General features: G+C 42.0%; 1 protein-coding gene across 4 annotated transcripts; it reads right to left on the minus strand.

Moving 5' to 3' along the window:
* Positions 1–3,299: 3,299 nt before the first annotated feature.
* LOC128703469 (FH1/FH2 domain-containing protein 3) lies at positions 3,300–48,771 on the minus strand. Of its 4 annotated transcripts, XM_070081454.1 has the most exons (7): positions 47,644–48,770; positions 27,164–27,669; positions 21,065–21,250; positions 17,110–17,252; positions 14,777–14,851; positions 13,862–14,055; positions 3,300–7,228 (listed from the first exon to the last, which is right to left on the minus strand). In XM_070081454.1, the coding sequence occupies exons 3-6, from the start codon at positions 21,233–21,235 to the stop codon at positions 13,896–13,898; spliced, it is 549 nt and encodes a 182-aa protein (XP_069937555.1). In that variant the 5' UTR covers positions 21,236–21,250; positions 27,164–27,669; positions 47,644–48,770; the 3' UTR covers positions 3,300–7,228; positions 13,862–13,895. The 4 variants fall into 4 exon arrangements, with proteins under 4 accessions (XP_069937555.1, XP_069937553.1, XP_069937552.1 ...); XM_070081452.1 differs by lacking the exon at positions 27,164–27,669 and having other exon boundaries at positions 3,300–6,529; positions 47,644–48,771; XM_070081451.1 differs by lacking the exon at positions 27,164–27,669.
* Between the last annotated feature and the right edge of the window lie 5,761 nt (positions 48,772–54,532).

A 54,532-nucleotide genomic window follows, 5' to 3' on the forward strand; every position in this document is an offset into this window, starting at 1 on the left:
TCCATTGTTCAGTCTGAAACTGAGCGTGGAAAGGTAGTGAAGAACGTGTCGATCGTTTCTGAGAAGAACGAGAAGGTGGAGAAGTATCATCAGCAGGTAATTGTCGTTGGCGTTTAGGCGTGGGACCAGAGTTGGTCCGACGTGGAATGGGTCGGCGATTTGAAAATTGCCGCACCGTAGAGGGAGAGGCCGGAAGCATAGTCAGAGGAGAGCGAAGGTCCGATAAATCGAAGGAGTCAGTCGAGGCCTCAGTACCTGAAGCGGGTGAGGAAACAGCACTGGCAAGAGGTACAGAGGCATGAGGAGTGTCTGAAGAGTGGTCCAAAGATGAGGCAGGGTCAGAACGGGGTGCGGTATCAAGAAGGGGCCCGGGGGTAGGAGGTTCATGGACTAGGGCTGCCATGGTTAGGTTACTTCTTTCTTTTTGTTTTTAAGAAAAAAAAAGAAAGAAGAAAAGAAAATAAAAATAAAAAAAAGAATAAAAAAAGGGGGGACCAGGGAGGGATAGTTCCTAGGAGGAATGAAAGGGCCAGAAATCTCCCTCCGCGCCCAAGAGGACCTCAGCACCGCAAGTAGCGCAGATGCAGCATGGAACCCGTGCCATACCCTACCCATCATGCTAGTAAACTAACAATCCGGGATAGCAACCTCACATCTGCCGAGCTACCTCGGTGGACAAAAGAGAGGGTGGCCGGATATCCGCCACAAAGCATACCTCCTTCGGCCACCACCCCCGGAATCCGAAAGGTGGCTTCCAGAGATACACCCGTCGCCCGAAAGACACCCAAAGCTACTCCGGGATACCGGAGAGGGATCGGGACATCCCCAGGCGATCCAGATTCCACGGCAAACTACGCCACCGCCAAGAACCTCAACGGAATGGGATGGACCCCGGTATCCTTTCCCCTACCTAGGAACTAGTGCGCCTGTGGGAGAAATCCCAAAGGCCAAAAAGAGGAAGGGCAAAAGGGAGGGGTGGGGAGGAGGAGGAGGAAAGGAAAAAGGGGAGGATGGGGAGGATGGGATAGGGGAGGGGAGATTGGGGGGTAATTAGGTTCGGTCTGAGGAAGAAGACCGACAGGTCTAATTCCTCAGACCAAGAGCCTCTTCACCACGCCAAGGAGCCCCCCTTGAAGAGGCTCCCTACAGTAGATGGCAGCCTGGTGCCATTTTCATTAACTTTTACTTTTTCTGTTACCAAGGGTGAAGCACAAAACCCACAGAGGTCATAGTGTGCCTGGGAAATGGGAGGTAATTATATTATAATCAAAATGAAGCGCTAAGCCACAAGGGCTATACAGTGCTAGTTATAATCATAACTAAGAGCTAAATCTACAAGGGTCAATGAGAGGCAGGCCAATTCAATCCAAGAGAGGATTATTACAATTAAGGGGGAGCGCTAAACTCATAGAATTATACAGCGCATGTAGGGGGGAGGACTGAAGGTATTCAGGCTCAATTCAGGGAACTGGAGCACAGATCCAATTCCCTAGATCAAGAGCCCCTCACCAGCATCAAGGAACCTTCCTTGAGAGGATCTAAGAGAGGAAAAAGTCCAATTCCATGCATCAAGTGCCCAACACTAGCATCAACTTCAGTAGACGCAGGAAAGTGGTCGAGAAAGAGACACGAGCAAATGTGAATATCTAGAAAATATTTGTGTTCTGGGACTATGATCCTAACAAACACAGGTTTGAGAACAACACATACTGGCAAGAAAGGTGATGACATGACAGTGAGGTAAGAGACAGCATCAGGTAACCTATGAAGTCAAGTGACAACCACATAATGTAGTGGACAGGTCTAAGGTTGTGTTTGATATAAGGACACAAGTGCAACTAATGCAACATTTTATTGTAGCAACAATTCACTCTGCAGGAACTTTGTTAAGACATTACAAACAAGGACACAGAGTATATATAGGTATAGTGTGAGGTGCAAAGCATAATACAATCATTGTAGGTAATAGCAGTAGTATTCATGGTAGTAATAGTACTACAACTACTACCACCGCCTACAATGATTATATTATGCTTTGCACCTCACAATATACCTATAAATACTCTCTGTGTTCATGTATTGTTTGTAATGGGTTTGACAAAGCTCCTGGAGAGCAAAACGTTGCTACAATAAAATGTCACATTAATGGCACTTGTGTCCATTTATCTAACATACTGTTGGTAATTCTACCATCAATACTACATCTAAAGATGTGTCCTGTGATGACTTTCAATGTCAAAAATGCCTGGAAGCCTCATTAATTATTCACTAAAATTGAATAAAAAAAAGTTGGAAATTATATGGTGGTTGTGGGGATTATCTCCCCCTGGGCTCGGTCACAGACCAGGCCTCCTAGGCTCCCCCTGGGCTCGGTCACAGACCAGACACCAGGCCTCCTAGGCTCCCCCTGGGCTCAGTCACAGACCAGACATCAGGCCTCCTAGGCTCCCCCTGGGCTTGGTCACAGACCAGGCCTTCTAGGCTCCCCCTGGGCTCAGTCACAGACCAGGCCTCCTAGGCTCCCCCTGGGCTTGGTCACAGACCAGGCCTCCTAGGCTCCCCTGGGCTCGGTCACAGACCAGGCCTCCTAGGCTCCCCCTGGGCTTGGTCACAGACCAGGCCTTCTAGGCTCCCCCTGGGCTTGGTCACAGACCAGGCCTCCTAGGCTCCCCCTGGGCTCAGTCACAGACCAGGCCTCCTAGGCTCCCCCTGGGCTTGGTCACAGACCAGGCTCCCCCTGGGCTCGGTCACAGACCATGCCTCCTAGGCTCCCCCTGGGCTCGGTCACAGACCATGCCTCCTAGGCTCCCCGTGGGCTCGGTCACACACCAGGCCTCCTAGGCTCCCCCTGGGCTCAGTCACAGACCAGGCCTCCTAGGCTCCCCCTGGGCTCGGTCACAGACCATGCCTCCTAGGCTCCCCCTGGGCTTGGTCACAGACCATGCCTCCTAGGCTTCCCCTGGGCTCGGTCACAGACCAGGCCTCCTAGGCTCCCCCTGGGCTCGGTCACAGACCATGCCTCCTAGGCTCCCCCTGGGCTCGGGCCTCCTAGGCTAGGCTCCCCCTGGGCTCGGTCACAGACCAGGCCTCCTAGGCTCCCCCTGGGCTCGGTCACAGACCATGCCTCCTAGGCTCCCCCTGGGCTCGGTCACAGACCAGGCCTCCTAGGCTCCCCCTGGGCTCGGTCACAGACCAGGCCTCCTAGGCTCCCCCTGGGCTCGGTCACAGACCAGGCCTCCTAGGCTCCCCCTGGGCTCGGTCACAGACCAGGCCTCTTAGGTAGGAAAGGAAATATTACAGGATTAAGAACTATGTATTACAAAACACCAAGGAAAGTAATATAGGAAAGCCCTGTGTTTTCTGCTCCCTCTTTACTGCTCTCAATTTTTCAGCAGTTTTCAATTTAGTTATTGTTTGGTGCTTTTTCTGCTGCTTTGCACAACAGTTGTGTCAGGGAAGAGTTACCGGTGTCATGTTTTAAGTATTATATGTATTTTGTATTTATTTTACTTTTGTATGTGATTTTTTTATGCCAAGCTGTACTGAGCACTTAATATATTATAGTGTAAACATGTTATCGGGCATTTCGGACCCTTTCGATATTGAAAAAAAAAACTTTTCCACTCGCCAACAACTATCACTTATCAGCGAGGGTCAGGAACATAACAGCTATGAAAACAGGGACCTCCTGTAATAATAATGTCAAACTAAGCATTAAACCTGGACCAAGGAAAGTAAAGATGTGTGTGTGTGTGTGTGCATAGTGAATAAAAGTCGAGGTTTGTAACATTTATACTGAAAAGATGTCCACCCAGTGGACTCATACGAGGGTGCTGTGGAACTGCAGCACCCACTATTTTCACTCAGTATTATCGCTAACATTAAATATGTCTTTTTTTTTTTTTCCTTTAAATCTTTCTTTATACTTGTACATTATATAATCAAAGAGTTAAAGAAAATAGGGGGTGCTGCAGAACCCCCGCATGAGCCACCTCTGCTTAAATTCCTTTCCACGTCCACTGCTCAGTAACCTACACTGACACTACTGTCAGTGACAGTAGTGTCAGTTATGTGTTTATTAACTACATGCAGTTGTGATGAATGGTTTAGAAAACCGACAAGTTGAAGAATTGAGACACTTATGTTTTCTAATGGTAGTTTTGAAGGTGATGAATGTGTCTGCAGTTCTAGAGTTTTCAGGTAGTGTTTTCCAGATTTTAAGGCCTTTGACATACACTGAATTTTTGTAAAGGTTTAGTCGGACACGGGGAATGTCATAGAGATGTTTGTGTCTGGTGTTATGCCTGTGGGTCCTGTCACAACTATCAAGAAAGGGTTTTAGGTCAAGGTTAATATTGGAATTTAAGGTCCTGTAGATTTAGATTGCACAGTAGTAAATGTGGATGTTCTGAACAGGGAGTAAGTTTAGATCTATGAAGAGTGGGGGGAAGGGGTGTTGCCAGGGATGGGACTGACTGACTGACTGACTATAGTGACTTGACTTACTGACTGGACTAAGTGACTTACTGACTTGACTAACTATAGTTAGTGAGTACTGACCGACTAAGGGTCAATGAGAAATGAGATGCTTGATACTGAGATGCTTTGCCGTTTCCACGACTAAACTTCCGGTACAGCTTACAATACTGACTGGTTGGAGAGCTGGTCATAAGTCTGAGTGATCTTTAAACAGGTAGGTTGTTATATGAGGAGTACCTGTATTATATAACTTTAACATTGTTACTCATAAAGACCACAATACAAAAAAATAAAAAAATAAAAAGTCACGAAAAATGGAATATAAAACTAATAAAAAACTGCCAAAGATTTATATCATTATATGAGCACTTTCAAATGCAGTGAAACCTCGGCTTATGAACTTAATCCATTCCGTGACCTTGTTCGTATCCTGATTTGTTCGTATGCTGAGTCAGTTTTCTTCATTTAAATTAACTGAAAAGCCATTAATCCTTTCCAGTGGAATTCCTGCTCTCAGAGAGAGGAAAAATACACTTAAATATAGAGCTAATATCAACTCTACAGCTTATTTATCTATCACAATTGCTCTAATATGACATAATAAACAATATAAATAACATAGAAACCTGATATATACTCTAGAATAAAATATGTCATTATGTGACAAGTGGAGGCGGCTATAACTGCTCCCGCATTGTTGTGGTATTCACTGCCACCTAGTGACGGCCTTTTGAAGCCGTCTATTATTGTATTATTATTATAGTACATTATTATTATATACGTATTATTATTATATTGATTCAGGCTTAATTTAGGGAACTGGAACACAGATCCAATTCCATAGATCAAGAGCCCCTCACCATGTACGTACTACTACTACTACTACTACTACTACTAATAATAATAATAATAATAAAAGGCTGCCAGTAGTTGGCACCACCATCAGCAAAACATTGGTAACCACTACTTTTCACCTGTCTAGACTTAAGTAGTCTATAAGTATTAGGTTAAGTCTGCCTGAAATGCCTCGGCATGATAGTGGCTTTCTTTGCTCCAATCATGTTATATGTAAACACACATTGCAACCTTTGCAAAGAAATAACTATTTTATTTATTTATTTATTTAAGGAACCTCCCTTGAGGAGGAAGTACACACCTTCAAATTTTGTTCATATCCAGAAGCAAAAAATCGACTGAATGACGGTTCGTATCCTGAAAAGTTCGCATGGTGGGGCATTCATAAGCCGAGGTTCCATTGTATAAGGAAAATGATTAATCATTTCCCATGAAAAAAATCCTATTGTTATTGGCATATTATACAATGATGGGGTTGTAAAAATAATTTAAACACTGCTTAATACTAAAATATGTAAATACAAAAGAATTAGATGAAATAAATGCAAATTTAACCTCACTTTATTTTGCTGAAAAGAGTCGAGTGCCTACCAGGATAGTGCTGAGAAGGGAGGAGGAAATGTTATTGTTTGGAAGGAGAGTCCCCTTCTCTTTTCCCTATTTCGACCTGGTTGAAGCTCACCAAAGAACTTTGCTTCTGCCTTCTCCTCAGGATGTTTTGGAAATGTGACATAGTCTGGTCATTCCATTATTATTATTATTATTATTATTATAATGACAGGAGCGCTAAACCCATAGGATTATACAGCGCATGTGGGGGGATGGAAGGTATTCAGGCTCAATTCAGGGAACTGGAGCACAGATCCAATTCCCTAGATCAAGAGCCCCTCACCAGCATCAAGGAACCTCCCTTGAGGGGTGTGATATTTCCAGACACTGCTATTATGGCTTGTTTGGGATTTGTTGGGGTGGTACTGCTCTGCAAAGTTTTTGACGTCCATCTATTTGGCAAAGATTTCCTTGATTAATGAAGTAGGTACTTCCTCTATCTCCTCTTCTGAGCCTGAAGAGAGTGCATCCATCTTAGACTTGTGCTCCTCCTTCTCAAGTTCCTGTAACTCCTCAGTGGTCAGCTCTTCCCTGTGCTCCTCCACTAACTCCTCCACATCACCATCACACATCCAGACTCATGGACCTGCCCAGAGAGACAATGTCCTCCGCTGTACCATTTCCTTCATTGCTTGGTTCTTCTCATTAACTTTCTTAGAACTCATGGTTAATGAATTTACTAAAAATTTATACGACAAAACACAAAATCACATAAAAATTCGCAGTTACAGTGCGGGTTGTTACAGTATGCAAACCTAAGTAATGTATATTAGAGGTGTGTACGCATTAGATGAATTAAATGTGGGCAGTCCTGGCTTTGTAAACAAGGGTAGCACACGATGTCATGACTCATTTTGACCCATATAAGTTCTAGCACGCGAGTCATATTCCAAAGAAAGGTCACATACCAAGCAAAAATTTTCGTGTCCAAACAGGATGTATACCAAGTTGGACATATTCCAAAGCAGATGTATACTGAGGTACCAGTGTATCTGTTAATGGTATCATAAGTTCTAATAAAAAAAATATTAATAAATATTACATTGTACACTACTACGTAATTGTTATGACAAATCACAAAACACTTACCTTGGTCATCAAAACTCATAAACCTGCTAACATAAACAATACATGTCTACTGACTGCGAGCAGAGACGATTATTGATAGTGAGATAGAACACTAGGCCAAAAGTTACGTGATAATGGTGTTGACATTGGGACGTGCCATTGTCGTGTTGACTTCAGTCGTTGTTGATATAGTGTTGCCACCCACTGGAATCCTTACCTGTTTTACATTATTACCAACTTAAGAAATGGTGCCTACAAATTAAAATTTTATTACAGAAACTAAAAATTATTTGTTTGAAAAAATATAACTTTCATAATATGCCTTGCTTATTAAATAAATTTGGTGCAACTGAGCATTCATTACCACTGAGATTTTCATTTTGACCTCATCTGGGTAAATTACATAAATAAATATACATACATTTATTAACCAAATTCTAATAATCACTGTCTATGATATTTCTCTATGCAACAATTTGAATTTTTGTGCAAACTGTACTGGTAAAAAAGAAAATAGGGACTCTGGCTACAGTTAAAAACTACATATCTAATAATTACTCTAAGTGCAATTATCAATAAGAAAGCATATTAGCAAGAGATGCGATGACACCCCAATTTTTACAAATTTTGTTTTAACACGTCGGTCGTCTTCCACCGAGGCAAGGTGACCCAAAGAAGAAAACACTTTCACCATCATTCACACATATCACTGTCTTTGCTGAGGTGCCCACATATGACAGTTTAGATGTCACTCCAAACAGCCAATATCCCAAACCCCTCCTTTAAGTTGACTGGATAAATATTTACTTAGATATGGCCAAAAAGGAAGCAAGGGGCTAGTAACTCTTTCTCTTCTATAAATTACTAAATGTAAAAAGAAGAAAAACTTAGAATTTTTTTTTTCGAGTCACCCTGCCTCAGTGGGAGATGACCAGTAATTTTTTTTAACACATCAGCTGTTTTCCACCAAGTTCGGGTAACCCGAAAAATAAGAAACAATTTCGTCATCACTGACTACACTGTCTTACCAATGGCATGCCAATATGACCAGTATGTTGATAAAGAAAAACATGTAAAATTCCTATGATTTGCAGCTTCATGATTCATGAACCTTTAGTCTTGTCCCTCTCTAAGGCTATTAACCCTTAAATGGTCCAAACGTATATATATATGTTCACTCGCGCAGCGCTCCGAATATTTTTAAAAAACAAAAAAAAAAGTTTTTTTTATAGAAAAAAGAGCACATTTTTTTAAGTATTTTAGAATAAAAAAAATAATTTAGGGTCAGTACTTACCGAGATATGAAGGCTGAGAAGTTGGCACTGGATGCTCAGGTGACAGCAACATGGAGTCCTGCCGCTTGCAGAAGTGTTGCTGATATACCTTTTTTTTATTTTTCATATTATTTTATATAATTTTTATGTTCTGATAATTACAATTTGTAGTAGTTCTTGTCTTTTATAACCAATCTTTGTTCTGACACTAGTATTAGGTACTGAAATTGTACTCAAATTGTCACAAACACAGTGACAGGTGGACATTTACACCTGCCTTGGTCATTTAATATTGTCTTGGAATATATACAAAGTATTTATATGTCCCAGCAATGTTTTGTATATGTGGAAGTATATAATAACAATGAGGAGGAGGAGGAGGAGGAGGAGGAGGAGGAGGAGGAGATGGAGGAGGAGGAGATGGAGGAGGAGGAGATGGAGGAGGAGGAGATGGAGGAGGAGGAGATGGAGGAGGAGATGGAGGAGGAGGAGGAGGAGGAGGAGGAAAAGGAGGAGGAGGAGGAGGAGGAGGAGGAGGAGGAGGAAGAGGAGGAGATGGAGGAGGAGGAGATGGAGGAGGAGGAGATGGAGGAGGAGATGGAGGAGGAGGAGATGGAGGAGTAGTTGGAGGAGGAGATGGAGGAGGAGGAGGAGATGGAGGAGGAGGAAGAGGAGGAGGAGATGGAGGAGGAGATGGAGGAGGAGGAGATGGAGGAGGAGGAGGATGAGGATGAGGATGATGATGGAGGAGGAGGAGGAGGAGGAGATGGAGGAGGAGGAGATGGAGGAGGAGGAGGAGATGGAGGAGGAGGAGATGGAGGAGGAGGAGATGGAGGAGGAGGAGATGGAGGAGGAGGAGGAGATGGAGGAGGAGGAGATGGAGGAGGAGAAGGAGGAGAAGGAGGAGGAGGAGGAGATGGAGGAGGAGGAGATGGAGGAGGAGATGGAGGAGGAGGAGGAGATGGAGGAGGAGGAGGAGATGGAGGAGGAGGAGATGGAGGAGGAGGAGATGGAGGAGGAGGAGATGGAGGAGGAGGAGATGGAGGAGGAGGAGATGGAGGAGGAGGAGGAGGAGGAGGAGGAGGAGGAGGAGACATAATAATAATAATAGGTAATACTAAGTTGCCTTGAAGCATGAAAAACAAAGTCCACATGATAAGATGAGATAAAAACTGATTGGTGCTATTATTTAATAAATGTATGGAAGAGGGTAAGGTACGTAGGGATTGGCAGAGAGCATGCATAGTTCCTTTGTATAAAGGCAAAGGGGACAAAAGAGAGTGCAAAAATTATAGGGGGACAAGTCTGTTGAGTATACCTGGTAAAGTGTATGGTAGAGTTATTATTGAAAGAATTAAGAATAAGATGGAGAATAGGATAGCAGATGAACAAGGAGGCTTTAGGAAAGGTAGGGGGTGTGTGGACCAGGTGTTTACAGTGAAACATATAAGTGAACAGTATTTAGATAAGGCTAAAGAGGTCTTTGTGGCATTTATGGATTTGGAAAAGGCGTATGACAGGGTGGATAGGGGGACAATGTGGCAGATGTTGCAGGTGTATGGTGTAGGAGGTAGGTTACTGAAAGCAGTGAAGAGTTTTTACGAGGATAGTGAGGCTCAAGTTAGAGTATGTAGGAAAGAGGGAAATTATTTCCCAGTAAAAGTAGGCCTTATACAAGGATGTGTGATGTCACCATGGTTGTTTAATATATTTATAGATGGGGTTGTAAGAGAAGTAAATGCGAGGGTCTTGGCAAGAGGCGTGGAGTTAAAAGATAAAGAATCAGACATAAAGTGGGAGTTGTCACAGTTGCTCTTTGCTGATGACACTGTGCTCTTGGGAGATTCTGAAGAGAAGTTGCAGAGGTTGCTAGATGAATTTGGTAGGGTATGCAAAAGAAGAAAATTAAAAGTGAATAAAGGAAAGAGTAAGATTATGAGGATAACAAAAAGATTAGGTGATGAAAGATTGGATATCAGATTGGAGGGAGAGAGTATGGAGGAGGTGAATGTATTCAGATATTTGGGAGTGGACGTGTCAGCAGATGGGTCTATGAAAGATGAGGTGAATCATAGAATTCATGAGGGGAAAAGGGTGAGTGGTGCACTTAGGAGTCTGTGGAGACAAAGAACTTTGTCCTTGGAGGCAAAGAGGGGAATGTATGAGAGTATAGTTTTACCAACGCTCTTGTATGGGTGTGAAGCATGGGTGATGAATGTTGCAGCGAGGAGAAGGCTGGAGGCAGTGGAGATGTCATGCCTGAGGGCAATGTGTGGTGTGAATGTAATGCAGAGAATTCGTAGTTTGGAAGTTAGGAGGAGGTGCGGGATTACCAAAACTGTTGTCCAGAGGGCTGAGGAAGGGTTGTTGAGGTGGTTCGGACATGTAGAGAGAATGGAGCGAAACAGAATGACTTCAAGAGTGTATCAGTCTGTAGTGGAAGGAAGGCGGGGTAGGGGTCGGCCTAGGAAAGGTTGGAGGGAGGGGGTAAAGAAGGTTTTGTGTGCGAGGGGCTTGGACTTCCAGCAGGCATGCGTGAGCGTGTTTGATAGGAGTGAATGGAGACAAATGGTTTTTAATACTTGACGTGCTGTTGCAGTGTGAGCAAAGTAACATTTATGAAGGGGTTCAGGGAAACCGGCAGGCCGGACTTGAGTCCTGTCTGAAGGAGAGGTGTTAATGTTGCAGTTTAAAAACTGTAGTGTAAAGCACCCTTCTGGCAAGACAGTGATGGAGTGAATGATGGTGAAAGTTTTTCTTTTTCGGGCCACTCTGCCTTGGTGGGAATCAGCCAGTGTGATAATAAAAAAAATAAAAAAAAAAATGATAAGAAGTGGGGGAGGGTGCAGCTGATAAGAAAAGATTAGAGGTGATATTTGATGAGCACTGCCCTCACTTTGTTTTGGCTGGTACACAAAAATGTCTTTCTGTCTATTTGTCTCTGTCAAGCTCCGACTATCTGTCTAGCTCTCTGTCTCAGAGAGAGCCACAAAACTGCGTCATCACGTTTACTCACATCTTCAAGCAGAGTATAGCACTTTGACTGGATTTTTTGGGTTATCCTAGGTAATTTACACTATGTATACTTGTATTTATGTGTACCTGTGAGACAGAGATAGACAGACAGATAGAAAGAGAGACAGATTGAAAGAGATACAGAGACAGATAGACAAAGACAGACACAGATAGACAGATAGAGGTAGACAGAGACAGAGGTAGACAGAGACAGAGATAGACAGACAGACAGAGGAAGACAGAGATAGACAGACCCTAAACTTGGGGTTAACATCACTTTCCTCTTAAAAGAGGAGTGTTAATATGACACTACATCAGTGAATCTTTGGTGTTTGCTGCACTGTTTGCTTTAGCTGGCACTCAGTTTAACTGGCGCTACCACAAGGTACTAAGTGATCCCAGATTTTTTTAATACCACGCACACTGAGTGTTAGGACCCATTCTATGCTGACAAGACATCTCAGGCCGATTGTGCCAAATTTGAAGGCAGGAAAAATAAAACGTATATATACGTTTGGGGCACTACACGTAAGAACGTATATATACGTTTGGACCGTTTAAGGGTTAATTGAGGTCGACTATATTTCACTACAATGTGTCTACATCAGGGGCTACCAAACCCAGGGTTGTGACCCAATGTAAAATTGATGGAGATTCAGTGATTGTTTGGTTTGATATTCTATATATCTACCACAATTTCCTGAGTTGCTAGGTAATTACCTCCATCATTTACAATGCAAAGAAAATGTGAATGGATTGTGGAGAAATAAATTTGAGAACTAGTAATCAAAAACACCTTCAACCCTCCTGATGACTATTAAATCTTAAGCTTTAAATGTGCATCAATCTGTGATTGTCTTTCCATGAGTCTTATGTTTTTTTCTTCTTGTTGAGGGTTACAAGGGCCACTCACAGCTTTCACTTATCAAGCTCTGCTTCTTAACCCTTTGACTGTCGCAACCCTCAATCCTGAGGTGTCTCCTGGTGTCGCAAAATTTAAAAAAAAAAAAAATATTTTTTTTATGAAATGATAGAGAATCTTTTCCCGATTGTAATGACACCAAAAAAACGAAATTTGATGGAAAACTGACGGAATTATGCTCTCGTGAAGTTAGCGACCTCGGCGCTGTTTACAAATCTGCGATTTCGCCCACTTTGAGCCCTATTTTCGGCTAATTCCATTGTTCCAGTTGCCCAAACTCATAGCTATCTCTTTAGAACTCCATTTTTTCTATCGATTGAGTACAAGAAACTGCCCATTTACCGATTTGAACTACCTAATAATGTGGTCAGAAATTTGCAATTTGGCCAATTTCACAAAAACTAAAAAATATGACAATTTCAAAATAAGGTCCAGAATGAACAATGCAGACATTCCTGGCTCTAAAATAAGATTTTCTTTGCTCATCAGTCATGTCTCCAGGCCCCTCTGATATTACTCTTGCTTTCTATTTTGAATTTTTATTCAAACAAAAAATAGAAGACTTACTATTATGCAGACTACTGCAATACTGTAATAATTGTATAAATAACATCAACCCATTCATGACTGCATATCAGAATGGCTAGTTGGACATTTATTGGACAATGGCATCATTTGTTTATTTTTGAACATTGGCAAAAATCAAACATTCCCCCTACTTTGAGCTCCATTTCTAGGTTCTTTTTATAGTAAAATCAATCAAAATCACATCTATTTCTATAATATGTTTTCCATTCTATCAAACGAGACCAAGAAAACGAGAATACAACCATAAATACTATACAAAAATAGACCACAAAGTCGGCATTTTAATTAAAAAAAACGGTCGGAGTTTTTTTTTTCTCATTATGCACTGCGTGCTCCAGGATTTTTTTTATATGGTGCACACTGACCACACATACTTATTCTCTCACTTGTGGGCCTACCAGCTTTCTCCTGTTTGATTTGAAGCCGCTAGAATTTATGAGTATATATACGTCAAACACGGTACCTTGTAAGACGTATATATACGGCCGCGACAGTCAAAGGGTTAATGTACAGAGAAGAAATAATACCCAAAGTTGGGCAATGACAGGAAAGGAAACAGGACTTTCCTTTGCATATAGAAACAGGAACAAAATATTCCAAGTCAGGTCAGATGGAGCCCATACCAAAGCCCCAGCAGAGTGGGAGACCTACTCCCTCACCTGAGTTCAGTAGCTTACCTCTTGCCAAAACTTGTGAAACATGCATAAAGTGGAAAAATGAAGTTGATGAATGGTGCCAGCTGGCCCAGTGGATAACGCATCTGTCTGGAGTTTTATGAATCTCTGACTGCGGGTTCAAGCCCCACCTGTGGTATGGTTTGTTTGCAATTGTGTCACTATGATTTCGTGAGCCCCTATAATAATGTGCCCACTGGGTATAATAAGGTGAGGACAAGTGTCCCATATAGAATGGGAGAAATTTGTCACTGATGTGAGATCACAACACCCCCATACCAAGGCTGGTACTGAAGTCGTATCTTATTTCTCTCTGGTGTATGAAAAAGTACAATGTGTACTTTTTCAAATTTAAACAAACATTTGTCAATGCATACCTCTATGATCATCTTCCCGTGAGTCTTATTTCTCTCACGGTGGTTTGCGTTCTTCTGAATCTGTTGTAGTACATGCTCTTGGCAGGTCCTGTACTCCAGGGCAAAACTCACTTATTGTTGAGCACACTTGTTGAACCTTAATGTCCTGGGCTAAGTGTAGCGGTGAAACCAACCACACTAGAAACAGATGAAATCTGTAAACAAACATTTTGCTGCACCAAAGTTAGAAAAATTACATTAACCAAAGCTTTGTTATACTTCATTAATCTATCAAGAAAGACCGACAGAGCGAGACTGTGAAAGAGTAAATAATTCTTTATTAAAACTGGTTAATTTACTTACATAAAGGTGTTCATGTTGTAATATTGTTGACATTGTAAAACAGAAACATTCTATTATTCCTGGGTCACCAATGATTCAAAGAAAGCACATTCACCAACATTCACTCAACTGTCATCTTTCCAGAAGTGCTGACATTACAGAGTATATACTCTGACTGCAACATCTCCACCCCTCCAGAGTGCAGACACTGCCCTTTCCACCTCCAGGACTCAAGTCCAGCTCACTGGTTTCCCTGAATAACTTCATAAAAATTTATGCAGAAAAAGCCACATGGGGATGGAAATCTTTAGCTCAAGATTTTTCAGTCTTGTTATGCAATATTGCAAAACTAGCAACAGATAGTAGGGGAAAAATTCTCTGAGGGGAAGCAGAAGTAAAGTGCCAGGTCACGTCACAGTGACTTATTCTGCACTGTTAACATCATCTGTTTGTCATTGTATTTCATAAAATTTTGTATTATTAAAAATCCTTATTGATATCTAAAAATCTGACCGTCTTGATATTTTCTTATAATGGTGCTAGACATTCAATACTGCTTCTGTGTTCCTTACCCAGTCATCAGTCATCACTTACCCAGTCATCACTCGCTGATAAATAATTTCCAGAACAAATGTACACTCTGCACAGTCTGCTACAAACTCTGACATTCTGAAACACAAAGATGAAAAAGTTAGTGTTCATCTGTCTCCCACTCAGCAGAGGCTCACACTCCAACAGCACGTCAAGTATTAAAAACCATTTATCTCAATTCACTCCTATCAAATATGCTCATGCATGCTTGCTGGAAGTCTAAGCCCCTCACACACAAAACCTCCTTTACCCCCTCTCTCCAACCATACTATTCCTAGGCCGATCCCTACCCTGCCTTCCCTCCACAACAGATTTATACACTCTTGAAGTCATTCTGTTATGTTCCATTCTCTCTACATTTCCAAACCACCTCAACAACCCTTCCTCAGCCTTCTGGACAACAGTTTTGGCAATCCCGCACCTCCTCCTAACTTCCAAACTACGAATTCTCTGCATTATATTCACACCACACATTGCCCTCAGACATGACATCTCCACTGCCTCCAGCCTTCTCCTCGCTGCAACATTCATCACCCATGCTTCACACTGCCTCCAGCCTTCTCCTCGCTGCAACATTCATCACCCATGCTTCACACTCATATAAGTGTGTTGGTAAAACTATACTCTTATACATTCCACTCTTTGCTTCCAAGGACAAAGTTCTTTGTCTATCTTTGTTTATTACTTAACATGAATTAAACATTTTATGGAATAATGTTAAAAAATAACACATAAATAACCATTTAAGTAACATTTATGAAGGGATTCAGGGAAATCGGCAGGCCGGACTTAATTCCTGGAGATGGGAAGTACAGTGCCGGCACTCTGAAGGAGGGGTGTTAATGTTGCAGTTTTATAACTGTAGTGTAAGCATGCCTCTGGCAAGACAGTGATGGAGTGAATGTTGATGAAAGTACTCTACTGTACACCTAATATAGCACTGTACACACAATGTACAATTATGTTACAATAAACATTAAAAATTAAGGAATCAGAAGTACAGTTTAGCAAGTGAATTTTGTCTATTATTTTAAATCTCTTTATATTTAGTGTCCACCAGCACTGTTTAGGCTGACAGTACAGATGCAGAGTGAGTTCTTATTATGGAGTTAATCTTTATCAAGTTATATTCAACCAAGGTTTGTTATGAACCAGGTCTCTTTCTGCCATACTTGTAGGCATTACCTACAATGTGGAAAAAGACATTTATGTACAGTCCAGGACACTTGGAAACACACTGGTAATCATTAAGTTTCCCGTAGCTCAATTCGTAGTGCACTCAACTCACACACTGAGGTCCGGGGGTCGATCCCTGGTACAGGTGGAAACATCAGGACATGTTTCCTAAGACACCTGTTGTTCATGTTCACCTAGCAGCAAAATAGGCACCTAAGTATTAGTCAACTGGTGTGGGTCACATCCTGGGACAAAAGTGACTTAATATGCCCAAAATGCTCTGCATAACAAAGGGATTTCTATATACATAGTAGTATGTCAGTGATGTTAGCTATGGTCTGTATGTCTTGTACATGTATTTGTAGAAATAAAGATTATTATTATTATTATTCATTCAACAGGTGTCTATGTATAGTCCATAACACTTGTAGACACACTGGTAATCATTCATTCAACAGCTGTCTTGCAAGTGTACAGACACCACAGTTTAAATGAACCCCTGAACTGCAACATCCCCACTTACTGTCCTGGTAAATATCCCAACCTGGGTCTTAATCCACTACTGTCCCACTCACTGGTTCACTGGAACACACTACTGTCCCACTCACTGGTTCACTGGAACACACTGCAAGGAAACACAAACTGCTTAATAAAACCTCAGTTTATGCAGTGTTTCACTAACACAAATACTATGACAATGAACAAGATATTACAAGGATCCTAATTGAAATAAGTAATTTTGACTTTTCTGGGTTATCCTGGGTGATTTACACACCTATTACTTGGTATGATAATTGTACTTATGTGTACCTGTACATAAATAAACTTACCTTCTCAATGTTGTGGAAGAAAGTCATAATATTTACAGAATGCTTTTACCTACAAGATCATTCAGCAGTCTTCTCCAAAACAAGGTACCATACATACACTCATTCATATTAACACTCATACCTGTCAATAATAAAGTATATGCACAATAAAACTTCCAACCTTTAAAAATAAAAAAAACATTTACACTAGCAGGTTCATAATAACAATTACTGTAAATACACAATATATACACCACACAAGTACCTTCTGGTAATTATAAAAATCACATCTTAGGCAAACTGGTCTCAGTGCAGTGGAACAATGTAAATTAGCATTAATAGCCATCTTACTTGAGCTTAATCTGTGTAGGACCATCATGTTTTACAATGGCTTTTAGATGATCCCATGATTCTTTACAGTCGACCTCTATCTTGGCAATGTTATTAGACAGCTCCTCGAAGTCCACCTTCGAGACACGGGTGATTGAGTCAATCTACAGGAAAAAATGCAAGTGGTTAATTTGCACTTGATGTATAAGACAGTGGTTCAGTGGTTCCCAACCTTCTCTGCATCATGACCCACCTTGACACTTCAAAAAATCTCATGTCCCCCTGATATAAAAATAAATTTCAATGTTGAATCCGACACTTCTTTATCTAAAACTCTATTTGTACCTCAGCTATAGCTAGTAAGACTCATTTAATGTTAAACACTTCAGAATCAGGAAAATTGGTTCCTTGACTGAACCATGTAGTGATGGCTGGCAGCCATGCATTATTATGCCCATATAAGGAAGTGTGGACAACACCAAGACTTGCAAGATCAATCTGAGTGAGTGGATAAACTGTGACGGAACATTATTGACTATCACACAGCACTGAAATGTAAACTCGTGGTCAGACCGTGTAATCTCGTGCTCAAACAGTCAACAAGGAGAACTGAAGCAAATATACAGTGTTTTAAATGCCAATAAAAGGCAACTAAAATGTCAGGAGCAAGAGGCTAGTGATCCTTTCTCCTGTATATATTACTAAATGTAAAAAGAAGAAAAACTTTTGTTTTTCTCTTTGGGTCACCCTGCATCAATGGGATGCAGCTGGTTTGTTGAAAGAAGAAGAATACAACTACTACTACTACTACTAATAATAATAACAACAACAATTGCTCTAGAGTAGTTTAAATGTTAGCTACTAAACTTGTACAAAATACGTATGACATTTATACAGCAAAGTGATGTCTCAGCGTCAAGTAACTCAGACTTCGTCCTACAGACACCCAGCTTTCACTGTCTCCAAGAATACGTATTTGTACAAATTTGCACTTTATTGTGCATCCCATAGTACAAGATGTCAGTGAAAAGGAAGATCTTGACTTCACCTGAAGGAAGTGCTAAGAACCAAAGGGAGGCTCTTGATCTTGAGGTGAAAATGAAGGTTATAAATGAGTATGAAGCTGGTAAGAAAGTACAAGTGATAGCCGATGACTTAAAGGTGGCGAATTCTACCATTTCCACTATCTTGAAGGATAAAGATAGAGTGAAAGAGGCAGTGAAAGCATCGACAGGATTTCAAGCCATAATAACTAGGCAGCAGAAAGGCCTCATTCAAGAACTGGAGAAATTACTGGTGATGTGGTTTGACTATCAGATACAAAAAAGAATGCCGATGAGCCTTTCAATTATTCAAGCCAAGGCACACAGTATCTTTGAGACTTTGAAGGCAGGTGAAGGTGAGGAATCAACAGAAACATTTACGGCAAGTCATGGATGAATAAAAAGTTTGATTAAATAATGTAGAAGCATGAAAAAGCTACCCAAATTAATAAAAACTGACATATATGGAGAGGCACTGGAGGATGTGTGGGGCTGGGGTATACAAGAGAGTGGAGAAGGCACCAGCAGTCTCAGTAATTCATGCTTCACCATGATGTACAGACATGTAAGCTCAAGGCACTATACAATATTGTATAATTATACTATTACTATCAATAAAGGTTATCTACCTATCACATCCATTCCAGACTAATATTAGGTATAACACAAATAAAGTAGAAGCAGGATAAAGATGCCCAAATTAATAAAAACTGATATTATATAGAGAGGTATTGAAGAGTGGAGGGCAGAGAGGGATAAAAACAAAAAAAAAAGTGACCGTGACCATAATAATAAACAGATTGAAAGGAATTTTCCAACAAACATAAAACCGAATGTTTTAATTTTTGGGTGGTGACACTTTTGAAGTGTCGGTACGGGTCATTTATTTATTTATTTATTTATTTATTTATTTATTAATTTGAACATGATACAGTGAAGTACAAAGTTATTACAGTGCAACATGCCAAAGCCCCTTGTATGCAGAGCATTATGAGCAGGCTTAAAATTAACTTAAGATTAACTAAGCAATGATATATTCAGTGGTAAATACATTATTGTAAACAGATAACAATTTAGCGCAAATGAGTATTACAAAGACAGGTCATATGGTCATTTACTGTGTTGCTGAGCATTCTGTAGATTGGAGTACAGTGGACCCCTGGTTAACGATATTTTTTCATTCCAGAAGTATGTTCAGGTGCCAGTACTGACCGAATTTGTTCCCATAAGAAATATTGTGAAGTAAATTAGTCCATTTCAGACCTCCAAACATACATGTACAAACGCACTTACATAAATACACTTACATAATTGGTCGCATTGGAAGGTGATCGTTAAGCGGGGGTCCACTGTATTCTGTTAGGTAATGTAATTAAAAAATAAAGTTTGATTGGGTCACAGGTTAGACATTTATGAGATACAATAATGAGAAACATTTACGAGATACAATTTATGAGATACAATTATTCAGCATTTATTTAGTTGTGGGTAAGTGATTTTTGAGAAGAGACTTGAATTTATAAACAGACAGTGTTTCTTTTATATTCACAGGTAATGAATTCCAGATTTTAGGTCATTCCTTGATTAGCGATGAAATTGTTTACCGACAGGGTCTTAGGCCCCTATCTCCGTTGTTAAGTGAAGAGAGGCTGTATTTACCTTGCACCCTATATTAAGACTACAAATATTTTAAGGTAGGTAATGAGTGTACACTATATGCATTTTATCACTCTAGGGCTCTTTAAATGTCGAAGTATATTATGTGTGGGTGCGGTGGGGGTGGCCTGGCTGGCTACCATACCTAACTTCTTACAATAAACACTACTCACTTCTCACCCTACATTAAGACTACAAACATTTTGAGGTAAGTAATGAGTGTACTGTGTGTGTATTTTACTTTTATTGTTTTTTAATGCCTTGTTCTATTGCTAACTTAATATATGTTAGTGTAAACTTCTTCTTTCAACAAACAGGCTGCATCCCACCAAATCAGGGTGGCCCAAAAAGAAAAACGAAAGCTTCTCTTTTTCAACTTTAGTAATGTATACAGGAGAAGGGGTTACTAGCCCCATACTCCAGGCATTTTAGTGGCCTCTTGCGACATGCATGGCTTACAGAGGAAGAATTCTGTTCCACTTCCCCATGGAGAAGTGTAAACTTATCTGACATAATTGGAAACAAATGACGTTCTGCTTTCCTGCGATGTCCACTTTCTGACAGTAGCCTGAAACCTAACCTGCTGTATAAGTGGAGCCCTACTGTACAGGTTTCTGTTTTACACTCACTTGGCAGGATGGTAGTACCTCCCTGGGTGGCTGCTGTCTACAAACCTACTACCTAAAATAATGTAATTTATATGCAGTAAAACATTGTTAGGCACAAAAGAAAGCCACTAATGCAATTCAGGCAAGTAGAATTTCTTATAATTTCTTATATTAACAATAGTGAAGATTGACTGTTTGTATTCTACCACTCTTCACCTGTCTAGACTTAAGTAGTCTATAAGTATTAGGTTAAGTCTGCCTGAAATGCCTGGGCATGATAGTGGTTTTCTTTGCTCCATTCATACTATATGTAAACACACATTGTAACCTTAACAAAAAAATAAATATTTTATTTTATTTTATTTCTATGGTGTGAAGAAGCATTTCCATTCATTATTATTATATTCATGGGAAGTGCTAAATCCACAAGGTTCATTCAATGGAACATGGCAGAGGTGAACAAGATTTCAGAACAGAAGAGGTGGAGGTGTTAAGGGGAGGGACATGAACAGAATGGGAAGGGGAATAAGGGGAAATGCAGTTAAAAAATTCTGCAATAAAGGTGGAAGTCTCAGAGAGCAACACAGGCAGAGCAACCATGTCAGTCATCAGCTACATGTCAAAGCAAATTCTGGTGAAAGGGACAAAAATTACCCTGTTTGTTATTACCTTCTCCATGTTCTCATAGTCTAGCTTAAAGATCCAGAGTTTTAATCTGGCGGGAAGTTTTGATATGGACGACAGCATCATAAGACACTGTTCTGCCGACCCCAGAGGAAGGTATGGGTTGCAAATGGTGGCTTCTTGAATCTTGTGCTTCTCTTCTGGTGTTGGTAACATTGTAGTCAATAATTTCTGCAAGATAAGAAAATAAGTTATTCAGTGCAAAACACTACGTCATTTTTAGGCTCTGGGCATACCTAGAGAGGGTTTTGGGGGTCAGCGCCTTCATGGCCTGGTCTATGACCAGGCTTCATGGTAGATCAAAGCCTGATCAAGCAGGCTGTAATTGCTGGCAGCACATAGACTGATGTAGGAACCACAGCCTGGCCGGTCATGTACTGACTTTATGTACCTGTCCAGTGTCTTCTTCAAGACAGCCAGGAGTCTCTTACCAATAGAAATAAAATAGGCCTAATTATTATTAATAAATTATAGAATAAATCATTAAATTATTACGAGGACTTACAAGCTGACATCTGAATAGTGTACAGGTGTACAAGTGTACAGGTGTACAAGTGCACAGGTGTACTAGTGTACAGGAGTACAAGTGCAGTAGGGTCTTGCCTTACGGTGTTCCGCTAATTCAGCAATTTCAAATTACGATCAAAACTTGCTATACGGCGAGTGGTCTTTCAAATATGGCACGCCCCACCCAGTTTGTTTACATTCTTTGTGAGCTCATCTCTCTATTATGTCTGGAAATGTTCCAAAGTTTCAAGTTTTTTAAATTTATTAAATATTTTTTATGTACTCTGATAATTATACTTATGTGTACCTGTACCTAAATATACTTACACACTGTGCTGGTGTGCAGGTGCACATTAAAATCACTGATAGTCTCTCTACTCTTAACATAATACGTAATGTCTTGGGCGCATTAAATGTCTTATATTACGTTAATATAGATATTTCCATTAATCCATCTATGATATTCTTTTCAAACTTATATAATAAACAAGCTATGTAACATATAAACATAATAAATACACCCCATAGTAGAATAAATTAACATAAATATGAGATGTGGTAGCCAGGCGACTTGCTGGACTTGTGGTAGCCAGGCGACTTGTGGTAGCCAGGCATCTTGTAGGACTTGTGGTAGCCAGGCAACTTGTAGTCCAACATCACAGAAAATGTATCACTATAATATTACTGGGTGTAACTAGAAAATTATTCCTTTCGTATGCCTTCACTCAGAGCGTCATTTCTTCTAAAAATGGTGTTACAGGAGAATGGGAGTGTTTCTCCTTATTTATTCTACTGTATCAATGTGGAGACAACTTGTATACAATGTAAAGTGACGAAAACCAGACACGTTCACCTGGTTTGTTTACATTACGTGTGGGTGGGGTGGGGAGCTCTGCCTTGGCTGGCTACCACCTGACTTCCTACAAATAAAACTCACCTCTCACCCTACATTAAAACTACAAATATTTTAAGTTAATTAATGAATGTACTATACATCTATTTGATCGCTCTGGGGTGCTTCAATTAAATGTTGTAGTATATTACGTGTGGGTGGGGTTGGCTGACCTGGCTGGCTACCAAACTTCCCAAACCTGACTTCCTACAAATAAAACTCACCTCTTGCCCTACATTAACCCTTTCAGGGTTTCTGACGTACTAGTACGGCTTACGCACCAGGGTTATTGATGTACTAGAATGTCTAAATGCTAGCGCCTTCAAATCTAGTGAGAGAAAGCTGGTAGGCCTACATATGAAAGAATGGGTCTATGTGGTCAGTGTGCACAATATAAAAAAAATCCTGCAGCACATAGTGCATGAGAAAAAAAAAACTCCGACCGTGTTTTTGGTTTAAAACAGCGACTTTGCAGTGTATTTTCGTATGGTATTTATGGTTATATTCTAGTTTTCCTGGTCTCATTTTATAGAATGGAAGACATATTACAGAAAGTTAGATGATTTTGATTGGTTTCATAATGAAAAGTACCTAGAAATTGAGCTCAAATTTTCAATTTTTACCAAATTTTAAAAGTAAACAAATGATGCCAAGCATCCAATACATGTCAACTGGTGAGTCTAATATTCTTTCTTTCACAAGTGCACTGATATTATTTATACTATTTCTACACCACTTCTACACTAATGCAGTAGTCTGCATAACAGTAAATCTTCTATTTTTTGTGAGAATAAAAATCCAAAGTGGAAAGCAAAAGAGATGTAAGAGGGGCCTGGGGACATGGCTAATGAACAGAGAAAGTGTTATTTTAGTGCCAGGAATGTCTGTCTTGCTTATTCTGGACCTTATTTGGAAATTGGCATCTTCTGAAATTTGTGTGAAATTGTAAAGTACAGTGGAACCTCAAATATCGAACTGCTCCCAACTCAACCATTTATGTAAGTGTATTTTTGTAAGTGCTTTTATAAGTGTATTTTTGAGGGCCTGAAATGAACTAATCTAATTTACATTATTCCTGATGGGAATAAATTCATTCGGTAACGGCACTTGAACAGCCGTCTGGAACGAAGAAAGTTCGATATTTGAGGTTCCACTGTAAAAGGACACAAGTGCAAGTAATGTGACATTTTTATTGTGGCAATGTTTCGCTCTCCAGGAGCTTTGTCAAGCCGTTACAAACAGTACATGGACACAGAGGGTATATATAGGCTCAGAGTGAGGTGCAATACTAGTGGTAGTAGTAGTAGTAGTAGTGATATAAGTTGTGGTAGTAGTAGTGATGTAAGTTGTAGTAGTAGTAGTAGTAGTGATATAAGTTGTAGTAGTAGTAGTAGTAATACAATATGGTAGAACAATTAACTCGCACATGAGTAAAAGGATATAAAAGCTATTACTTGGGTAACATAAAAATAGGTTAGACAAATACGTATTTCTAACACCAGAGTCGCCATCGCTTCCAGCACTTCAATAAAGGATCTAACCAGGACAAAATCAAAACACCATGAACCAGTCAATGCAGGGGTTTACACTATACCCTGTGGAGGCTGCGACAAGATTTATGTAGGTGAAACAGCAAGAAACCTCGACACCCGCCTCAATGAACACATTTATGCATGTAGGAACGATAACTTGAACAACGCCTGTGTACAACACTGAAGTTACACCAATCATCTCATGAAATTCAGGGATGCCCAATTAGTGATCAAAGAAACTAATTTCTGCAGACGCAAGTGCCTTGAATCATTACTAATCGCTGTTTCGAATACAATTAGACAAAACAAAGGCAGCTTCACCATCTCTGAAGTCTTAGCAAGAATCCTCCTGAAAACAGTAAACCCTGCCATCACATAGTCTCTCCTGTTAATACTACACAAAGCATATTACAGAGAATGAACAGTGAAACAGGCCTTCTCTATCCAGTCTCCAACAGAAATATCTGTCTAACCTATTTTTATGTTAGCCAAGTAATAGCTTTTATATCCTTTTACTCATGTGCGAGTTAATTGTTCTACCATACTGTAACTACTACTACTACTACAACTTATATCACTACTACTACCACTAGTATTGCACCTCACTCTGAGCCTATATATACCCTCTGTGTCCATGTATTGTTTGTCACGGCTTGACAAAGCTCTTGGAAAGCGAAACATTGCCACAATAAAAATGTCACATTAGTTGCACTTGTATCTTTTACTTTATATACTGTCGGTAACTCTACCAACATTATTAGATTGTGTGAAATTGGCAAAATTGCCAATTTCTGACCACTTTATTGAATACTTGAAATCGGTAAATGGGTGGTTTCTTGTACTCATTCGATAGAAAAAATGAAGTTCTAGTGAAATAGATATGATTGTTGTCGACTAGTACACTGAAATTGGCTGAAAACAGGGCTCACATTGGGTGAAATCGCAGACGCGTCAACATCGTCGAGACCGCTAACTTCACAAGAGCATAATTCCCTAAGTTTTCCATCAAATTTCATACTTTTGGTGTCATTATGATCGGGTAAAGATTCTCTATCATTTCATAAGAAAAAAATAATTTTTTTTTTCCAAAAAATGTTCGACCCTTAGAACGAGTTTAGGAGAGGGCCTCTTGACCCTGAAAGGGTTAAGACTATAAATATTTTAAGGTAATTAATGAATGTAATGTAGCTTTTATCGCAAAAATTTTGCCTCGCATACCGCTCGAAAACCCGCTCACCGCTCTTCGTCCGAGACGCGTCCAATGTGCGCCCTTAGCCAGCCTCACATGTGCCGCCGGTGGCATTGTTTACCAGCCAGCCTCCGTGGTAACATCCAAGCATACAATCAGAACATTTCATATTATTACAGAGTTTTTGGTGATTTTATCTGCAAAATAAGTGACCATGGGCCCCAAGAAAGCTTCTAGTGCCAACCCTACAGCAATAAGGGTGAGAATTACTATAGAGATGAAGAAAAAGATCATTGATAAGTATGAAAGTGGAGTGCGTGTCTCCGAGCTGGCCAGGTTGTATAATAAACCCCAATCAACCATCGCTACTATTGGTGGTACAGCTGCTGCTGCTGCTGTACCACCGTCAGCTGCTGCTGCTGCTGCTGCACTGTCAGCTGCTGCTACTGCTGTAGCACCGTCAGCTGCTGCTGCTGTTGTACCACCGTCAGCTGCTGCTGCTGTAGTACCGTCTGCTGCTGCTGTAGCATCGTCTGCTGCTGCTGTAGCACTGTCAGCTGCTGCTGCTGCTGTACCACCGTCAGCTGCTGCTGTAGTACCATCTGCTGCTGCTGTAGCATCGTCTGCTGCTGCTGTAGCACTGTCAGCTGCTGCTGCTGCTGTACCACCATCAGCTGCTGCTGTAGTACCGTCTGCTGCTGCTGTAGCATCGTCTGCTGCTGCTGTACCACCATCAGCTGCTGCTGTAGTACCGTCTGCTGCTGCTGTAGCATCGTCTGCTGCTGCTGTAGCACTGTCAGCTGCTGCTGCTGCTGCTGCTGTAGCACCGTTGTTGGTGTGGCTTATTGAGAATACAAAGAAACAATTAACCCCAGAGGATTTGCCACCCAGGATAACCCAAAAAAGTCAGTGTCATCGAAGACTATCTAACTTATTTCCATTGGGGTCCTTAATCTTGTCTCCCAGGATGCAACCCACACCAGTCGACTAACACCCAGGTGAACAGGGAAAAATGCCTGGAACTAGTGCTCATATTGGTGAATTTAAAGCCAGCAAAGGTTGGTTTGAGAGATTTAAGAATCGTAGTGGCATACACAGTGTGATAAGGCCTGTTCTGGAAGAAAATGCCAAACAGGACCTACAGTACTCAGGAGGAAAAGGCACTCCCAGGACACAGTGTCTCATCAGTCATTGCTGCATCTTCAATAAAGGTAAGTGTCATTTATTCTACATTTAGTACAGTAGTACATGCACAACATATATTGTGCATGTACTACTTTACTACTGTACATGTATCCTTCTCTTTGTGTATAGGAAAATGTATATTTCATGTGGTAAAAATTTTTTTTTCATACTTCTGGGTGTCTTGCACGGATTAATTTGATTTCCATTATTTCTTATGGGGAAAATTCATTCGCATACCGATCATTTCGCATAACAATGAGCCCTCTTGCACGGATTAAAGTCGCTATGCGGGGGTCCACTGTATATGTATTTTATCGCTCTGTGGAGGTTTAATTAAATGTCGTAGCATATTACGTATGGGTGGGGTGGGGTTGGCTGACCTGGCCTGGCTGGCTATCATACCTCCCAAACCTGACTTGCTACAAATAAAACTCACCTCTCACCCTACATTAGGACTATAAATATTTTAAGGTAAGTAATGGGTGTACTGGGTATGTATTTTACTTTTTATTGCTTTTAATGCCTAGTTGCATTGCTAACTTAATAGATGTTAGTGTAAACTTCTTATCTGACATTTATATGCATTTATAAGTGGAAAAAATGATGTTCTGTTATCCGGCGCTGTCTGCTTTCCAGCAGTGACCTGGAACTTAACCTGCTGTATAAATGGGGACTACTGTATACAAGTGTTCAGGTGTATAAATGCACAAATGTACAGGTGTGCAAGTATACAAATGTAATAAACATGCACATTAATCAATGAAGTTTAGAGTGACTACACTCTGAAGAAGAGGCGAGGATGTTGTTGTTGGAAGGTTGATCTGAACTGTGGTGTCATCACACTTCTGGCGAGGATGTTGTTGTTGGTAGGTTCATCTGAACTGTGGTGTCATCACACTTCTGGTGAGGATGTTGTTGTTGGTAGGTTGATCTGAACTGTGGTGTCATCACACTTCTGGTGAGGATGTTGTTGTTGGTAGGTTCATCTGAACTGTGGTGTCATCACACTTCTGGCGAGGATGTTGTTGTTGGTAGGTTCATCTGAACTGTGGTGTCATCACACTTCTGGCGAGGGTGTTGTTGTTGGTAGGGTGATCTGAACTGTGGTGTCATCACACTTCTGGTGAGGATGTTGTTGTTGGAAGGTTGATTTGAACTGTGGTGTCATCACACTTCTGGTGAGGATGTTGTTGTTGGTAGGTTGATCTGAACTGTGGTGTCATCACACTTCTGGTGAGGATGTTGTTGTTGGTAGGTTGATCTGAACTGTGGTGTCATCACACTTCTGGCAAGACAGTGACAGAATGAATGATGGTGAATGTGCTTGCTTTTTGTTGTGGTGAGTCACCACTACTACTTACATGAGAGATGGCTGGTGTGTTAAACAAAGAAAATAAAAGAGGGGGAGGGAGGGACACAAACAGAAGCACAGAGGGGGAGAGATGGACACACATACAGGCAGAGAGGGGGAGGGAGGGACACACACACATACAGGCAGAGAGGGGGAGGGAGGGACACACACAGGCAGAGGAGGGGGGAGGGACACACACAGGCAGAGAGGGGGAGTGAGGGACACATACACAGGCAGAGAGGGGGAGGGAGGGACACACACACACACAGGCAGAGAGGGGCATACACACAGGCAGAGAGGGGGAGGGAGGAACATACACACACAGGTAGAGAGGGGGGAGGGAGGGACACACACACAGGCAGAGAGGGGGAGGGAGGGACATACAAACATACAGGCAGAGAGGGGGAGGGAGGGACATACAAACATACAGGAAGAGAGGGGGGAGGGAGGGACATATACACACACACAGGCAGAGAGGGGGAGGGGGGACATATACACACACAGGCAGAGAGGGGGAGGGGGGACATATACACACACAGGGAGAGAAAGTGGAGGGACATACACACACACACAGGCAGAGAGGGGAGGGACATACACACACACAAGCAGAGGGGGAGGGAGGGACATACACACACAGGCAGAGAGGGGGAGGGAGGGACATACACACACACATCCAGAGAGGGGGAGGGAGGGACATACACACACAGGCAGAGAGGGGGAGGGAGGGGCATACACACAGGCAGAGAGGGGGAGGGGGGACATATACACACACAGAGAGAGGGGGGAGGGACACACACACAAAGGCAGAGAGGGGGAGGGAGGGGCATACACACAGGCAGAGAGGGGGGAGGGAGGGACACACACACACACAGGCAGAGGGGGGGGAGGGAGGGACACACACACACAGGCAGAGAGGGGAAGGGAGGGACATACACACACACAGACAGAGAGGGGGAGGGAGGGACATACAAACATACAAGCAGAGAGGGGGAGGGAGGGACATACACACACACAGGCAGAGAGGGGGAGGGGGGACATATACACACACAGGGAGAGAAAGGGGAGGGACATACACACACACACAGGCAGAGAGGGGGAGGGAGGGACATACAAACACACAAGCAGAGAGGGGGAGGGAGGGACATACACACACACAGGCAGAGAGGGGGAGGGAGGGACATACACACACACAGGCAGAGAGGGGGGGGAGGGACATACACACACACACAGCAGAGAGGGGGAGGGACATACACACACACAGGCAGAGGGGGAGGGAGAGACATACACACACACAGGCAGAGAGGGGGAGGAAGGGACATACACACACACAAGCAGAGAGGGGGAGGGAGGGACATACACACACACAGGCAGAGAGGGGGAGGGAGGCACATACACACACACTGGCAGAGAGGGGGAGGGAGGGACATACACACACACAAGGCAGAGAGGGGGAGGGGGACATACACACACACAGGCAGAGAGGGGGAGGGAGGGACATACACACACACACACAGGCAGAGAGGGGGAGGGACATACACACACAGGCAGAGAGGGGGAGGGAGGGACATACACACACACAAGCAGAGAGGTGGAGGGAGGGAAATACACACACACAAGCAGAGAGGGGGCGGGGGACATACACACACACAGGCAGAGAGGGGGGAGGGACATACACACACACAGGCAGAGAGGGGGAGGGACATACACACACACACAGGCAGAGGGGGGGAGGGAGGGACATACACACACAGGCAGAGAGGGGGGAGAGAGGGACACACACACACAGGCAGAGAGGGGAAGGGAGGGATATACACACACACACTCAGAGAGGGGAAGGGAGGGACATACAAACATACAAGCAGAGAGGGGGAGGGAGGGACATATACACACACAGGCAGAGAGGGGGAGGGAGGACATATACACACACAGGGAGAGAGGGGGGAGGGACATACACACACACACAGGCAGAGAGGGGGAGGGACATACACACACACAAGCAGAGAGGGGAAGGGAGGTACATACACACACAGGCAGAGAGGGGGAGGGAGGGACATACACACACACAAGCAGAGAGGGGGAGGGAGGGACATACACACACACACAAGCAGAGAGGGGGAGGGGGACATACACACACACAGGGAGAGAGGGGGGAGGGACATACACACACACACACAGGCAGAGAGGGGGAGGGACATACACACACACAAGCAGAGAGGGGGAGGGAGGGACATACACACACAAGCAGAGAGGGGGAGGGAGGGACATACACACACAAGCAGAGAGGGGGAGGGGGACATACACACACACAGGCAGAGAGGGGGAGGGACATACACACACACAAGCAGAGAGGGGGAGGGAGGGACATACACACACACAAGCAGAGAGGGGGAGAGAGGGACATACACACACACAAGCAGAGAGGGGAAGGGGGACATACACACACACAGGCAGAGAGGGAGGAGGGATATACACACACACACACACAGGCAGAGAGGGGGAGGGACATACACACACAGGCAGAGAGGGGGAGGGAGGGACATACACACACACAAGCAGAGAGGGGGAGGGAGGGACATACACACACACAGGCAAAGAGGGGGAGGGGGGACATACACACACACAGGCAGAGGGGGGGAGGGAGGGACATACAAACATACAAGCAGAGAGGGAGAGGGTGGGACATACACACACAAGCAGAGAGGGGGAGGGAGGGACATTACACACACACAAGCAGAGAGGGGGAGGGAGGGACATACACACACAGGCAGAGAGGGGGAGGGAGGGACATACACACACACAAGCAGAGAGGGGGAGGGAGGGACATACACACACACAAGCAGAGAGGGGGAGGGGGACATACACACACACAGGCAGAGAGGGGGGAGGGATATACACACACACACAGGCCGAGAGGGGGAGGGACATACACACACAGGCAGAGAGGGGGAGGGAGGGACATACACACACACAAGCAGAGAGGGGGAGGGAGGGACATACACACACACAAGCAGAGAGGGGGAGGGGGACATACACACACACAGGCAGAGAGGGGGGAGGGACATACACACACACACAGGCAGAGAGGGTGAGGGACATACACACACACAAGCAGAGAGGGGGAGGGGGGACATACACACACAGGCAGAGAGGGGGAGGGAGGGACATACACACACACAAGCAGAGAGGGGGAGGGAGGGACATACACACACACAAGCAGAGAGGGGGAGGGGGACATACACACACACAGGCACAGAGGGGGAGGGACATACACACACACAGGCAAAGAGGGGGAGGGGGGACATACACACACACACAGGCAGAGAGGGGGAGGGAGGGAGGGACATACACACACACAAGCAGAGAGGGGGAGGGAGCTCAAAGTAAGGGTAATGTTTGATTTTTGCCAATGTTCAAGAGTAAACAAATGATGTCATTGTCCAATAAATGTCCAAGTAGCCATTCTAATATGCAGTCATGAATGGGTTGACATTATTTATACAATTATTACAATATTGCAGTAGTCTGCATAGCAGTAAATCTTCTATTTTTAGAGTACAAATTCAAAATAGAAAGCAAGAGTAATATCAAGAGGGGCCTGGAAACGTGATTGATGAACAAAGAAAATGTTATTTTAGAGTCAGAAATGTCTGCATTGTTCATTCTGGACCCTATTTTGAAATTGGCATATTTTTTAATTTGCATGAAATTGGCCAAATTGCCAATTTCTGACCACTTTATTGGGTAGTTGAAATCAGTAAATGGGCAGTTTCTTGTACCCAATCGATAACACAAATGAAATTCTAAAGAAATAGCTATGAGTTTGGTCGACTGGAACAATGGAATTAGCCAAAAATAGGGCTCAAAGTGGGCAAAATCGCTTATTCGTAAATATCGCCGAGGTCGCTAACTTCCCATGAGCGTAATTTCATAAATTTTCCATCAAATTTCGTACTTTTGGTGTCATTACCATCGGGAAAAAATTCTCTATCATTTCATAAGAAAAAATATTTTTTTTTCAAATATTTTGCGACACCAGGAGACACCTCAGGATTTGGGGTTGCGACAGTCAATGGGTTAAATAAATAAATAAATAAATAAAATATTTATTTCTTTGCAAAGGTTACAATGTTTACATCTTCTTTCTTTCAACACACCGGCCGTATCCCACCGAGGCGGGGTGGCCCAAAAGGAAAAAAGAAAGTTTCTCCTTTTACATTTAGCAATATATACAGGAGAAGAGGTTACTAGCCCATTGCTCCCGGCATTTTAGTCGCCTCTTACAACACGCATGACTTACGGAGGAAGAATTCTGTTCCACTTCCCCATGGAGATAAGAGGAAATAAACAAGAATAAGAACTAGAAAGAAAATAGAAGAAAACCCAGAGGGGTGTGTATATATATGCTTGTACATGTATGTGTAGTGTGACCTAAGTGTAAGTAGAAGTAGCAAGACATACCTGAAATCTTGCATGTTCATGAGACAGAAAAAAGGACACCAGCAATCCTACCACAGGCGCGGATATAAGGAGGGGGGCCCAGGGGGCCCGGGCCCGGCCCCCCCCCTTTGACCCTCTTTGGGCTTTGGCCCAGTGTCGTAGCTGGGTTTTCATTTTGGGGCGAGGGGAAGGAGGGGCCAATCCTTTACATGGCGGGGGCATGCCCTCCCGAATTATTTGAGATTTTAAAGCCGATATATATATATATATATATTTACTTTTCTAGACACAAAACTATGCAGATACTCCTTTTCGGGACTCTATTCTCCAAATTTAGAGCGGATGCCGAGGAGTACTTCCACGCTGTGTTCGTGAAAGCCAAAGATCTTCTAGTTGAAGTGGGCTCAGCTCACGATGACGTCCCTATTCCCAGAGTCTGTGCATGACAGACACAACGCGCGAATGTCCCAGCGGCATCTGCTGAGGAGTACTATCGGCGCTCGGTGTATATTCCGTTCGTTGACCATGTGATCGCTGAGTTGAAGAGCAGATTTGATGATGACACTGTGCCCGTTGCTCTCCTATTGAAGGAGCTGCTCAGGGGCTCAAAAGCAAACGTGGATGCTGTTCTTAAAGCCACTAAACTCTACGAAAGTGAAGTTGAGTCAATTTTGCTCGTGCAGACGGAAACACAGCAGTGGACATGTTCCGCTCTGGCCTTCGAATCTGTCAAGAAAGCAAAGGAATACGCAGAGGCCCGTATGTTTCCGAACATCGCGAAGCTCCTTACCATCCTACTGACCCTGCCAGTCTCAAATGCAGAAGCCGAACGATCGTTCTCAGCCCTGAAACGCCTGAAGACATACTTGAGGAGCACCATAGGTCAGGATCGCCTCAATGGCCTCGCACTACTCGCCATCCATAACGATGTACATGTTCCTGTTGATCGTGTGATCAACAAGTTTGCGGAAAGGAACCGCTGTCTTCTCTTAGCTTAGGCTGCAGTGTGATTAATCCTTTCAGTGTAATAACCTTTGCATGTTACTTTAAGGCTACTATTATAGGTAATATTATAAAGTATAATGCTTACTGTCTTAAGCAGGTATGTATGTATGTATGTATGTATGTATGTATGTATGTATGTATGTATGTATGTATGTGTATATATATATATATATATATATATATATATTTTTTTTTTTTTTTTTTTTTCAACAAGTCGGTCGTCTCCCACCGAGGCATATATATATATATATATATATATATATATATATATATATATATATATATATATATATATATATATATATATATATATATATATATATATATTTTCTACATTTAAGTTAATGTCTAATGTAAAAGTCTCTAGCTATTAAATTCTTACTTTCAATAAAGTTTTAATAAGATACAAAATTCCTCACATTGTAAGGTCAGTGTTTTTTTTTTCTCAGAAAAATCGGCCCTCTCATTTGGATCCGAAGAGAAACACTGGCACCTAGAGCAGATGGTTTACAATGTTTACATATCATAATAAAATTGGAACAAAGAAAGCCACTATCACTATTATTACTGTTATATTGTATTATTATTATTATTATTATTATTATTATTATTATTATTGTTGGTAATTTTTACCACTGAACCTATCATTGCTTAGTTAATTTTAAGTTAATTTTAAGCTGCCCATAATGTTCTACATACAACGTGCTTTTATACACCCAACTACTATAATTACTTGTACAACTATGTATCATGTCCAAATATATTATTATTAATAGTAGTAGTAGCACGTACATGGTGAAGGGCTCTTGATCTAGGGAAATGAATCTGTGCTTCAGTTCCTTAAATTAATAATAATAATAATAATAATAATAATAATAATAATAATAATAATAATAATAATAATAATAATAATAAAATAATAATAACTATAATAATAATAATAATACAATATAATAGTAATAATAATATGTTGTCATTTTTTGACATTTTTCATAATTTTTTTCATATTTTAGTGCCAAATGCTTCAAATACAAATTGGTAACCCTATGTGTGGCTGTAGCTACTGTGAGACCACAACTGTCTCGGTGCCAACCAAGGTAACCCTATGAGTGGCTGTAGCTACTGCGAGACCACGGCTATCTCGGTGCCAACCAAGGTAACCGTATGTGTGGCTGTAGGTACTGTGAGACCATGGGTATCTTGGTGCCAACCAAGGTAACCCTATGTGTGGCTGTAGGTACTGTGAGACCATGACTATCTTGGTGCCAACCAAGGTAACCCTATGTGTGGCTGTAGCTACTGTGAGACCACGACTATCTTGGTGCCAACCAAGGTAACCCTGTGGGTGGCTGTAGCTACTGTGAGACCACGGCTATCTCGGTGCCAACCAAGGTAACCCTATGGGTGGCTGTAGCTACTGCGAGACCACGGCTATCTTGGTGCCAAGGGTCATAAGGAAAAGAAGGTACATGTATGTCGCTCTGAGTGACCGCTGCAGATCCTTGGGATGCAAAATTTTGTGTTTAACCTAACAAATTTCTTACACAATGCCTCGCCTGAAGAGACAGTATTCACATACAATCAGCAAGAAGCTCAGGAAACAATTAGAAATTATGAAAAAGAGGTAGAGAAATGAAGAAGACAGCAGCAGAGAGTGAAGCAGCAGCAGAGTGCAGCAGCAGCAGAGTGAGGCAGCAACAGAGAGTGAGGCAGCAGCAGAGTGAGGCAGCAGCAGAGTGAGGCAGCAGCAGAGTGAGGCAGCAGTAGACAGTGAAGCAGCCCAGTGGCCTGGTGGCTAAAGCTCCCGCTTTGCACACGGAGGGCCTGGGTTCGATTCCCGGCGGGTGGAAACATGCTGACACGTTTCCTAACACCTGTTGCCCTGTTCACCTAGCAGCAAACAGGTACCTGGGTGTTAGTCGACTGGTGTGGGTTGCATCCTGGGGGACAAGACTGAGGACCCCAATGGAAATAAGTTAGACAGTCCTCGATGATGCACTGACTTTCTTGGGTTATCCTGGGTGGCTAACCCTCCGGGGTTAAAAATCCAAACAAAATCTTATCTTCTTATCTTATCTTAGCAGAGTGAGGCAACAGCAGCAGAGTGAGGCAGCAGCAGAGTGAGGCAGCAGCAGAGAGTGAAGCAGCAGCAGAGTGAGGCAGCAGCAGAGAGTGAGGCAGCAGCAGAGAGTGAGGCAGCAGCAGAGAGTGAGGCAGCAGCAGAGAGTGAAGCAGCAGCAGAGAGTGAAGCAGCAGCAGAGTGAGGCAGCAGCAGAGAGTGAAGCAGCAGCAGAGTGAGGCAGCAGCAGAGAGTGAGGCAGCAGCAGAGAGTGAAGCAGCAGCAGAGTGAGGCAGCAGCAGAGAGTGAGGCAGCAGCAGAGAGTGAAGCAGCAGCAGAGTGAGGCAGCAGCAGAGAGTGAGGCAGCAGCAGAGTGAAGCAGCAGCAGAGTAGGGCAGCAGCAGAGAGTGAGGCAGCAGCAGAGAGTGAAGCAGCAGCAGAGTGAGGCAGCAGCAGAGAGTGAGGCAGCAGCAGAGAGTGAGGCAGCAGCAGAGAGTGAAGCAGTAGCAGAGTGAGGCAGCAGCAGAGAGTGAAGCAGCAGCAGAGTGAGGCAGCAGCAGAGAGTGAGGCAGCAGCAGAGAGTGAGGCAGCAGCAGAGAGTGAAGCAGTAGCAGAGTGAGGCAGCAGCAGAGAGTGAAGCAGCAGCAGAGTGAGGCGGCAGCAGCAGAGTGAGGCGGCAGCAGCAGAGAGTGAGGCAACAGCAGAGCGAGGCAGCAGCAGTGTGTGAAGCAGCAGCAGAGAGTGAGGCAACAGCAGAGGGTGAAGCAGCAACAGAGCGAGGCAGCAGCAGAAAATGAGGCAGTAGCAGAGAGTGAGGCAGCTGAAAGCCACCACCACCACTGGCCGCCACCACCACCGTGGCCACAGTGATCACGTCTACACCTATATATACATCTGTCTTGACTACACCTGTGGTTACATACATAACAGCCTCACCACTAATCACAGATAAATGCAAGCTAGGTGTGGGGTTATGGACAGGGAAGATACTAGAGTGGGAGAGTAAATGGTGGATGCTTTCTGCCACTGCCAGCGTTGCCATCACTTGCCACATTATGGCCTATTTTATTCATTCTAGAGTATATATCATGTTTCTATGTTGTTAATATTGTTTATTATGTCATATTAGATGAATTGTGATAAATAAATAACCCGAAGCATCATACTAAAGTACTATTTTGTCATGCCTCCTGACAGCAGGAATTCCCATGGAACGAATTAATGGCATTTCAATTAATTTAAATGAGGAAAATTAATCCAGCATATGAACAAATCAGGATAGGAACAAGGTCACTGAATGGATTAAATTCGTAAGCAGAGGTTCCATTGTATATGGACAATATTTACAGATGATACAAAAAACAAATCATTTGAAAGCAAGACACACTTGGAACCACCTTCGACCAGACTTGTTGCTTCACAAGGGTCCCACACACCGTCACAACTCTGGTGGGCTTCCTTCTCATTGGCTTTGTTCAGACAAAGAGCTGTCATTTATGTCCTTGTAGTATGACCTAAGGACAGACACTCCATCGTGCCCCTTAACCCTTTCAGGGTCCAAGGCCAAAATCTGAAGTGGTGCTCCAGTGTCCAAGAAATTTTGAAAAAAAAAAAAAAAATTATTTTTTCTTACAGAATTAAAGAGTATATTTTTGTGAAGGTAATAAGACAAAAAAAAAATTCTGATCAGTACTTGCCGAGATACAGTGCCGAGAAGTTTACCCAAAATGACCGGGTGGCGGCAACATCGACGATTTCCACATTCACGCATTACTTTATTTAAGGTTTTTTTGTAGTTTTTTCTTTTCTTTTCTAATTTTTTTCTTTTCCTACTAACATTTGGGGCCTGAGAGACCAATACTGTATATAATGTATATATAAACTCACTATATGCTTGTTCTTGTCAAGCGTGTCAGCGTGCCTCGTTGTGCTCCAGGTTTTCTCGTGTTTTCATGGTCGCTCTTACGTGCTAGAACTTTAATTTGTGTCATCAATCCTATACGATACATCCCTCTAGCGCCTGGAACCAATCTTGGGCGGAAAACATTATATACTGAGTCAAAAAAGGAGAATTAGTGTGCACTACCTAGCAGAGTTTACTGCCAGAGGGGAATCAGGCCTGTGTCCCGTGTGAAAAAAATAATAATAATTGAACTTTTCGTGTCAGAGGAAAGAAAGTCTCCCTGATAACATTGAGTATACATAGTGTATAGTGTATACTACAGTGGCTCCCTAGTATATTGATGATAAAGGCTAAAGTGTCATTTGAAAACAGGTGAATTTGTAAATGAAGTGATAAGCCTATAGAGGCAGGTGCCAGAAGTCGCCAGAAACTTACCACAGGTCAGCTGTTTTTAATAATCTTCCTGGCTTGCTAGTGTACTCGCATATAATCTAGTGATACCAGTGAATAGCAGAATACAGTGTTGTAGTAGCAACTAACCAGTATTATAATGGTACAGTGGACCCCCGGTTAACGATTTTAATCCGTGCAAGAGGGGTAATTGTTATGCGAAATAATCGCTATGTGAATGAATTTTCCCCATAAGAAATAATGGAAATCAAATTAATCCGTGCAAGACACCCAAAAGTATGAAAAAAAAATTTTACCACATGAAATATACATTTTCCCACACACAAAGAGAAGGATACATGCACAATAGTAGAGTAGTACATGCACAGTATATATTGTGCATGTACTAGTCTACTAAATGAAGAATAAATGACACTTACCTTTATTGAAGATGCAGCAATGACTGATGAGACACTGTGTCCTGGGAGTGCCTTTTCCTCCTGAGTACTGTAGGTCCTGTTTGGCATTTTCTTCCAGAACAGGCCTTATCACACTGTGTATGCCACTACGATTCTTAAATCTCTCAAACCAACCTTTGCTGGCTTTAAATTCACCAATATGAGCACTAGTTCCAGGCATTTTTCCCTGTTCACCTGGGTGTTAGTCGACTTGTGTGGGTTGGGTACTTAGTGGAGTGGAGTGACTTTCATTAGTTTCATTTTTCTTGAAATACCAGACGTATACTGTGAATTTCATATAACCTGTAGTTACCAGCGGTCGCAATATACACTATGAGAAGCAATTATTACTACAGAAAAAGCGTCCTTCCTCCAAAATTTCCACCAGTCAACTATAGTGATAATATAGCATTTATTGTGGTGGAGACGGAAAAAAAAAAATAGAAAAGCTAGATACAGCGATTGATAAACAAGGGTTGAGGTCGACCGTTCGCCATTGTAGGAGTTGCCAGCAGTCACCGGTTTCTTCAACACGCAAGTTATACTTTTGTATCAATCAAATCACATATTACTCGGGTAGATAATTTCCAGTAGATCCTTCATGTGTTAGCTCAAATCACCGACCAGTATGTTTTAAATAAGTGACCCACTGATCAGATCAGATCGACTGGTCCGAACCCTTGACTGGTTTCAAACGGTTTCGTTGGACAATAAAGCAGACTGTAAACGGATGGGGTTGTAGGCGCCCTTATAAACACAAACATTAAATATAAATCAGGAACGTGCACGGTAAGCTGTCCAATATACAAAAACAGTTAGAAACAGAAATACAAATAGCTAGAGCTTCATTTAAGGAGGTTATTAATAGAATATTCAAGAGGTTGCTAGTAGAATTGCAGTAAATCAACCATTCAAATCATTATGAAGCTGTGTGTAGTCTGTGGTCAGTCAAACAAACGGGCTTCCACATGGGTAAATTGTCATTTTTGTGGAAATTGGTGTCATGCCCCTTGTGCAGATATCCAAGAACTAGCTACAAGCAGTGTTAAAACAGGGAAGTGTTTTTGGGTATGCCCAAATGAGATAAATCTGTGGACTAAAATCACAGGGGTATTAAAAGAGGACAACATCAAAGCTGCTTTCATAGAAAACCTGGAAGCTTTCTACAACAGATGGGAACATAAAAAGTCTGGGCTGAATGGTACTGCCATTGATACTGGCCATGTAGTCAGAAACTGTAAGGCTGGAGATGAAGTCCTGGTAGTCAGTAAATGTGGGGCTGATAGTGCTGTCCTGGGAGACAGTAATGGTGAAGCGGGAGGTGCTGTCCTGGGAGACAGTAATGGTGAAGCTGGAGATTTTGTCCAGGTAGTCGGGAATTATACGCAGGAAGGAATACATATAAATGACCTCATAGGGGACAGGAGCCATAGTAGGGAAACAAGTGTAGTCAAAGATAAGATAAAACCAATATTGCAAACTAGAAATACCACAGTAAATAGCAAACAAGAGGACTCCACTAGCAATAGTGAGGATATATTACCAAAAACAACTGGTGGGAGCTCCATTGTTGGTGCTAGGGAGGATGGAAGTAAGACAGGGAAACATGCACCAACAGGGAATACAGTCACAGAAACCCAAGGCAAACGGAAACCAAGCCTGTGCACATACTATGCACTTGGTATCTGCTGGCATGGGAAATCTGGAAAAACAGATGGGACGTGCAACTATGACCACCCTAGAAAATGCCATGCCCATATGACAACAGGAAAATGCAAACTCCCTTCCTGTAAGCTTTTTCACCCTGAACTGTGTACCTCTTCAGTACAGGAAAGACTGTGCTATAACTTAAATTGCCAGGCATACCATCTAAAGGGGACAAAAAGATACAAAACATCCAGGACATGGGAAAACCTGGGTAGCCACAGCCACTCAAGAGGGAGAGGTTTTTTAGTGCCAGGAAGGAAAAAAAACTGGCAGGAAATGGCAGAAATCGTACACCAAATCCAGTCATTCCTGGAGTGGAACCACAGTCGATGGCCTCCACTCCAAACCAACAGATACAGATACTAATGCCGGAAAAAAAATCCCCCCCCAGTACCAATAATACCACCAGTCCGATAACATTCTTCTTTGCAAATATACAGGGTCTAAAGCCAGCAACAAACAACAAAATACCTTTCATCCGTGGACTGCTTGCAGAGGCAAAGGCAATGTTCGCGGCTTTCACTGAGACCCACATAAAGGATCACTTGGACAACGAAATATGGATCCCAGGTTACAACCTATACAGATGTGACAGAGTGAACAGGCAAAAGGGGTGGGGGGGGTTGGCCTGTACATTGCAGAGTCACTTGTTTGCACAGAACTGCTTAATGCCTCAAATGATGTAGTGGAAGTTTTAGCAGTAAAAGTCGAGAACCAAAACCTAGTCATTGTGGTAGTCTACAAGCCTCCGGATGCAACATCCCAGCAATTCCAGGAACAGCTGTTAAAAATTGACCACTGTCTGGAAAATCTTCCAGCTCCTGCACCCAACATCTTGCTCCTGGGGGATTTCAACTTAAGGCACCTAAAATGGAGGAATATAGCAAATAATATTGTTGCAGTAATAACACCAGGAGGCAGCTCTGATGAAAACTCACACTCACACGAGCTTTTAAATCTCTGCACAAAATTCAATTTAAACCAGCAAATAATAGAGCTTACTAGACTGGAGAATACACTAGACCTCATCTTCACTAACAATGATGATCTGATAAGAAATGTCACCATATCAAAAACAATATACTCAGATCACAACATAACTGAGGTTCAGACATGTATGCGTGGAGCCCCAGACCGACATAATGAGACTAGTCACGAGGGAGCATTCACCAAATTCAACTTCAATAACAAAAACATAAAGTGGGACCAAGTAAACCAAGTCCTAACCGATATAAGCTGGGAAGATATACTAAGCAACACAGACCCCCAACTTATGCCTAGAACAGATTAACTCGGTGGCACTCGATGTATGCACAAGGCTTATTCCTCTAAGAAAAATTAGGAGTAGATGTAAAATAGAAAGAGACAGGCGCTCCCTTTACAGGCGACGGAAAAGAATAACAGAGCGGCTAAAAGAGGTCAATATATCTGAAATGCGTAGGGAGACACTGGTCAGAGAAATAGCAAGCATCGAACTTAAGCTAAAAGAATCCTTTAGGAGTCAGGAATCGCGGGAAGAACTAAAAGCCATAAATGAAATCGAAAGAAACCCAAAGTATTTCTTCTCCTATGCCAAATCAAAATCGAGAACAATGTCCAGTATTGGGCCCCTACTTAAACAAGATGGGTCCTACACAGATGACAGCAAGGAAATGAGTGAGCTACTCAAGTCCCAATATGACTCAGTTTTTAGCAAGCCGCTAACCAGACTGAGAGTCGAAGATCAAAATGAATTTTTTATGAGAGAGCCAGAAAATTTGATTAACACAAGCCTATCCGATGTTATCCTGACGCCAAATGACTTCGAACAGGCGATAAATGACATGCCCATGCACTCTGCCCCAGGGCCAGACTCATGGAACTCTGTGTTCATCAAGAACTGCAAGAAGCCCCTATCACGAGCCTTTTCCATCCTATGGAGAGGGAGCATGGACACAGGGGTCGTCCCACAGTTACTAAAAACAACAGACATAGCCCCACTCCACAAAGGGGGCAGTAAAGCAACAGCAAAGAACTACAGACCAATAGCACTAACATCCCATATCATAAAAATCTTTGAAAGGGTCCTAAGAAGCAAGATCACCACCCATCTAGAAACCCATCAGTTACACAACCCAGGGCAACATGGGTTTAGAACAGGTCGCTCCTGTCTGTCTCAACTATTGGATCACTACGACAAGGTCCTAAATGCACTAGAAGACAAAAAGAATGCAGATGTAATATATACAGACTTTGCAAAAGCCTTCGACAAGTGTGACCATGGCGTAATAGCGCACAAAATGCGTGCTAAAGGAATAACAGGAAAAGTCGGTCGATGGATCTATAATTTCCTAACAGAACACAGAGAGTAGTCGTCAACAGAGTAAAGTCCGAGGCAGCTACGGTGAAAAGCTCTGTTCCACAAGGCACAGTACTCGCTCCCATCTTGTTCCTCATCCTCATATCCGACATAGACAAGGATGTCAGCCACAGCACCGTGTCTTCCTTTGCAGATGACACCCGAATCTGCATGACAGTGTCTTCCATTGCAGACACTGCAAGGCTCCAGGCGGACATCAACCAAATCTTTCAGTGGGCTGCAGAAAACAATATGAAGTTCAACGATGAGAAATTTCAATTACTCAGATATGGTAAACATGAGGAAATTAAATCTTCATCAGAGTACAAAACAAATTCTGGCCACAAAATAGAGCGAAACACCAATGTCAAAGACCTGGGAGTGATCATGTCGGAGGATCTCACCTTCAAGGACCATAACATTGTATCAATCGCATCTGCTAGAAAAATGACAGGATGGATAATGAGAACCTTCAAAACTAGGGAGGCCAAGCCCATGATGACACTCTTCAGGTCACTTGTTCTATCTAGGCTGGAATATTGCTGCACACTAACAGCACCTTTCAAGGCAGGTGAAATTGCCGACCTAGAAAATGTACAGAGAACTTTCACGGCGCGCATAACGGAGATAAAACACCTCAATTACTGGGAGCGCTTGAGGTTCCTAAACCTGTATTCCCTGGAATGCAGGAGGGAGAGATACATGATTATATACACCTGGAAAATCCTAGAGGGACTAGTACCGAACTTGCACACGAAAATCACTCACTACGAAAGCAAAAGACTTGGCAGACGATGCAACATCCCCCCAATGAAAAGCAGGGGTGTCACTAGCACGTTAAGAGACCATACAATAAGTGTCAGGGGCCCGAGACTGTTCAACTGCCTCCCAGCACACATAAGGGGGATTACCAACAGACCCCTGTCAGTCTTCAAGCTGGCACTGGACAAGCACCTAAAGTCAGTTCCTGATCAGCCGGGCTGTGGCTCGTACGTTGGTTTGCCTGCAGCCAGCAGCAACAGCCTGGTTGATCAGGCTCTGATCCACCAGGAGGCCTGGTCACAGACCGGGCCGCGGGGGCGTTGACCCCCGGAACTCTCTCCAGGTAAACTCCAGGTATTGAACACAATAACCACACTAAAGTTATTATCATATTATTGTTTACCACTTTTGTGTATTACAATAAACATGCACAAATCTTGTATAATACTAATGTTCTATCATATATTTACATATTTACAATCACTGGACATGTTTTTAGAACTGCTGGAGCTTGTGGAAGTCCTTGAAACAAGGCACCATGCACAGAGGCACCTTACATTCCTCGCACATAAACCGAGTGTCTTTGCGTGTTTGTTGCCGTCATTTTGTTTGTGCACAGACAATGCATCTCTTCTGAGCAAATTTCTTCTTAGTTGAAGGAAGCTGTATTATGAAATGATCACCTTCCCTCCTCAAACGCTTGGGTATATTCTGAGGAGTTCGAGGACGTTGTTGTATAGCAGGTGTTGTTACCTGGTACTTCATTATGAGTTGTCTGACAACAGACAAACAAAATTCACCATACGGTGGTCTGCTGCCAGTCTTTATTTGGTACATATTATATGCATTGAGCATTGAAATGTCCATGAGATGGAAGAAAAAGTTTCATATACCACTTGTAACTCTTACGAACACAATCAACAAAGCCAATCTGCATATCACATTTGTCAACCAAGCGCATGTTTTGTGTATAATCAATCATTGTCGCTGGTTTTCGAATATGTTCATTAGTAACTCGATCAACTTTGCCACTGTCTTGCATTTTGTTACAGTGAATGGTTGTCAACAATGTGACATCTCGTTTGTCATGCCACCATAATACCATGATGTCATTGGCAGTAAACACCTGCACGTCATCACCACGAGCACCTGTGTTGAACCTGGGCATATGTTTATGATTAGAACGCACTGTGCCACACACATCTGTCTTGTTCACTCACAAGAAATCACTGAGTAAAGGGCTTGTGTACCAGTTATCTGTATATAATGTATGCCCCTTACCAAGATAAGGTGCCATCATGCTTCTCACTACGTCACCTGAGATACTCAATAACATCTTGGTATCTTTCAATGTTTTACATGCAGTGTATACAACAATATCCAATACCAGGCCACTGTCACAGTCACAGAGCACAAACAGTTTTATACCAAAGCGTTTCCTCTTGCTCGGTATATACTGCTTGAATGACAGCCTACCTTTGAACAAAATCAAAGACTCATCAATTACAAGATTCTTGAATGGATAAAAGTACATGTTGAACTTTTGTTTGAGATACATAAAAACATTTCTAATCTTGTATAACCTGTCACTTCTGTCAGACCTGGTTTTGTCAGAGAAGTGCAACATACGTAACAGTAAGATAAACCTGTTCACTGGGATGATTTCACTAAAGACCGGGGTACAAATTAGCCGATCTGTGGACCAGTATGCTTTTATATTATGCTTATAGACATGAGGCATAAGCATTATTGTTGCAAAAAGCAAATACATTTCTGCAACAGTCATCTCTTTCCACCGGTGTAGTCTTGACTGTGGTGATATGATCATATTTGCCATGATGTACTCAAAATACTTGTTACTTTCCCTGACAATAGTTTCCATCAATGGCTGGTCAAAGAATATTTCAAAAAATTCCCGTTCATTAGCCGTGGTTCCAAGGGGACAAGTAGGTAGAATTCCACTTTGAGAGTCATCAAAGTGGTGGGGCTTGGGAGCAAAATTGGGATTCTGCTGCTAATCCCAGATACGGTTTGCTGGTGGATACTGGACATCATAGGCTGGTTGTGCGGGTAGTTGTGGTTGTGGTGGGCTGGTGGCTGACGCTCCGCTTTGTCCTTGAACTGAGGAGTCAGCAGCGTGGGTCCCAGCCTGGGCTGGTGAGCCACGCATGGCCGTGGTACTACCATCACCACTACCACCATCTACTGATGCCTGTGGTCTATCCATGCCAAGTGTAGCCACATCATCCTCACTTTCACTGTCTATTCCTGGTGTAGGGCCACGGGATGTACTCTGGGATGTACTCCGTCCCCTGGGCACTGCATAGGGTACACTACCCGAGCGCATGCGGCGGCGTACATATTGATGCTTCACTGGCGAATATGATTCCTCACTATCACTACTCGAATGATCGTCAAGAGCAATAAAATCACAATCCACGTCACTATCATCATCATTACTGAAGTCAGAGGCCTGGCCATGTGAAAATAATAGTTTTCTCTTGCGTTGAGGTACAATTGACCGTGACTGAGGAGTGCCCACACCAGAGGTAGAAGGTTGAGGATCGTCAGGGTTTTCTGCACTATTATCGATATCCTGGTCATTCCTTTCTGTCACTAACTGATCAAAGCCAAAGAATTCGTCTTCATTTCCACTTCCATCAGTATCAGAACTATCAGATAGGAAGAGGAGAGTCCCAATTTTCCTTGGAGTGAGAGCTGCCTTGCAACGAGGCATGGTGAACAAAGGTAACTGAGCCGGCGTTCCCACAATGCGATGCGGGCACCAAATATTTTTGTTTATGGCGCACACCCACCACGCAGACCCATTCTCTCACACGTAGGCCTATGAGCGTTTTCACGCTAAATTTGACACCGCTAGAATTTTGGCGTAGATCTACGGTTTGGACCCTGAACATGAAGCCGTAGATCTATGGGACGGACCCTGAAAGGGTTAACATAAATGTCTTCTGCTAACCCAGAAAAGGAAGGCATGAGCAGGGACTTTTCACTAGATTTATGAGGCCATGTCCAGAATTCCTCGTAAAATAAATTGTCTAGCTTTGGATAAAATTCCTCCAAGGTGAGGTCAACATAGAACATGTTTCTGTTCCTGCAATGGGCTCAGAACTGCATCTACAATTGAAAGCAATGATGCTAAAAACAGCATCTTTCATGAGAACCATTATCCCCTAGACAACTACATACACTTAAATAACCAGTGTAATTTTTGTTTTTCACAAAATTATCAAGCATCTGCTGCAGCCTGGTCGCTAAGCATTTTCTGTAATATGGCTGCAGGTGTCCCTGTTTATTGTAATATGTACAGTAATAAGGTTAAAGAGCCCCCTGCCCACGTGGCATAGGCTGGGGTCCTTGTCCCTGGGGAACTGGGCTCTTCCTACATGTTCCCTGTATCCCTGGACCTGTGACAGCTGACTTAAAACTTTCCTGGGCATGTACTGGAGAATTAAGGTTATTAAAACTCTGGTGGTTATGAGGCTGAAAAATGCGGCTTAAACTTCTGAAATTTCTTAATCCTACTGGTGGGTGGAGAAAACTTACCATTACATGCATTAATAAGTTCTGGGTGGTAACTACTATCAAGTTTTTGGTTAGCTAAAAATCTATCACCCAGCTGTAAAGCATGATTAAAATCATCAAGATCCTTCTCCTCAAGATATACCTTAAAGTCAAGAGGAACATTTCTCAAAAGATCCTCTAGCAAAATTAGGGAAAGTACACCTTCATAATTGTCTACCACACCTTTTGAGCGGCAACACGTGTTTATAAGCGACAACTTCTAACTGTATTCCACCAAAAACTGACCTGCCTGAAACTTTAGTCCTCTAAACTTGTGCTGATACCTTTCTGGCAACATCTGATAAGCAAGTAAAACTACCTCCATCAGTTTATTATAATCAGAAAAGTCCCATTCCTCTAGAGAACTAACTGCTTATAACCCTTTACCAATTAACTGGGTTTGTACTAATGTCACCCATTCCTTGTCCGGCCAATCTTGGAATCTGGCCAGCCTTTCAAACAACAGGAAAAACTGGTCTGGGTCTTTCTCTAGGAAATCTGGCACAAATTTTATGACTTTGTCCAAATTAAATGGCTCTACTCTATTTATTGTGGCTTGTTGAGAAGCAAACTGCTTCTCTTTGTTTCTTTCTTGAAACCTAAACATTTCTAACTCTTTTTGTTCCTGGAAGTTTGTATGTTCAATCCTTAACCTGTAAACGGTCCAAACATATACATACGTTCACTACCGTACTGCCCCAACTTTTTTGAGAGAAAAAAAAAACATTGTTGTTTTTTAATGGAAAAAAAGAGCATATGGTACCCAGGCATCCCCAATTATTTTAATATGGTGCACAGTGAGTGCTCACACCCATTCTCACATGTCTAGGCGACTCAGGCTTATCGTGGCAATGTTAAATGTAGGACACATAAAACGTATATATACGTTTGGGGCACTAACGGTAAAAATGTATATATACGTTTGGACCGTTTACGGGTTAACCACTCTTTTTCTTCCCCAATTATGAATAATTTCAACCTTATAATTTCTGCTTACCCTGCATATCCTACTATATAATATTTAACCCTTAAACTGTCCAAACGTAGATCTACGTTCGCTCGCGTAGCACTCTGAACGTAGATGTACGTTCGCTCGCATAGCACTCTGAACGTAGATCTACGTTCGATTGTACTTGTCTCCAGGTGACATAAATAGACATACAAAATGGAGTATGTATATGCAACAAGATAATGTAATCTTGAAAGTCTAATCTGTCTGCACTGAAATTCTTTTACAGTTTTAATGAACAATAACTTCAATATTTACCCAGTCAGTTGTTATGTAGAGGAGCCTAGAATGAATGTGTAAGCCACACCAATTGCTGGCATAAATTCTTTTATTGGCTTTCTCACAGTAATCTAGGAAGTGCCTTGCAATGGTCATCTTGTTTCTCCCTTCAGGAGGAGAATCGTGTACATGCAGAAAAAAACATAGCCAAACTTTAAATTCAATTTAGCATCACTATCTTTTGGAATTAACTTTGCAAAATATAATTATACTGTACTTAAGTCAGAAGCTGACAAGCATTTAATGCTGAACTGGCCTGCTCTACTTTTGTCTTATGCATACCAAACAATAAATGTTAAGAAATCAATGTTACTCATTGAGTTCCATGAAAAAATTTACTAACATAACAAATCATTTCTTTGCAAAGTCATAACATATTTCTGATCAATGTGTGGTTAATGTTATTACACTGAAGCACCATATAGTACAGGCAGGCCCCACTTTACAGCACTTTGCTTTATGACATTTCATAAATGCAGCAGTTTTCAATTATACTAATTCTTTATTTATTCAGATTTCATACAATAAATATATTTACCACTCATTATAAGCTAAGGACAAAAAGTATTTTAAGGTAAGTATTGTGTGTACTGTACAGCCTCTCCTCACTTAACAACAGAGTTCCGTTCCTGAGACCACGTTGTTAAACAAATTTGTCGCTAAGTGAGGATCATACTATAATAGTAGTGAGTTTGTGTCAACCATCTTTGCACCATTTATAACATATCTGGTATATTTTTAACTGTTTATACAATAATGTACTGTTATTGAAATAAAAGAATAAGAGGAAATCAGCTCTAATATACATTATTTAGGTATCCACACTGGTCAGATAGCCCATCATAAGTCCGAGGCATTAGTAAACGAGTATGTTGCTAAGTGAGGAGAGAATGTATATGTTTTTTTTAGACCTAGCTGTATTGTTCACTTAATATATGATATTGTAAACATGTTATCAGGCTTTTATATGCATTTGAAAGTGAAAACTGCTATGTTTCATTTTTCATCAAATTTGTTTTTACATCATTACCCCGGAAGCTAACCTGCTAAGCGGAGCCCACCATTATATGGAACTGGGTTGTTTTCATTATATACTGTATAGTTAGAATAACAGTTATTACATTAAGATATAAAAGTTTTACACAATAACAAATGCAAAATAGCCAAGCAAGCTGTATGTATTGAGAAATGTATAATATCATTCATGGGAATGTGTAAGGCATGACGTAATTCTTTATGTTGATTACTGTAGAAAAGTAGCATTTTGTGGGTGTGAACAGTAGTTTCTAGTAAGTACCATAATTATAAAAAATTGAATGAGGTGGCCACCCCTATCAACACCATAATGGTTTCACATTAATAATTTAAAAGAAAGCAAGAGTGCACTGTATATTTGTTCTTTTATATTTTGTATAAAGCATTTTCTATAATTCTCAGAACACACTGGACATTATTAAATTTGGGAACATACTTATGACACATTTCAGTATGTTTTTTTACCAATAATAGAGACACCATGTGTCTAGTATCATTATATCCTGCTCATAATTACTGCCAATATAGACAGGCAAGGAGGAGGATTTCTTGTATAATATGAATTATTTGAAAATTCAGAAGAATTAGTTAAATGGTTAATATTCAAAAAATTAAAATAAATTGGAATATCAAAAAAGTGTTCATGATGAATCAATGGATTCTGACTTTTTTGTGTTATCCTAGGTAATGTACGGATATTAGTAATTTTTTCAACAAACCGGCTATATCCCATCAAGACAGGGTGATCTAAAAAGAAAAACGAGTTTCTCTCTTTAAATATAGTAATATATACAGGAGAAGGGATTACTAGCCCCTTGCTCATGGCATTTTAGTTGCCTGTTATGACATGCATGACTTATGCAAGAAGAATTTTGTTCCACTTTCCCATGGAGATATGAGGAAATAAACAAGAACTAGTAAGAAAACATGAAAACCCAGAGGGTTGTGTATATATATGCCTGTACATGTATGTGTAGTGTGACCTAAGTTTAAGTAGAAGTAGCAAGATGTACCTGAAACCTTGCATGTTTATGAGACAGAAAAAAAGACACCAGCAATCCTACCATCATGTAAAACAATTAACGGTTTCCGTTTTACACTTAATTGGCAGGACAGTAGTACCTCCGTAGGTGGTTGCTGTCTACCAACCTACCACCACAGGACAGTAGTACTTCCGTAGGTGGTTGCTGTCTACCAACCTAGTACCACAGGACAGAAGTACCTCCCTGAGTGGTTGGTGTCTACCAACCTACTACCACAGGACAGTAGTACCTCCTTGGGTGGTTGGTGTCTACCAACTTACTACCACAAGACAGTAGTACCTCCTTGGGTGGTTGGTGTCTACCAACTTACTACCACAGGACAGTAGTACCTCCTTGGGTGGTTGGTGTCTACCAACTTACTACCACAGGACAGTAGTACCTCCTTGGGTGGTTGGTGTCTACCAACCTACTACCACAGGACAGTAGTACCTCTGTAGGTGGTTGCTGTCTACCAACCTACTACCACAGGACAGTAGTACCTCCCTGGGTGGTTGGTGTCTACCAACCTACTACCACAGGACATCCGTTAACCCAGTGTAACCTTGGTAGTTGAACTTACCTAACATTCCAGAAGGCTGTTTGAGTGCCAAACTGTTTTAGTACCAAATGAATTTTTCCCAACCAAATTTCTTTTTTTGTTGGCTGTTATCACTAATCTTAGAAACCATGGTGATTTATTTATACAATATAAAAAAACACCCAAAAAATGCAAAGAAACAAGAAATAGTTGACAGTGAAGTTGTGGCATGTTGTATTTGTTTGGTGAATTGCCGAGCAAATGGTCAACTACCGAGCGATTTTTTTTTTTTTACCAAATTGTTCAGGTAGGGAGCTGTTTAAAGACTGAGGTTCCACTGTGTGTATGATAATTTGTGTAACTGAATTTGTGTATACCTGTACCTAAATAAACTTAATTACTTAACCCTTAAACGGTCCAAACGTATATATATGTTCACTCGCGTAGCGCCCCAAATTTTTTGAGGAAAAAAGAAATCTTTTCTTTTAAAAGGAAAAAAGAGCATATGGTACCCAGGCATCCCCAATTATTTTAATATGGAACACAGTGAGTTCACACACCCATTCTCTCATGTCTAGGTGACTCAGGCTTATTGTGGCAATGTTGAATGAATGACAAAGAAAACGTATATATACATTTGGGGCGCTACACGCATGAACGTATATATACGTTTGGACCGTTTAAGGGTTACTGTTAGGGTTAAATTATTATTTTTAAAATTGTTATGCAGCGACCTTCAGAAAATGAACCAAATATTCATGTTGCTGAAACTATGCAAAAAAAAAAGACACTTGTCATGCTGCTACTATTCTTATGATTTTGACCAAGAAAGAAATTAGTGAAAACTTGACAGGTGCTTTATATTGCAACTTAGTCATAAAACTTTTATAGGCAGCTGTTATTTTTTTTTATTATCACACTGGCCGATTCCCACCAAGGCAGGGTGGCCCGAAAAAGAAAAACTTTCACCATCATTCACTCCATCACTGTCTTGCCAGAAGGGTGCTTTACACTACAGTTTTTAAACTGCAACATTAACACCCCTCCTTCAGAGTGCAGGCACTGTACTTCCCATCTCCAGGACTCAAGTCCGGCCTGCCGGTTTCCCTGAATCCCTTCATAAATGTTACTTTGCTCACACTCCAACAGCACGTCAAGTATTAAAAACCATTTGTCTCCATTCACTCCTATCAAACACGCTCATGCATGCCTGCTGGAAGTCCAAGCCCCTCGCACACAAAACCTCCTTTACCCCCTCCCTCCAACCTTTCCTAGGCCGACCCCTACCCCGCCTTCCTTCCACTACAGACTGATACACTCTTGAAGTCATTCTGTTTCGCTCCATTCTCTCTACATGTCCGAACCACCTCAACAACCCTTCCTCAGCCCTCTGGACAACAGTTTTGGTAATCCCGCACCTCCTCCTAACTTCCAAACTACGAATTCTCTGCATTATATTCACACCACACATTGCCCTCAGACATGACATCTCCACTGCCTCCAGCCTTCTCCTCGCTGCAACATTCATCACCCATGCTTCACACCCATATAAGAGCGTTGGTAAAACTATACTCTCATACATTCCCCTCTTTGCCTCCAAGGACAAAGTTCTTTGTCTCCACAGACTCCTAAGTGCACCACTCACTCTGTTTCCCTCATCAATTCTATGATTCACCTCATCTTTCATAGACCCATCCGCTGACACGTCCACTCCCAAATATCTGAATACGTTCACCTCCTCCATACTCTCTCCCTCCAATCTGATATTCAATCTTTCATCACCTAATCTTTTTGTTATCCTCATAACCTTACTCTTTCCTGTATTCACCTTTAATTTTCTTCTTTTGCACACCCTACCAAATTCATCCACCAATCTCTGCAACTTCTCTTCAGAATCTCCCAAGAGCACAGTGTCATCAGCAAAGAGCAGCTGTGACAACTCCCACTTTGTGTGTGATTCTTTATCTTTTAACTCCACGCCTCTTGCCAAGACCCTCGCATTTACTTCTCTTACAACCCCATCTATAAATATATTAAACAACCACGGTGACATCACACATCCTTGTCTAAGGCCTACTTTTACTGGGAAAAAATTTCCCTCTTTCCTACATACTCTAACTTGAGCCTCACTATCCTGGTAAAAACTCTTCACTGCTTTCAGTAACCTACCTCCTACACCATACACTTGCAACATCTGCCACATTGCCCCCCTATCCACCCTGTCATACGCCTTTTCCAAATCCATAAATGCCACAAAGACCTCTTTAGCCTTATCTAAATACTGTTCACTTATATGTTTCACTGTAAACACCTGGTCCACACACCCCCTACCTTTCCTAAAGCCTCCTTGTTCATCTGCTATCCTATTCTCCGTCTTACTCTTAATTCTTTCAATTATAACTCTACCATACACTTTACCAGGTACACTCAACAGACTTATCCCCCTATAATTTTTGCACTCTCTTTTATCCCCTTTGCCTTTATACAAAGGAACTATGCATGCTCTCTGCCAATCCCTAGGTACCTTACCCTCTTCCATACATTTATTAAATAATTGCACCAACCACTCCAAAACTATATCCCCACCTGCTTTTAACATTTCTATCTTTATCCCATCAATCCCGGCTGCCTTACCCCCTTTCATTTTACCTACTGCCTCACGAACTTCCCCCACACTCACAACTGGCTCTTCCTCACTCCTACAAGATGTTATTCCTCCTTGCCCTATACACGAAATCACAGCTTCCCTATCTTCATCAACATTTAACAATTCCTCAAAATATTCCCTCCATCTTCCCAATACCTCTAACTCTCCATTTAATAACTCTCCTCTCCTATTTTTAATTGACAAATCCATTTGTTCTCTAGGCTTTCTTAACTTGTTAATCTCACTCCAAAACTTTTTCTTATTTTCAACAAAATTTGTTGATAACATCTCACCCACTCTCTCATTTGCTCTCTTTTTACATTGCTTCACCACTCTCTTAACCTCTCTCTTTTTCTCCATATACTCTTCCCTCCTTGCATCACTTCTAATTTGTAAAAACTTCTCATATGCTAACTTTTTCTCCCTTACTACTCTCTTCACATCATCATTCCACCAATCGCTCCTCTTTCCTCCCGCACCCACTTTCCTGTAACCACAAACTTCTGCTGAACACTAACACTACATTTTTAAACCTACCCCATACCTCTTCGACCCCATTGCCTATGCTCTCATTAGCCCATCTATCCTCCAATAGCTGTTTATATCTTACCCTAACTGTCTCCTCTTTTAGTTTATAAACCTTCACCTCTCTCTTCCCTGATGCTTCTATTCTCCTTGTATCCCATCTACCTTTTACTCTCAGTGTAGCTACAACTAGAAAGTGATCTGATATATCTGTGGCCCCTCTATAAACATGTACATCCTGAAGTCTACTCAACAGTCTTTTATCTACCAATACATAATCCAACAAACTACCGTCATTTCGCCCTACATCATATCTTGTATACTTATTTATCCTCTTTTTCTTAAAATATGTATTACCTATAACTAAACCCCTTTCTATACAAAGTTCAATCAAAGGGCTCCCATTATCATTTACACCTGGCACCCCAAACTTACCTACCACACCCTCTCTAAAAGTTTCTCCTACTTTAGCATTCAGGTCCCCTACCACAATTACTCTCTCACTTGGTTCAAAGGCTCCTATACATTCACTTAACATCTCCCAAAATCTCTCTCTCTCCTCTGCATTCCTCTCTTCTCCAGGTGCATACACGCTTATTATGACCCACTTCTCGCATCCAACCTTTACTTTAATCCACATAATTCTTGAATTTACACATTCATATTCTCTTTTCTCCTTCCATAACTGATCATTCAACATTACTGCTACCCCTTCCTTTGCTCTAACTCTCTCAGATACTCCAGATTTAATCCCATTTATTTCCCCCCACCGAAACTCCCCTACCCCCTTCAGCTTTGTTTCGCTTAGGGCCAGGACATCCAACTTCTTTTCATTCATAACATCAGCAATCATCTGTTTCTTGTCATCCGCACTACATCCACGCACATTTAAGCATCCCAGTTATCCACACTTATTTCAGAGTGTATTTGCAAAAAGAACATATACTATCTTTGCTTAGGAGGCCACCTGTAACAAGCAGCAAGCATCAAGGCACTTTTTTTTTTTTTTTTTTTTTTTTCCAACAAGTCGGCCGTCTCCCACCGAGGCAGGGTGACCCAAAAAAGAAAGAAAATCCCCAAAAAGAAAATAATTTAATCATC

The sequence above is a fragment of the Cherax quadricarinatus genome, unplaced genomic scaffold (assembly GCF_038502225.1).
Source record: "Cherax quadricarinatus isolate ZL_2023a unplaced genomic scaffold, ASM3850222v1 Contig2782, whole genome shotgun sequence".
Taxonomy (NCBI): domain Eukaryota; kingdom Metazoa; phylum Arthropoda; class Malacostraca; order Decapoda; family Parastacidae; genus Cherax; species Cherax quadricarinatus.

What these genes read in the sequence shown, in the direction of transcription:
- LOC128703469 (XM_070081452.1), bottom strand. Translation starts at nt 47,760, where the DNA reads ATGACCATTGCAAGGCACTTCCTAGATTACTGTGAGAAAGCCAATAAA. An exon ending in TCTACATAACAACTGACTGG is followed by an intron (nt 21,251 to 47,643) that starts GTAAATATTGAA and finishes CTTATCTTGCAG; the next exon opens with AAATTATTGACTACAATGTT. An exon ending in ACTATGAGAACATGGAGAAG is followed by an intron (nt 17,253 to 21,064) that starts GTAATAACAAAC and finishes TTTTTCCTGTAG; the next exon opens with ATTGACTCAATCACCCGTGT.